Source organism: Equus caballus, chromosome 12, assembly GCF_041296265.1.
Source record: "Equus caballus isolate H_3958 breed thoroughbred chromosome 12, TB-T2T, whole genome shotgun sequence".
Lineage (NCBI taxonomy): Eukaryota > Metazoa > Chordata > Mammalia > Perissodactyla > Equidae > Equus > Equus caballus.
In genome coordinates this window covers 50,282,490-50,348,946 of record NC_091695.1, presented here as the reverse complement: position 1 = coordinate 50,348,946, position 66,457 = coordinate 50,282,490, and the positions used below count along the sequence as shown (strand labels likewise).

General features: G+C 52.7%; 6 protein-coding genes and 1 long non-coding RNA gene across 44 annotated transcripts; 3 read left to right on the top strand and 4 right to left on the bottom strand.

Annotated features, from left to right (window-relative positions):
* Positions 1-8,683: 8,683 nt before the first annotated feature.
* On the top strand, positions 8,684-16,622 carry NLRP6 (NLR family pyrin domain containing 6). 4 transcript variants are annotated; one of them, XM_070229085.1, is made up of 8 exons: positions 8,684-9,523; positions 10,212-10,492; positions 10,746-10,784; positions 11,022-12,777; positions 13,688-13,780; positions 14,942-15,112; positions 15,190-15,357; positions 15,761-16,622. In XM_070229085.1, the coding sequence occupies exons 2-8, from the start codon at positions 10,213-10,215 to the stop codon at positions 15,897-15,899; spliced, it is 2,646 nt and encodes an 881-aa protein (XP_070085186.1). In that variant the 5' UTR covers positions 8,684-9,523; position 10,212; the 3' UTR covers positions 15,900-16,622. The 4 variants fall into 4 exon arrangements, with proteins under 4 accessions (XP_070085186.1, XP_070085185.1, XP_070085184.1 ...); XM_070229084.1 differs by having other exon boundaries at positions 13,685-13,780; positions 15,761-16,621; XM_070229083.1 differs by having other exon boundaries at positions 15,190-16,614.
* Positions 16,623-18,451: 1,829 nt separating this feature from the next.
* PGGHG (protein-glucosylgalactosylhydroxylysine glucosidase) lies at positions 18,452-25,707 on the top strand. 17 transcript variants are annotated; one of them, XR_011423777.1, is made up of 14 exons: positions 18,452-18,673; positions 19,201-19,484; positions 19,826-20,036; positions 20,112-20,547; positions 21,397-21,516; positions 21,965-22,096; positions 22,323-22,434; positions 23,091-23,163; positions 23,255-23,391; positions 23,505-23,638; positions 23,770-23,865; positions 24,066-24,163; positions 24,319-24,448; positions 24,551-25,707. XR_011423777.1 is itself a non-coding variant. In XM_023654864.2 (14 exons), the coding sequence occupies exons 2-14, from the start codon at positions 19,226-19,228 to the stop codon at positions 24,604-24,606; spliced, it is 2,076 nt and encodes a 691-aa protein (XP_023510632.1). In that variant the 5' UTR covers positions 18,452-18,673; positions 19,201-19,225; the 3' UTR covers positions 24,607-25,707. The 17 variants fall into 17 exon arrangements, 10 of the variants coding, with proteins under 10 accessions (XP_023510632.1, XP_023510634.1, XP_023510631.1 ...); XR_011423780.1 differs by having other exon boundaries at positions 24,006-24,163; positions 24,237-24,448; XM_023654864.2 differs by having other exon boundaries at positions 24,237-24,448.
* A 2,030-nt stretch (positions 25,708-27,737) lies between these two features.
* Positions 27,738-31,816, bottom strand: IFITM5 (interferon induced transmembrane protein 5). Of its 6 annotated transcripts, none has more exons than XM_070229071.1 (5): positions 31,500-31,816; positions 30,832-30,892; positions 29,572-29,853; positions 28,955-29,252; positions 27,738-28,206 (listed from the first exon to the last, which is right to left on the bottom strand). In XM_070229071.1, the coding sequence occupies exons 4-5, from the start codon at positions 29,138-29,140 to the stop codon at positions 27,994-27,996; spliced, it is 399 nt and encodes a 132-aa protein (XP_070085172.1). In that variant the 5' UTR covers positions 29,141-29,252; positions 29,572-29,853; positions 30,832-30,892; positions 31,500-31,816; the 3' UTR covers positions 27,738-27,993. The 6 variants fall into 6 exon arrangements, with proteins under 6 accessions (XP_070085172.1, XP_070085173.1, XP_001488861.1 ...); XM_070229072.1 differs by having other exon boundaries at positions 29,564-29,853; positions 31,500-31,580; XM_001488811.5 differs by lacking the exons at positions 30,832-30,892; positions 31,500-31,816 and having other exon boundaries at positions 29,572-30,818.
* Positions 31,817-32,029: 213 nt separating this feature from the next.
* Positions 32,030-34,900, bottom strand: LOC100050797 (interferon-induced transmembrane protein 1). 6 transcript variants are annotated; one of them, XM_070229074.1, is made up of 4 exons: positions 34,674-34,900; positions 33,736-33,812; positions 32,956-33,329; positions 32,030-32,376 (listed from the first exon to the last, which is right to left on the bottom strand). In XM_070229074.1, the coding sequence occupies exons 3-4, from the start codon at positions 33,202-33,204 to the stop codon at positions 32,182-32,184; spliced, it is 444 nt and encodes a 147-aa protein (XP_070085175.1). In that variant the 5' UTR covers positions 33,205-33,329; positions 33,736-33,812; positions 34,674-34,900; the 3' UTR covers positions 32,030-32,181. The 6 variants fall into 6 exon arrangements, with proteins under 6 accessions (XP_070085175.1, XP_070085176.1, XP_001488845.1 ...); XM_070229075.1 differs by having other exon boundaries at positions 32,956-33,307; positions 34,674-34,844; XM_001488795.6 differs by lacking the exons at positions 33,736-33,812; positions 34,674-34,900 and adding an exon at positions 33,863-34,163 and having other exon boundaries at positions 32,956-33,307.
* A 4,526-nt stretch (positions 34,901-39,426) lies between these two features.
* Positions 39,427-49,160, bottom strand: LOC111776021 (uncharacterized). Its single transcript, XR_002812064.2, has 3 exons — positions 49,022-49,160; positions 46,507-46,723; positions 39,427-40,636 (listed from the first exon to the last, which is right to left on the bottom strand). It is a non-coding gene; the product is annotated as an uncharacterized lncRNA (long non-coding RNA).
* LOC100050719 (interferon-induced transmembrane protein 3) lies at positions 48,557-51,510 on the top strand. Of its 9 annotated transcripts, none has more exons than XM_005598410.4 (3): positions 48,557-48,984; positions 49,414-49,768; positions 51,226-51,510. In XM_005598410.4, the coding sequence occupies exons 2-3, from the start codon at positions 49,517-49,519 to the stop codon at positions 51,415-51,417; spliced, it is 444 nt and encodes a 147-aa protein (XP_005598467.1). In that variant the 5' UTR covers positions 48,557-48,984; positions 49,414-49,516; the 3' UTR covers positions 51,418-51,510. The 9 variants fall into 9 exon arrangements, with proteins under 9 accessions (XP_005598467.1, XP_001488742.1, XP_070085180.1 ...); XM_070229079.1 differs by having other exon boundaries at positions 48,579-48,984; positions 49,392-49,768; positions 51,231-51,510; XM_070229078.1 differs by having other exon boundaries at positions 48,586-48,984; positions 49,418-49,768.
* A 3,802-nt stretch (positions 51,511-55,312) lies between these two features.
* On the bottom strand, positions 55,313-56,640 carry LOC100054725 (interferon-induced transmembrane protein 1). The gene is made up of 2 exons (XM_001488673.4): positions 56,233-56,640; positions 55,313-55,659 (listed from the first exon to the last, which is right to left on the bottom strand). The coding sequence occupies exons 1-2, from the start codon at positions 56,416-56,418 to the stop codon at positions 55,465-55,467; spliced, it is 381 nt and encodes a 126-aa protein (XP_001488723.1). The 5' UTR covers positions 56,419-56,640; the 3' UTR covers positions 55,313-55,464.
* Between the last annotated feature and the right edge of the window lie 9,817 nt (positions 56,641-66,457).

The following is a 66,457-nucleotide window of genomic DNA, read 5'->3' as shown; positions in this document are numbered from 1 at the left end:
CCGTCGATGGGTGCTTGGGTTGTTTGTGTGTCTTAGCTATAGTGGGTAAGGCTGCAATGAACATAAGGGTGCGTAGATCATTTAGTATTGTTGATTTCAAGTTCTTTGGATAAATACCCAGTGGTGGAATAGCTGAGTCATATGGTATTTCTATTTGTAATTTTTTGAGAAATCTCCATACTGTTTTCCATAGTAGCTACACCAGTTTGCATTCCCACCAGCAGTGTGTGAGGATTCCTTTTTCTCCACATCCTCTCCAATACTTGTTATTTTGCATCTTATTAATTATAGCCATTTGAATGGGTGTGAAGTGATATCTCATTGTAGTTTCGACTTGCATTTCCCTAATAATTACTGATGTTGAACATCTTTTCATGTGCCTATTGGCCATCTGTATATCTTCTTTGGAAAAATGTCTGTTCATATCCTCTGCTTTCCTTTTTCTTTCTTCTTTTTTTTTTTTTTTTTTTGCTGAGGAAGATTAGACTTGAGCTAGCAAGCCAACATCTGTGCCAATCTTCCTCTACTTTATATGTAGGTTGCTGCCACAGCATGGCTGATGAGTGGTGTAGGTCCACACCCAGGATCCAAACCTGTGAACCTGAGCCACCGAAGTAGAGCACGCCAAGCTCAACCACTATGCCACAGGGCCAGCCTCAACCTCTGCCCATTTTTTGACCAGGTCGTTTGTCTTTTTGTTGCTGAGTTGTATGATTTCTTTGTATATTTTGGAGATTAACCTCTTGTTGGATATATGATTTGTAAATATTTTCTCCCAGTTGATGGGTTGTCTTTTCATTTTGTTCATGGTTTCCTTCGCCTTCCAAAACTTCTTAGTCTGATGTAGTCCCATTTGCTTATTTTTTCTTTTGTTTCCTGTGCCTGAGTATACCTGGTATTTGAAAAGATGCCAGAGAGTGATCTCAAAGAATGTACTGCCTATGTTTTCTTCTAGAGTTTTACGGTTTCAGGTCTTAGATTCAAGTCTTTAATCCATTTTGAGTTAATTTTTGTGTTTGGTGTAAGATAATGGTCTACTTTCATTCTTTTACATGTGGCTGTCCAGTTTTCCCAACACCATTTGTTGAAGAGATTTTCCTTTCTCCATTGTATGTTCTTGGTGCCTTCGTCAAAGATTAGCTGTCCGTAGATGTATGATTTTATTTCTGGGCTTTCAATTCTGTTCTATTGATCTGTGTGCCTGTTTTTGTGCCAGTACTATGCTGTTTTGATTACTACAGCTTTGCAGTATATTTTTAAGTCAAGGATTGTGATACCTCCAGCTTTGTTCTTTTTTCTCAGGATTGCTTTGGCTATTTGGGATCTTTTGTTGTTCCACATGAATTTTAGGATTCTTTGTTCTATTTCCATGAAGAATGTCATTGGGATTCTGATTGGGATTGCATTGAATCTGTAGATTGATTTAGGTAATATGAACATTTTAACTATGTTTGTTCTTCCAATCTGTGAGCGTGGAATATCTTTCCATTTCTTTATGTCATCATCGATTTCTTTCAATAATGTCTTATAGTTTCATTGCATAGATCTTTCACCTCCTTGGTTAAGTTTATTCCTAGATATTGGTTGTGATTGTAAATGAGGTTGTATTCCCAACTTCTCTTTCTGTTAGTTCATTATTAGTGTATAGAAATGCAACTGATTTTTTAAAGTTGATTTTGTACCTGCAACTTTGCTGTAGTTGTTGATTATTTCTAATAGCTTTCCGGTGGATTCTTTAGGGTTTTCTGTATATAGAATCATGTTACCTGCAAGCAGTAAGAGTTTCACTTCTTCAGTGCCAGTTTGGATTCCTTTCGTTTCTTGTTCTTGCCCAACTGCTCTATCCAAAACCTCCAGTACTGTGTTGAATAAGAGTGGTGAGAGCGGACTCCCTTGTCTTGTTCCTGTTCTCAGAGAGATAGCTTTCAGCTTTTCCCTGTTGAGTATGATGTTGGCTGTGGGTTTGTCATATATGGCCTTTTATTTTGTTGGGATGCTTTCTTTCTATACCCATTTTATTGAGGTTTTTTATCATAAATCCATGTTAGATCTTGTCAAATGCTTTCTCTGCATCTATTGAGATGATCATGTGATTTTTATTCCTCATTTTGTTAATGTGGTGTATCACATTGATTGATTTGTGGATGTTGAACCATCCCTGTGTCCCTGGTATAAATCCCACTTGATAATGGTGTATGATCCTTTTAATGTATTTCTGCATTTAATTTGCCAATATTTTGTTGAGTATTTTTGAATGTATGTTCATCAGCAATATCAGCCTGTAATTTCCTTCTTTATGTCGTCCTTGTCTGCTTTTGGGATCAGGGTGATGTTGGCCTCATAGAAAGTTTTAGAAATTTTTTGGTCTTCTGCAACGTTTTGGAATACTTTGAGAAGAATAGGTATTAAATCTTCTTTGAACATTTGATAGAATTCTCCGGAGAAACCATCTGGTCCTGAGCTTTTGTTTTCTGGGAGGTTTTTGATTACTGTTTCAATCTCTTTACTTATGATTGGTCTATTCAAATTTATATTTCTTCTTGATTCAGTTGTGGGAGGTTGTTTGAGTCTAAGAATTTATCCATTTCTTCTAGGTTATCCAATTTGTTGATGTATAATTTTTCATAGTATTTTCTTATAACCCTTTGTCTTTCTGTGGTATCCATTGTAATTTCTCCTTCTTCATTTCTAATTTTATTTATTTGAGCCTTCTGTCTTTTTTTCTTAGTGAGTCTGGCTAAGGGTTTGTCAGTTTTGTTTATCTTCTCAAAGAACCAGCTCTTAGTTTTATTGATCATTTCTATTGTTTTTTTTAGTCTCTATTGCATTTATTTCTGCTCTAATTTTTATTATTTCCCTCCTTCTGCTGGCTTTTAACTTTATTTTTCTTTTTCTAATTCTATTAGGTGTAGTTTAAGATTAGTTATTTGAGATTTTTCTTATTTGTTGAGGTGGGCCTGTATTGTTATGAATTTTCCTCTTAAGACTACTTTTGCTCCCTCCAATAAGAGTTGGTATGTTGTGTTTTCATTTTCATTTGTTTCCAGGTATTTTTTTATTTCTCCTTTGATTTCTTCACTAACCCAATGGTTGGTCAGTAACAAGTTGCTTAGTCACCTCATATTTTTGACTCTCCTAGCCTTTTTCTTGTAGTTGATTTCTAGTTTCATAGCACTGTGGTTGGAAAAGATGCTTGATATGGTTTCAATCTTCTTAAATATCCAGTTTTCTTTTGACTAGTGTCAACATGGCATATCTTTCTCCATCCCATTATTTTTAACCACTCTGTGTCTTTACATCTAATGTGGGTTTCTTGTGGACAACATAGAGTTGGGTCATGTTTTCTATCCCCTCTGATAGTCCTTCTCTTTTAATCAGTGTATTTTAGTCATTTACATTTAAAGTGATTATTGATATAGTTGGATTAATATTTATAGTATTTGTAACAGTTTTCTATTGGATGCCTTTGTCTTTGTTTCTTTTTTGGTCTTCCACTCTTTTTCTGCCTTCTCTGCTTTTGAGTGTTTTATGTGATTCTGATTTGTCTCCTCTATTAGCACAGCAAGAATACTTCTTTTTAAATGCTTTAGTGGTTGCCTTAGTGTTTGCAATCTACCTTTACAATGAATCTAAACCTTCTTTCAAATAATACTATCCCACGTCACAGGCAGTTCAAGTACCTTATAACAGAGTATTCCCAACTCTTCCTCCCCATCCCTTATAACATTGCCATCACACATTTCCACAAGCTGTAATCATCCAACATATGGCTATTATTATTTTGAACAAACTGATAGGTCAGTTAAGTATAAGAAAAATAAAATATTTTATTTTACTTTCTTTTATTCATTTACTAAAGCTATTTCTTTATGTAGATCTGAACTTTGACCTATATCATTTTTCTTCTCTCTGAAGAACTTCTCTTAACATTTCTGGCAGGGCTTGTCTACTGGTGACAAATTCCCTGAATTTTCATTTGTATGAGAAATTCTTTATTTCTCCTTCACTTCTGAAGTACAGTCATGAGTCACTTAACAATGGGGATATGTTCTGAGAATGTGATGTCAGGCAATTTCGTCATTGTACAAACAGCATGGACTGCACTTACACAAACCTAGATGGTGCAGGTACTACACACCTAGGTTCTGTGGCACTGATCTCATGGGACCACTGTCATATATGCTGTCTGTCACTGACTGACATGTCGTTATGCAGGGCATGAATGTATAATTTCAATGGATACAAAATTCAAGGTTGGTGGGTTTTTTCTTTTGATAGTTTAAATATTTCATTCCACTGTCTTCTTACTTGCACGGTTTCTGAAGAGAAGTCTGAAGTAATTCTTATCCTTATTCCTCTATTGGTAAGCTGGGGGGGAGGGGGCGGGTTCCCCTTGCTTCTTTCAAAATTCCTCTTTGAGTTGTCAACTTAAAAAGCAAATTTGCCTACTAGTTTACCTCTAAACGAGTTTATTTGAAAATAGCCAAAAGAATTGTAATTCAGGATGTACATGCTGTGGCAAACCATAGCCAAATCTACAGAACAAATGAGGGGAGCTGCGGTTATAGAGAAGGGGGAGAGGGAGGGGCTCTTCTAAAGGAAAGTCCGTTAGCGAGAGTAACAGTTCAGCATGGCAACAGCTCCTCATTGGCTGAGCTGTGGCATTTCTCACTGGCTGAGCTGCAGTGTTTCTCATTGGTGGGGCAGTGGCATTTCTGATTGGCTGGGCTGTGGCCTTTCTGATTGGCTGAGGTGCAGCATCTCTCATTGGCTGGGCTGCAGCATTTCTCATTGGCTAAGCTGCAGTGTTTCTCATTTGCTGAACTGTGGCATTTCTGATTGGCTGGGCTGTGGCATCTCTCATTGGCTGGGCTGTTGCTGGGTGGGGAGAGAATCTTCCTTTAGTAGTAAAGCCACTGTACTTCCCATCTGAGAGACAAGGTCCTCTCTTCCCCTTTGGAGTAATTGATGATGTGTGATGGGGGTGAGAGCTCCCCCTGCAGGCCTTCCCCATCCAGTTTAGCTGAGCTTTCTTTACTAATTTCCACAGAGTGAGACAGGAAGACTAGCAAAGGCTGGGGCTGGATATGCTCCTTCCCCCAGGTAGGTTAGGCTCTGTTAAAATCCATGTTGGCTACCCAGAGGGAACACCATGTGAAGACACTGGAAGAACACAACTATCTACAGGCCAGAAAAGCCTTAGAAGAAATCATCACTGCTGACACCTTGACGTCAAACTTCTAAAGACTAAGAGATGAGACATCTGCCTCCAAAACTCCCAGTGTAGAATAGGAACAGAGCCACTACAGTGAAAACCTTCATTTGGAGCAAAGAGAATGAGAACCACCCAGGACACCTGGTCAGCTCCTGCTGGGTAGGAACAGCAAAGACCCTCCTGTTACACTGATTTTTGGATGTCAAGCCAATCTTGCACTGCTGGGATAAATCCCATTTAGTCCTGCTCAGTTTATAATTCTTTTTATATGTTAATGGATTTTGTGCGCTGGTAGTTTATTGAGGATTTTTTGTGTCTATATTTATCAAGGATGTTGGTCTTTAGTTTTTCTGTGATATATTTGCCTGGTTTTGGTATCAGAGTAATATGGCCTCATAGAAGGAGCTGGGAAGCATTCCCTCTATTTATACTTTTTGCAAGAGATTGTGAAAGATTGCTAGTAATTCTTCTTTAAATGTTTGATAGAATCACCAGTGATGCCATCTAGGCCTGGGCTTGTCTTTGTAGGAAGTGTTTTGATTATGAATTCAATCTCCTTATTTGTTATATATCAATTCAGATTTTTAATTTCTTTTGAGCCAGTTTCAGTAGTTGTGTCTTTCTAGGGATTTGTCCATCTCGTCTAAGTTATCTAATCTGTTGGCATACAGGGGAGTGTGTCAGCTGTAGGTCCACCTTTGTCCTCTCCTTATGCACTCCTCCAGATAAAGGTTGTGGAGTCTTCGAATGGTTTTTCCCTGAGATCAGGATGTAAAGTGGAATGCCTAGAACAGGGGAAGAAGGACTCTGCTCAGAGCTCACAAAGTACTCAGGAACTAGGTTTTTCAAAGGCAGGAGGACTAAGGGAGGGGAACCTCAAAGCAAGAGCGGGTGACATTGAAGGCACAGTCAGGAAGACTCCAGGGAGACCACGCTAGCAGCTGCCATGAGGGCAGAACTTGGGAGTGAGGAAGAAATAATCAAAGATTTTCAGGAAGTTTTGTTGGGCAGTAAAACTCTTGTGGGAGGGACCTTGGAGGAAATTCACAATGCAGTCTAAATTATTTGTTAAATATTTCCAATTTATACCTTTGGAAGTGGCCCTGCTCAGAGGCTAAACCTTGCAGACGACACAAATCCAGATGAGCAGGTGTTGCCTGCCACATGGGCTCTGCACCCCTTCCCTTCTCTTACTTTCTTTTTCTCATCTGCTCGTTCCCTTCCCTCCCCTCCCCCTCTCCTGGCCTTCATCCCCAGCCATACCCTCTCTCTGCTCCCAGCCTCCTCTCCTCGTCCCCATGATTCCATGGCTCACTTCCTGGCAAGGATTCCTGGGAATGTTGGCTCCTGTTATCGGCAGGTGCTGAGAGTTTATGGGGCATGGAGTCCACTCAAGGAGAGTCTATCTTAGGAGACAGGGTGACCTTGGCATCCCCAAATCACAGGCCTCAGGTCCTTCCCCATGCTGGCTATGGCAGAGCAGAGGCAAAGCCCCTCCTGGACCCCATGCACCCTGACCCCAGTGCTGTCTTGCACCTGCACCCCTTGATTCCTTTGACCAAAGGAAAAGAGCATTTTAAGGAAAAGCTTATGGTCAGCAGTGCTAAGTGCTGGGGAGGTGAAGCTGAATCAGAACCAAAGTAAGTTTAGAAATGGGGACATTCTTGGTGACCCCAGAAAACACAGCTTCATAGTGAGGGACCATCACAGAACATGCATGATGGTGATAACTGATGCCCAGAATGTGCTGGCATACACATCACAGCTTCTCTCCTCTCGCCCTCCACGCTGAAGTGCTGTCGCCATGCCATTTTGCAGACAAGGAAATGGGGGCACAGAAGGTTATGTTACTCATCCAAGGTCACCCAGCTACTGGATGGTGGAGCCAGGATTTGATCGCAGACAGTCTGGCTTAAGAGACTGGGCTCTTGACCAGGGCACTTTCTGTCTAAAACAACAATGAAAGGGACACAGTGCAGTTGTAGAGAACTTGCTTTCAAGAATTTATACTCTGAAGAGAGGAAAGTGCATGTGCATTTAGAAGAAATACAGCAGTAGCCTGTGTGGGATATCTGTCTGTGCCTGGAGGAGCAAATACACGTGGGAGCGTCTTGGGGTTAGAGTCGGGCTTAGCAAGGGGATCAGTGAGGGGCGCACTGGGGTGTTCTGAAGTGGGGCTGTGGCCGGGGCCCTGCAATGCCCATCAAGCTGTGCAGGGCCAGATTCTGCCCACAGTCGAGCTCTGAAACCTCTGCATTTGAGTCTGGGCTGTTGTTTCACCTTGCCAAGTTCCCTCTGCAGAATCCCAGCACGTCAGAGGAGCTAAGTCAGGGCCAGAGAGTCAGGGGAGCAGGGACTCCACACAGAGCTCACAGCAGTGCCCCCTCAGGCAGCTAGGGACAGACTCTGCTCAGGGCTTGTCCCCAGGACCCAGACCCCAAGGAGACCATGACCACTTCTCTCTTTTGCTGGATGCTACCCACTCCGTGGTCTGGAGTGAGGGTCTCATCCCTGTTCTGGGCCTGGCCAGTCACACAGGGCAGATGTGCTGCCCTGCCCCTCAGGGCTCAGTGAGTACCAGCGAGATGTGTTCGTGTTCACACAAGTCCTTTAAAAAGCAATAAGTTCCCACTCCCCCAAGGAAGCGTGCTGGCTCTCCCCTCACCTCCTGTCCTGTGCCCAGGAGGCTGCCCGTGTGGAGGGCGGTCGGGTTAGGAGGGCAGGGACCCAGCCAGTGTTCAGGGAGCAGGAGCGGGCGAGGGGCTACCATGGGGTAATGTCGGTGTGATCAAACAACCGCCTCGTGGACAACCTGAGCCCTCCACAGGGAGAGGCGGAGTCCATTTGTCTCAAATAGAAAAAAACCATAGGGAGGAATGGGCACCTCTGTGGCCTCTTTCTCCTCAGAGGTAGCGGAATAGAGGCTCCTAGGACCCAGGTTCTCTCCCCAAGGCAGCTCTCAAGGCTCCTGGCAGAAGAGGTGACTCAGGGCCTAACGGCGATGGAGCCAGAAAGGCAGTGACAGCTCCCAAGCACCTGTTCTTGTGGACACACTCTCAGAAACACACCTTCACACAGCTTCTCTCAGAGAAACTGGGCTCGTGTCCTGGGGCTGCCAGTAACAAGTTATCACAAATTCAGTGGCTTAAAGCAACACACATCAATTCTCTTACCGTTCTGGGGGTCAGAAGCCCACAATCAGTGTCACTGAGCCAAGGTCCAGGTGCTGGCTCGGCCGTACTCCCTCTGGGGGCTCTAGAAGAGGGTCCTTCCTGCCACCTCCAGCCTCCAGGGCTGCATCCTTGTGCTCCTTGGCTCGAGGCCCCTTCCTCCACCTTCAAAGCCAGCAGCCTAGTGTCTTGCTTCAGGGTCATGTTGCCAAATCTCCCTCTGCCTTCATCTGATGACACTTGTGATGACATTTAGGGCCCACCTGGATGATCCAGGATCATCTCCCCATCTCAAGATCCTGGATTTGGTCACACTGGCAAAGTTCCTTTTGGCACATGAGGGCACATTCAGAGGTCCCAGGGGTTGGGACCAGTGCCTTTGGGGACTATTGTTTACCTACCGCAAACACAGTATTGACATGGTCACAGACAGACACAGACACAGGCACAGGGAGACACTGTCAGCAGAACCCACGTTCATGGTCATGCGTGGTCCCACATCAGTCACACACACTCCTCACATCCAGACCTCTTCCCATCAGCCTGCTGGAGCCAGGTGTGGGGAGCTACAGAGCTCTTCCAGTCTCACTGTCTTCCGGCCCCCTGGGGGCAGCCTTCTTTGCCCTATAACGGCAACACTGTGCAAATCCTTCCTTTGCTCTCAGCACTCCCTGCACCTAGGAAGCCATTCCTCACCACTGCCTTCAGGATTTAGCCTATCTCGAGAATGTTAAGCTGAAGGCCTCGCTCTGAGCCAGCTGCCTTCTCCATGCAGCCTGCCTTACTCTGCACAGTTCCCTGCTCGCAGCCGTGCCTAGCTGCCACACCCCACGGGTTTTCAGAGAACATTAATAAAGGGGTAGTCGGAAATCAAAGGTCACCAAGCAGAGCTCTTAAAGGATGACTGTACATGTGCCACTGCGCCCGAGCTTGGGAGCTTGGTGACCGTTGGACAGACTTTGCAGTGCTGGCTGAGCTAGAAACCCCAGGCCCAGCACATGGACGGAGTTTGACAGCCCCCCAGGGCTTGGCTCCAGTCAGCCTAGGGAAGGACTGGGTTTCTGATTCCCACCTCTGCCCCTGAGTGCTAGAGCTCAGGGCCAGACTCCAGGAACAAGCCAGAGGCCTCCTGCTGCAGGTGAGTGTGGCTCTTAGAGTGGTCACTTGGGAATTGCCTGGTCTCAGCCCTGCAGCCTCCACCAGCTGACCCCTGGGCTTCACACCTTTCTCTACATCGTTTCCCCTCTGCCCCCCAGGCTCAGGATCTAGGGCATCCATCCCCACTGAGGGCCCCCAGGCTCAGGAGCTATGGCGTCCATCTCCACGAGGGTGCTCCTGGGATCTCTTCCCCACCAGGGCTCAGACGTAGCCCCTGGGACAAGGCCCCCAGGCTGGGCCCCACCAAGGGTGCAGTGAGCATTCTGGAACACAGCCCAGGGCAGGTGGGGAGTCCGCCTCCAGCTGAGGCCAGCTCTGCTCCAGGCTCCCAGGGGAGAGACAGAAAGGGAAAGCACAGGCCCTGGCAGACACTTCATCTGGGGTCGGGCCTGGCCGGGCGTATGGAAGGAAGGAGCAGGAAGGCCCTGTAGGCCTGGGTCTGAGGCCAGTGCCCGCCCTGCGGTGACCCCACTTCACCACCAAGCTGCGACCTGGTCAGAGGCAAAGCCCCCAGACCAGGGTCCTGGGAGGGAGGACTCCCCTCCCGGCAGAGCGCTGCCGAGCGTTGGCCCAGAGGCACCTGGGGGGCTGCGGAGTGGCGGGCTGCGGTCACAGGAGGGAGGATGGCGAGAGGGGAAGACATATTGACCCAGCCGCCCCCGCCCCAGCATGGAGGCCCGCGCCGCTGCCGCCCGAGAGCTGCTCCTGGCGGCGCTCGAGGACCTGAGCCAGGAGCAGCTGAAGCGCTTCCGCCACAAGCTGCGCGACGCGCAGCTGGACGGCCGCAGCATCCCGCGGGGGCGGCTGGAGGGCGCGGACGCCGTGGACCTCGCCGAGCAGCTGACCGAGTTCTACGGGCCGGAGCCTGCGCTGGACGTGGCCCGCAAGACCCTGAAGAGGGCGGACGTGCGCGACGTGGCAGCGAGGCTCAAGGAGCAGCGGCTACAGCGTGAGCGTGGGGTGGGGGTCGCCGGGGTCCCTGTCCCTCGTGAGTTCCCGCCTGGACAGAGTCCCGGCCACAGGCCGCCCCCCTTCCCGCTCCCCCGGAAGAGCCCCGGCGCGCCCCGGCCCGGGCTGCTTCATCCGCAAATTCGCGGCCCCGGGGCTCGGGTCTTGGGTTCTGTTGAGGGTGGCCCCGACCCCCGACTGCGGCCCCGGCCCCTGCTCATTCGGCGGGGCCTCACCGAAGGTCTCCCTTCCAGGGCTCGGCCCCAGCTCCTCGGCGCTGCTCTCCGTGTCTGGTAGGTCCCTCCGGGTGGGAGGCGGTGGCCCCAGGCTTGGAGCACGAGTGTCCTCGACGCCGCTCCGAGGTTCCCGACAGCTGGTCCCAGGGAGAAGCGGGCGTGGGAAGGCCACCGGGGGGCGAGGGAAACTGAGGTCTGAGCCAGGCAGGGAGGGCACTGGGTCCCTGAGGGTCGGCTGACACAGCCTACCCCGTCCCCGTCCCTCCGTCTCCCCCCCCACCCCCCCGTCCCTAGAGTACAAGAAGAAATACCGAGAGCACGTGCTGCTCCAGCACGCCAAGATAAAGGAGAGGAACGCCCGCTCCGTGAAGATCAGCAAGCGCTTCACCAAGCTCCTCATCGCGCCCGAGAGCGCCGCCCCGGAGCCCGAGGCGCTGGGGCCCGTGGAGGAGCCGGAGCCGGAGCGCGCTCGGCGCTCGGACACCCACACCTTCAACCGCCTGTTCGGCCGCGACGAGGAGGGCCAGCGGCCGCTGACCGTGGTGCTGCAGGGCCCGGCGGGCATCGGCAAGACCATGGCGGCCAAGAAAATCCTGTACGACTGGGCGGCGGGCAAGCTGTACCACGGCAAGGTGGACTTCGCCTTCTTCATGCCTTGCCGCGAGCTGCTGGAGCGATCGGGCACCTGCAGCCTGGCCGACCTGATCCTAGACCAGTGCCCGGACCGCAGCGCGCCCGTGCGGCAGATGCTGGCGCAGTCCGAGCGGCTGCTCTTTATCCTGGACGGCGCGGATGAACTGCCGGCGCCGGGGCCCGCCGAGGCCGCGCCCTGCACGGACCCCTTCGAGGCCGCAGGCAGCGCGCGGGTGCTGGGCGGCCTGCTGAGCAAGGCGCTGTTGCCCGATGCCCGCCTGCTGGTGACCACGCGCGCCGCTGCCCCGGGGAGACTGCAGGGCCGCCTGCGCTCGCCGCAGTGCGCCGAGGTGCGCGGCTTCTCCGACAAGGACAAGAAGAAGTACTTCTACAAGTTCTTCCAGGACGAGTGGAGAGCGGAGCGCGCCTACCGCTTCGTGAAGGAGAATGAGACGCTGTTCGCGCTGTGCTTCGTGCCCTTCGTATGCTGGATCGTGTGCACCGTTGTGCGCCAGCAGCTCGAGCTCGGCCAGGACCTGTCGCGTACCTCCAAGACCACCACGTCTGTGTACCTGCTTTTCATCACCAGCGTCCTGAGCTCGGCGCCCGCCACCGCCGGGCCCCGGGTGCAGGGCGAGCTGCGCAAGCTGTGCCGCCTGGCCCGCGAAGGCGTCCTCGGGCGCAGGGCTCAGTTCGCCGAGAGGGACCTGGAACGACTGGAGCTTCGCGGCTCCACAGTCCAGACGCTGTTTCTCAACAAGAAAGAGCTGTCAGGCGTGCTGGAGGCCGAGGTTACCTACCAGTTCATTGACCAGAGCTTCCAGGAATTCTTCGCCGCGCTGTCCTACCTGCTAGAGGACGAGGAGGCTCCCGGGGCGCCGGCTGGCGGCGTAGGGGCGCTTCTGCGCGAGGACGCCGAGCTGCGCTGCCACCTCGCGCTCACCACGCGCTTCCTCTTTGGACTACTGAGCGCAGAGCGGATGCGCGACATCGAGCGCTATTTCGGCTGCGTAGTTTCAGAGCGCGTGAAGCAGGATGTCCTGAGGTGGGTGCAGGACCTGGGCCAGGGTCGTCCCACGGCGGCGCCAGAGGGGTCAGAGAAGCCCGAAGCGCTGGAGGGCACTGAGGAACCGGAGGAGGAGGAGGGCGAGGAGCTCAACCACCCGCTGGAGCTGCTGTACTGCCTGTACGAGACGCAGGAGGACGCCTTTGTGCGCCAGGCCCTGCGCGGCCTCCCCGAGCTGGTGCTGGAGCGAGTGTGCTTCAGCCGCATGGACCTGGCCGTCCTGAGCTACTGCGTCCGCTGCTGCCCGGCCGGGCAGGCCCTGCGGCTGGTTAGCTGCAGACTGGCTACTGCACAGGAGAAGAAGAAGAAGAGCCTGATGAAGCGGCTGCAGGGCAGCCTGGGTGGCGGCTCGTAAGTCTCCAGGGCAGGGCTGCCCTCTTCCTCAGGCTGCTGTGTGGGGCATGTGTGCCAGCACACACCAGTGCACCCAGTGTCCATCTGGTCAGGGGAGTGTGTCCAGACCTGAGGCCTGCTCCCCCAGACAAGAGGCAGGACTTCAGGGCTGGGTTTGCCCACCTCTCGCAAGGCAGCCTCAGAGCATCCAACCTCTTCCCCCAGGGTGTTCTCCCCATGCCCACCCCCAGCCATCCACATCCAAGACAAACCTCCTAGCATGGCACGTGACTGTGGCCCAGGACCACCCCCCCCCCCCCCATTATGCGTTCTCATAATACATTCTGGAATACACCCTGCGAGCTGTGCCCTGGCCCTGTGCTATCCCCTCCCCCCAGGCTGTTTGCTGCCTATCCTCAAAGCCTGCCCAGGTTCCCCCAGCTGGCCTGGAACACTTTGGCCCCAGAAGTCCCCCATGGACCCAGTATGCGATAACATCTGTCTGTGCCTGACTCCTCCACCAGCCCCTCAGCCCCCCCAGGGCAAGGCTTGTGCCGTGTTTCTGTGCACTTAGCTCCAACCTGGTGCCTGACTGGGTGCTCAGCATCTGTTGAGAGAGTGAATGTCAGGATGTTGATGGGGTGGGGCTGAGGACGCCCTTGCAGCTGCAAGGACAGACCCACATCTGGAACGCAGGTGACCTGCCCTACTGGACTCATGTAGATTGCTTCAACAGGGAGGCGCAAGGGGCCACAGACAAGTGGTTTCACTCTGGGTTTGGGGTGAAGGGGGTGAAGGGGTCCTGGCTCAGCTTGGGGTGGGGGCAGAGGCAGCTCTGACACCTCAGGACCACAGGAAGAAGTCCTTTTTAGGAGGGAGGGACTGGAAGGGGGCTGAGTGGACTTCACTTTTCTCTCTTCCCTAGCAGTTCTCAAGCCACCAAGACAAAACCCCAGGCCTCCCCTCTGCATCCACTCTGCGAGGCCATGATGGACCCACACTGTGGTCTGCACAGGCTGACGTGAGTGACCATGCCCCAAACCCCCCCCCCATCCCCACCCCGGGAAGGGATGCAGAGCAAGACCCCTGGGCAGAGGCAGAAGGGTGGCCCTGTCTGGGGATGGCTGGGGGACAGCTGAGAGTCTGTGGTCTCTGGAGGCCCGTGCTGGGGTTGACAGGCTCTGCCCACACAGAGCAGAGGGAAGAGGAGCCGGGAGCAGGAGATCCGTCACCAGCTTAGGTGTAGTTAGCAAGGAGGGTTTGGCCCCAGTTTGGGTGGAAATCGAGGTGCAGCTAAGCCTTCTAGGGGACGAATAAAGAAGACCAGAATGTATTTTCCTTCCAGAAGAAGGCTGCTAGGTGCTGTTGGAAACTGCTGGGGGTCTCTCCAGATGCTTAGAAGCAATGGAGGAAGGTGTTGGGGGCACAGGCCCTGAGGCCGGGTTGCCTGTCTCTGTGTCCTTGTGCAGTCAGGCCATCTGAGCCACTGTTTCCTCCCCTGTGAAATGGAGCCAGTAGATTCGACTCAGAGGGTGGGTGTGAGAATTAATGAGGCAACGCAGGTACAATACTTAGTACATAGTGACTCTCTAATTATCAGTGACTAAGCAGAAAGTAAGAAAAATTATAGGAACTAGTACTGATGGGTGAAATGGGGACGGACATATTCATATGTCAATGGTGATGTGATAATGTAACTTGATACGGGAGGCGTTTCCAGCCACCTGGAGATAATCGTAGGGAGCCAGAAAGGCAGTCACGTTTGGCCCATCAATCCTACCGCCAAACTAAATGCAAGATGTTCCTTGCAGTGTTATTTATGATGACAAGAAAAGGAGAAGCTACACAGCCACCCAGTGTTAGGGACCAGCCCCCTAAGTAAGCAATGACCCTCCCAACAGGATGCACGACTGTGTGCAGTCAAACATGCTGAGAGTAGAGTCTGCGTGGGCGCGTCACAAAGCTGTAGGGAACAGTGTCCTGAGGGAAAGTGGTTGTGGCCCCGCGGGTGCACACGTGGTCATGGCTCCCCAGGGACACATGCGCTGACAAAGGGCAGGGGACGTTCTGGAGCTAACACATCTCCGGAACCTCAGCCCCCGGGCGCGGGCAGCATGCGCAGCTGGGGTGCCGCAAGGTGGCCAGGGGCCTGCAGACAGACCCATGTGCTTCTTGACCACAGGCTGTTCCGCTGCAAGCTCACTGATGCGGTCTGCCGAGACCTCTCCCAGGCCCTGAGGGAGGCCCCTGCCCTGGCTGAGCTGGGGCTCCTCCACAATGGGCTCAGCGAGGCAGGCCTGCGTGTGCTGAGCGAGGGCCTGGCCTGGCCCCAGTGCCGGGTACAGACGCTCAGGTGAGGCCCCGCCTGGGAGGGACTGAGGGAGGCAGCAGGGCCCCCATAGCAGCTGCTGAGGTCACGCCGCCCCCCAGGGTGCAGCAACCCAGCCTCCAGGAAGAGCTCCAGTACCTGGTGGGCCTGCTCTGGCAGAGCCTGACACTGACCACCCTGGACCTCAGCGGCTGCCAGCTGCCGGAATCCATGGTGACTTACCTGTGTGCAGTCCTGCAGCAGCCCAGATGCCATCTGCAGACCCTCAGGTGGAGGCAGCGGCGGGAGGGGTGTGGGCACACAGCCTCTCAACCCCGGGTGGGGTGGGTGCCTGGGGGCTTGCCATGGACCCTGCAGAGGAGCACCTCTGGAGTAGCAGGGCCCTCTCGAGTAACGGCACCCAAACCCAGCCCCTGAAGACCCACCCTCCAAAGCCCCAGCCCAGCCCTTGGTCTCGACTGCTCTGCAGGACCAAAGGTCCGTCTGTTGTCAGTGCCCACGGCGACAGTCTGGGCCAGTGAGCCCAACTCCCTCTTACTCTCCCTGACTGGCCACCTTCTGTCTCTGTGTGCCCCATCACTGCCCCCATCGCTCCCCTGTCGCTGTGTCCCCCCAGCCCTGGCCTCCTCCTCCCCAACCAACGCCCCTTCTGTCCTGTGCACGTGGCTGCAGTCTGACCTCCGTGGAGCTGAGTGAGCAGTCACTGCAGGAGCTGCGGGCTGTGAAGACAGCAAAGCCAGGTCTGCTCATCACACACCCAGCACTGGACAGCCACCTCGAGCCTCCCGAGGGATTCAGCAGTGCCCTCTGAGGCCCTGACGGCCAGAGCAGGGCAGGGGTGCTCTAGTCAGCCCTGTGGCCCTCCCCATTCCAAGGGGGTCTGCTCTCAGCTGCTCTCAGCTCTGGGCAACCCTTTTGAGCCTGGGGGGCCCTGGACAGGCAGGGAGGAGATCCAGACAAACAAGCCCTGGCACATGCCCTTCCCCCAGCACCCGGGGGACAGGTCATGTCTCTGTCCTCTGCACCCAGGGACTCCTCCCCTAATCCCCATCGCGGTTCCACCCACCTTCCTCTCTTGGGACCCTCCAGCCATCCTCCATGCAGACGCCGCCCCCCCCCCCCCCCCCCCCCCGCTGCGAACAAGGATGATGCTAAGAGAACTGAGTAGCTGGGCACCTGCTATATGTTGGTGACCCCCTCACTGATTCCATCCCCATCTGTGGGATGGGCCCCCACAGCCCTACACTCTGCCCGTGGCCACAGGAGATCAAGCAGGGGCTGACCGTTGACCACAGGTAGGCAGGTCACTGTCCCTCCCCAGGAATTTGGGCCTTGGCTGTCGGAGTGAAGCCATCCCTGAGGCTGTGTGGTCCAAGCCCAGAGTTGTCCACTCCCTGTCTAAGGTCTGCAGAGACTGAGACCAGGGGAGGGCGGAGATGGAGCCGTAGCTCACGGTTCTGGCTGGGAGCTGTGATGGCACAGATGTGGGCAGCCGCCCCATGCACTGATAATAAATTCTGCTTTGGATTCTCTTCTGTTGGTTTCTGTTGCACTTGGCCAGGGGTCCTAACAGGTGCTCACAGTCTTTCCTTCAGTCCCCAACGCACCTGTCGTCCCACTTCACAGAACGGGAATCTGAGGCTCAGGGGAACAGCCTGACGCAGGAAGGAAGCTCTGAAGCGCAGAGCCGCGGTGGACAGCCCCCAAATCCTCACATGTTCACTGCTGGGCCCGGCCAGCTCCTGAGACCCCAGTCCAAGTAGGATGGAACCTGGGAATCAGCCCTTTCACTTCCCAGGGGAAATTCCCTTCCAGAATCCAATTTCAAATTCAGTCATTCACCCCACAAACAGACAAAATTCCTACCCTCTTGGAGCTGGCATTTGAGGCAGGAGGACAGACAGTAAGCATGTGCAGAGAGGGCCAGCAGAGCTGTGGGGGAGAGTGAAGGGGACCCAGGGGCGGGAGAGAACGGAGCCCAGGGCTTCCTGTTATGTTGACGGTGTCTGGGAAATTTGAGCACAAAGCATTGAAAATGGGAGCAAGTGAGGGATCAAGCCCCGAGGACATCTAGGGAAAACCTCCCAGGCAATGGTCCAGCAGGGCGAGGGGGTGTAGGGGTCTCAGTTAGCTGGGCTGCTATAACAAAACTCCTCAGACGGGGGTTACCAACAGCAGACCTTTATTCGCATGGTCCTGGAGGCTGGGAGCCCAAGGTCAAGGTGCAGGGTCTGGCTGCAGAGGGCTGTCCTCTCACTGCGCCCTCCTGGGAGAGAGCAAGCCCTGTGGTCTCTTCTTATAAGGGCGCTAATTCCCATCTTGACAGCTCTTTACCTAATTACCTCCCAAAGGCCCACCTCCAACTACCATCACATTGGAGATTAAATTTCAACGGATGGATTTTGAGGGTCCATAACAGGGAGCATGCTCCAGCGCTGCAGAAGCAGCAAGGAAGTGGGGGCTGCAGTGGAGAGGGGGCGGGGCTGCATGCCAGCCGGCCTGGGCTGGGGTGAGGTGGGTGCCACTACGGGCTTCTGAGCACGGCGGGAACAGCCGCGGAAGTGGGGGCCGTGGCTGCAGGCTAACAAGGCCTGCAGAGGGCAGAGCAGGAGCAGGGAGCATGCACTTCGCCGCACGGCTTGGTCTCAGAGGTCACAGCGGGACAGTGAGAGCTGGCGTGCCCTGGAAGGTGGGGCCAACAGGACTCATGGATCCATGTGGGTGTTGGGTTGGGGGGCGGTCTGAGCAGCTGGAGGGTGCAGTCGCCGTCGCCTGTGCTGGGGAGGTTGCAGGAAGTGCTGGTTCCAGGGGACATGTTGAACTTAAGTGTTTCTGGCTGGACTAAGAGGTCAGAGCACAGACATTTGGTTCAGACTAGGGCGCCAGCGACAAGGACCAGACAGGCCCGGGGCCGAGCCCAGAGCGTCCAGGAGGGCAGGCGGGCAGGTGGGGAGATGGAGGGGAGGCCAGAAGAGGCTGGGGTCGGAACAAAGGGAAAGAGGCGTCTCCAGGAGGTGGACCGCCAGCGCCATCTCTCCTAAAGAGGGGCACTGGAGCTCACAGAGAGGGAGGAGCCGAGACAGGAGGGGGCCCCGGACCCCTCAGATCCACCCTTGAACTTCTTCGTGGTCAAAATCGGCGCTGAGCTCCTCACTGCAGGTTCTTGCGAGTCCGATTGGTGCAGCAGACGCACCAGGTCCGCAGACGAACCCACGCAGCCTCGCGGGTGAGGAGGTGGGGGCTTGCAGCCTGTCCCACGGGCCGGTGACCCCGCCTCCGGCCTGAGAGGCTTCTGGCCCAGCTCCCCCGCCCCGCCCTGGGGGTGGGGAGTCCAGTTGGCCCGCCCTAGAGGTGGGGGAGTCCAGTTACCCCGCCCCGGAGGTGGGAGGGTCCAGTTGGCCCGCCCGGGGGGTGGCGGTCCAGTTGCCCCGCCTGTCCTGCTGGTCCCGCCCTGCGCCGCCGGGGTTGGGGGCGGTGGGGACGGCGAGGCATTCCGGCGACAAGGCACCACAGGCTACTTACCCCCTCCGGCCCTGGACGGGCAGCGCCGCCCCGGCTGGAGCCAAGGGACACGGCAGGGTCGCGGTGAGCCCCAGAGACGCGGCCGGCCGGCCGCGCCCCACAGCCTGCCCCCGGAGCCCGGCTCCTCCCCCGGCCAGCGGGACTCTGGCCTCCACAGCCCCCGCCCCAAGCGCGCTTGTGCACACCCCACCCGCACCCCCAACCTGGCCCTTGACCTTGAGGACGAACCTCCTCTGGGCTGAGGCCTCCTCACTTCCCACCAACAGGCTGGGGTTCGTGGGGGTGAGGTTGGTGGGGGTGTGGGCGGTGGTGGGGGGGAGCCGAAAGGTTAGGATTGAGGTCCTAGGGCTGGAGTTGGGGCCTCCGTTGGGTCCCGGGAGATCAGTGTTAGGGGGTCCAGCATCTCTGAGGGTGGAGGTGTTTCCTGAGGTGGCTTGAAAGTGGGGGCTCTGGAAAATCGGGACTGCCTAGGTGGGTCCACACTCCCACCATCTGTGGGGGGCTTCAGCCAAGTTCCAAGGGGGCTCTGAGGGCTTAGAGACAGGGAGGCCTAGCCAATTGTGGGGGCCCCTGACCACTCCCTTTTCTAGGCTACTGTGCTGAGCAAGCCTCTCCATGGAGGATGCTGGCGAGGACCCCACCGTATTCACTGCCCATTCTCTGCCCAGTGACCCCCGGCTCTTGGCCACTGTGACCAATGCATACCTGGGCACACGTGTGTATCATGATGTACTCCACGTGAGTGGCGTGTACAATGGGGCTGGGGTAGACACGCACCGGGCCATTCTCCCCAGTCCCCTCAACGTCCGGCTGGAGGCCCCTGCAGGGGCAGGAGAGCAGCTGACCACGACCTTTGTCCTGGACACTAACACAGGTAGCCAACGTCTATCCTTGCCCCTAAGCCACTGTTCCAGGTGAGGGGGGACCACAGCAGTCCCATCCCTGCACCTCCTAACTCAGGATGCCCGACTGGCAAAAGAAAGGAGGCCCCGAGAGGTGGCCTTGCAAGGCCTCCAGCCAGGCGGGCCCTGGAGGGGCAGGAGCCTGGGGCTTCCTGTGTAGCCGTACCTGAGACAGGGCACTGGGGGCACTGAGGGGAGAGGCAGCTCCTCTCTCAGCCCAGAAAGGCCAGCAGCTTTGTAACGGTCCTCAACCCTAAGAGGGGGATGCGGGATGTGGATGACCTGTCTTCCCCTCTGCCCCCCCCCATGCCAGGCTCCTTCCTGCACACCCTGGAGGGCCCCAGCTTCCGGGCCTCCCAGCGCATCTATGCCCACCGCACGCTGCCTCACGTCCTGGCCTTCAGCGTGTCCGTCACCCGTGTGGCTGCGGGGAGCTGGCCCATCACGGTAGTGCTGCGGGCAGCCATGTCCCCAGAAAGCCCGGACCTGGACCTGCACCTGGGTCTTGACTTCCAGGGAGCCCGGTGAGGAGGGTCCCGGAGCAGGCTGGGTGACCCAAGGAGGGAGCTCGTTGCTCAGACACGGCTGCCCTCTTGCAGGTACATGTATGGCCACACGCTCACCCCTGAGCAGCCTGGGGGGCTGCTGCAGGAGGTGCACATGCTGTGGACACCAGTGCCCCCGGCGCTGACACTGGGGGAAGGCGAGATGGACAGGACCTGGGAGTTCCTGACTGTGGTGGGCGGCAGCCAGGCTGAGGCCCAGGCCTGCCTCACCGAGGCCCAGCAGCTGCAGGGCAGGGGTGCTCTGTACACCGTTCATGCCCAGGCCTGGGCCCAGCTCTGGGCAGGCTGTGGCCTAGATGTGGTCGGGCCCCTGCCCCTGCGCCAGGCCCTGCGTGGGGCCCTCTACTACCTGCTCAGCACCCTGCCCCAGCCCGGGGCCCCAGGATACATCTGCCACGGTCTCAGCCCTGGGGGCCTCTCCAACGGGAGCCGTGAGGAATGCTACTGGGGCCACATCTTCTGGGACCAGGTGTGCAACCGTCCACCCCCAACAGTGGCACAGGCTGGGCGGCACGTAGGTGTGGAGGCCCCTGTAACTAAGGGCACAGGCACAGCTGCTGCCTCTGCCCTCCCTGCAATGGGGGCTGTGGTTGAAGAAGCACTGGGGCCATGGCAGAAGGGAAGGCGTCTCAGCTGATGGATATGTACAAGTTTGGTGGCAAATAGTGATTCAGGTGTGGGTTCCAGAAGGTACAAAGGCCCAGAGCTGAGAGAGCACATGGCACCTGGCCAGGGCAAGTGCAGTTTAGGGGGTGCTGAGGGAGCCACAGAGACTTTAACTGGGGAGTGACATGGACAGACGTGTGTTCTGGAAAGACCCCTGAGGTTGCTGAATGGCCTATGGGTGGAGGAGGGTGAGGCCTCGGATAGAAGTGGGGGCAGGAAAAACTGGGACGCAGTGACCGCTGGGCGTGGCGGGGTCCAGGGTGCTGCTCCCGAGTCACCAGATGACTCTCAAAACCCGTCCTGTGGCCCACTGCACAGGTGAGGCCAGAGGGGCTGCGTCCTTCACTCCAAGTCAGGCAGCTAGAGAGCAGCGGAGCAGGCTCCCACCAGGCTGCCTCTGCCCAGATTCTGGCCTGAGCCCCTAGGGGTCCTGAGCCTGCTGGGGAGGTGAAGCTCTGGACTGAGGATGAGGCATCTGGCTGGGCAGGTGGGGGAGCCTGAGACAGACCTGGGTGGGCAGCAGAGCAGGAAGCTGGGAGGAGGCAGCCTGAAGTGGTGCTGGCTCTGATGCCCGCAGGGCAGAAGGTGGGCAGGCAGGGAGAGAGGAGGACATGAAAGACCCCAGAACAGGGACCCTTCGGCTGTGTCTCAGGATCTGTGGATGTTCCCGAATATCCTGCTGTTCCACCCAGAGGCTGCCAGGGCCCTCCTGGAGTACCGCATCCGGACGCTGGGTGGGGCCCTGGACAACGCCTGGAACCTGGGCTACGAGGTGAGGGGGACCTGGGCACCCAACCAACAGGGCCCCCGAAGGGCCTGATATCCCCACACCCCTCCTGGGCCTGCACCCCTCACCCCAGGCCCCCTCTCTGGGTGGGGCTGGAACGTCGTGGGTTCTTAAGGGAGCTCAGCAGCATCCCCTTGTCTGCAACCTAGAGGTGGGAGCACCAGTCTGCCTGGGACCCAGCTGGGGTCCCCTCACTGCCCTGCCCCAGGAGTCAGCACACAGTGGAAACTGGGCAGAAGCCACCTGGCCCATGATGGGGACATGCAGTGGGCTGTCAGAGCCAGCAGGCCATGACAAGGGCCCCCAGAACAGATGGCTCCCCCTCCTGTGTCTGCCCTCCCCAGCTGAAGGCTGAGAACATGGGGAAGTGGGTGGGCTACCCCTGACCCCCCAAGAACAGAGTTGAGTCCACTTCAACCCCCCAACCCCTCAGGGAGCCAAGTTTGCCTGGGAGAGCGCGGGCTCTGGCCTGGAGGTCTGCCCTGAGGACATTTACGGGGCCCAGGAGGTCCACGTCAATGGGGCAGTAGTGTTGGCCTTCCAACTGTATTACCACATCACCCAGGTGAGGTGTCAGTGTGCCTGCCAGGTGTGACCATCCACCCCGGTGTGGCCATGCTCCCCTACCCCGCTGTGACTTCCTGCCTGCAGCCAGTCCTGTGAAGCATCTTGGAGCCAGGCCTTCATTTCTGGGCACTCGGAAGTGTGGGCTTTGGCAAGAAATGCAGTGACCCAGTGGGAACTAGCGTCACAGGGGCTGTGGCCTCTGTCCCACCCTCTTCCTCCCCCAGGACCTGCAGCTCTTCCAAGAGGCTGGTGGCTGGGACGTGATCAGTGCTGTGGCTGAGTTTTGGTGTAGCCGTGTGGAGTGGAGCCCAGAGGAGGAGAATTACCACCTGAGGGGTGAGGGCATGGGGGGTAGGTGGTCAAAAGGGGGCAAGGAACTGGGGGGAGGGAAGATGGTCATGAGGGTAAGAGAGATGGGCATGGGGCAGATGGTCATAGAGGAGAGAGTGGTCATGGGCAGAGGGGGGATGTTGATGGGGGAGCAGTGGCCATGGGATGAGGGAGGATGGGCATGGGAGGAGAGAAGGTGTGCACGGGTGAGGGCAAATGTGGGGGAGCAGATGGTCATCCAGAGTGTAGATCATGGGGGGAGGGCCGATGGTCATGGGGGGTGGATGATGGGGGGAGGATGAATGGTCATGGGGGGAGTGGATGATGGGGGGAGGATGAATGGTCATGGGGGGTGGATGATGGGGGGAGGGCCGATGGTCATGGGGGGTGTGGATAATGGGGGGAGGGCCGATGGTCATGGGGGGTGGATGATGGGGGGAGGATGAATGGTCATGGGGGGTGGATGATGGGGGGAGGGCCGATGGTCATGGGGGGTGGATGATGAGGGGAAGGCTGATGGTAACAAGAAGGGAGCAGGTGGATGCTGCCAGATTCAACCTGTGATTCCTGCCCCAGGTGTTGCCAGCCTCATCCTGGCTGCTGGCATCAGGGGCAGGTCCCTGAGACCCAGACTGAGCACCATCTTGCACTCACTTGCCTAGGAGTCATGCCTCCCGACGAATACCACTCAGGAGTCAACAACTCTGTGTACACCAACGTCCTGGTCCAGAACAGGTCAGACCCAAGGACCCGCCCCACCTCCACCATGCAGGAGGCCAGTCAGGAGCACTGGGCTGCAGCCCTCTCTCCCTACCTGCTCCCCTAGCCTGCGTTTTGCTGCTGCCCTGGCCCAGGACCTGGGTAAGCCAGTCCCCAACCGGTGGCTGGTGGTAGCTGATAAGATCAAGGTGCCCTTTGACCCAGAGCAGAACTTCCACCCTGAGTTTGATGGGTATCAGCTGGGTGAGTGGACTCGAGCTCCTTCATGGCCCTGTCTCCCCGCCCTCAGGACCTGTGTTGCCCCCTCTCCCCACCCTCCCCATTCCTCCCCCACCAGCAGTGCCTGCCCCCCCTAGGAGAGGAGGTGAAGCAGGCGGACGTCGTGCTGCTGGGGTACCCCGTCCCCTTCCCCCTGAGCCCTTGTGTTCGCAGGACGAACCTGGAGATTTATGAGGCTGTGACGTCCCCCCAGGGCCCTGCCATGACCTGGGTAAGGAGACTGTGGGGTGTGGGTGGTGGTCCTCATGTGGCCCCAGCCCTGCCCTCTGCCGCACTGGCCTCAGTCTTCCCTCCACACACAGTGGGCCTCCCCTCAGCATGTCCTCTGACCTCTGACCCCAGAGCATGTTTGCCGTGGGCTGGCTGGAGCTGAAGGATGCCAGGCGGGCCCGTGACCTCCTGGAGAGGAGCTTTGCCAACATCACCGAGCCCTTCAAGGTCAGCCTGGCCACCGGAAAGCTGACCATGCCTGCCTCCTGCTGGGCCCCTGGGTGGGAGGAGGCAGAGCCCAGCCTCAGGGCACAGCAGGGTCACCACCCTGGCGATTCCCACCTGACTTTGGGTGCTTCTGGAAGCAGCAATGACGGCTCCGGAGGGCCAGTGTCCGGGGGTCTCAGCACTGACTGCCTGCCCCGCAGGTCTGGACGGAGAATGCAGACGGGTCGGGCGCGGTGAACTTCCTGACGGGCATGGGGGGCTTCCTGCAGGCGGCACTCTTTGGGTTCACGGGGTTCAGGTGAGTGCAGTGGCTGGCAGAGGGTGGTCACCTGCCCCCACCCGCCCTCCTCACAGAACTTCCCCGCCCCCAGGATCACCAGGGCCGGGGTGACTTTCAACCCACTGTGTCCAGCGGGCATCTCTGGAGTGTCCGTCTCTGGCGTCTCCTACCAGGGGAACAAGCTTGACTTCTCCTTCTCCGGGGACTCTGTGACAGTTGAGGTCATGGCCCCCACAGCGCCTGGGGCCTCCCCGCTGGAGGTTGAGCTGTGGCCATCACTGGCTCGGCTCCCCTTGCCCCCAGGTAGGCAACTACCCCCAGACTCGCCCAGGGGTCTGGGACGTGTGGCCCCCAGGGTGGTCCCTGGGCGTGTGCCCTCCCCTAGGATGTTCCCTCTCCCTGCAGGAAACCAGGTCTCCTTTCCCTGGTCAGCTGGCCGGATACAGAGGTCACTCTCGTAGGAAGCAGGAGCAGCAGGTTCTGCTCCAAGAGTTTGCTCGGAGAGTGTTTTGAAGACATTAGACTCCAGCCCCAGAGCCCGCAGGACCTTCTCTGGGACACCCTTGGGCCCTCCAGCCCCACCAAGTCGCTCACTCAAAGCTGTCCTGGTGCTGCCCCAGAATGACCAGGGCTGTCGGCTTCAGGGGTGTTCTGGGGTCCTCTCCTCTGGCCACTCCCTCTGCGGGTGCCCCTCTTCAATGCCCTCCTGGCCTGCCGCCCCCCTGCCACCCACCCTCCACCCGGCAGCCAGGCGCACGGGCTCCAGGGAAAGTCTAGATTCTCCAGCCCAAAGTTCATGACTGTCTTCTTCTAGCCTGAGCCCCTCCCAGTCCTTTAAACCCCCTGGTTGAGTGGCTTCCCCACGACCTCCCACACCAGCCACATCTGTGCCTGCCATCCCTCGGTGCCCCTTCCCCAGGACGCTACAGGACAGGGTGGGGAGAAGCCCACAGCTCTGCTGAGAAGGCAGAGGCAGGTGCAGGGCCCGATGTGGAGGCCTTGATGTGGAGGATGGCGGGACCAGGGAGTGGGGAAGGGGACTCCGTCCCTGTGGAATTATTCAGAACTCAGTTGCAACTTCACCACAAAGGGACTTCTGTGTTGCACTGTTGAGCATCAGGCATGGCTGGGTCCAGGTGCTCTTGGGCTATTGTGGGGACTCAGCATCCTCAGTCCTTGGATCCTCTGGCCTCTGGGCCACTTCTGTCAGGTTGGATGGCTCCATCACATGCCTTTCCTCAGCGGGAAGGGAGGGGAGTAGGGTGTGGAGCAAGACCCTGCATCTTCCCTCTGACCAACCAGAAGGACGCAGCGAAGTGTGCATGGGTTAAAGGCCACGGGCCTGGGCCCGTGTGTCTTGGGCAGGCTGCCTATGGCTGGAGGCCCTGCCCAGGTCTCCTCCTGGGGCCTCAGCTGGCCCTTCAGTTGGCATGTCAAACTTGGGTCCTGGGGGTGGCCCGAGAGTGAGGTGACATGGCATCTGCTGCCGAGATCTTGGTGAGGGCTGTGCCAGCTGCGCCAAGTCAGCCTGAGGAATTAAAGTTTGCTGCTGGGAAAAGCTCCGTCTGCTCTCAGGAGCTGGTGTGCTCCTTCTTCCCTCCCGTGGAGCAGGCAAACATTCCACTTCCCGCCCTCTACTCCCGCCAACCGCGCATCGTTGTCCCTGTTTTGCGAGAAGCAGATGACAGGCAGAGGAACTGTGATGGACAAAGCGGGAGAGAGGAAGGAGGTGGGTGCAGGCAGTGGGGATCCCAGGGCTGTGTTGCTGCAGCAAGCAGCATGGGGGACAGCTTGGCCTACGAGGGAATGTGGCCACGTTGCCAACCAGCATGCCTGTCACTGCAGGCTCCCTGAGGGCCTGTGTCCTCGGGGAATGTAGCCAGCATCCTGGTGGGGCTCGCCCAGGCGCCCACAGGCTCTCCCTCAACTCATGGCTGTGGAGGAAAGGCCCAGGCTGGTCTGCGAAAGCCGAGCACGGCAGCTGGGACCTGTCCCTGTGGAGCAGACACTTACCCTTGCAGCCCTGGACCAGACGTGGATGCAGGCCTCAAGATGGGTGGCAGGTGGCCCTGCACCCACAGGACTGATATAGCCTGGTTCTTGCTGCCTGGCCATGCCACCCGTGAGCAGCCACCTGGATGCATAGCAGGGCGGCCCTCTGAGGGGCGGGGCAAGGTCGCAGTGCATGCCCAGGAGACAGCCTGGGCAGTGAGGGCTGCCCGTGACTTGCCCCCACACCTGACGTGACCACACGCTTGGTCCTCAGCACCGGGGCATGGGACAGACAATCTCCGCTCCCCTCACCAAATGTGGGGATTGGCAGACCATCCCATGCCTGCGGAAATGGACCCAGCCACACACAGGCTGACCCCGCTCCCAGAATGTGCGCCCAGCACGGCTTCATCCCTTCTTGGGCCCAGCCTAGCATTCAGGGTCAGCATGCTGTCTCCATCCTGGTCCAGGCACTGGCACACTGCCCTTGTCCTTTGTCCAGTTGGGCCCAGCACCCGGCTGGCATATGGCCAGGACACCATCTCTGCTGGCACCCTAGGGACAGCTGGGCTGGTGGTTGGCTGTCACAGGAGGGGGTACTCTGGAGGCTTCAAGTACAGCAGCTAGACAGAGGCCCCCATCCTCAGCCCAGGCACAGTGGGCTGGAAAGGGACCCTGGGTGGAGTGCTCCAAATCCTGAGCTGCCCTGTGGTTAAGGCCCTGCAGTTAGCTACCCTATCATTGACCTGGCCACAGCAAGTCCCAGGGCCTCACCCCAGCCACACAGGCTGTGTGCATCTGTTTAGCAACCTACCCCCCCAACTTTGCCATGCTCTGCTTGTTCTGGTGGGGGGCTGCACAAGGGAAGTGAATAATACAAAGACACACACCCAGCACCAAGGACACTCAGAAAATGTCCTCAGTCCCCAGTCTCCCCTCTCTTCACAGTTGTGTGTCTGTGTGGCTTGGTGATCATGTGCATGTGTGTATGGCATATGTGTGCATGGATGACGATGTGACCGTGCATGTGTGCTCGTGTGTCTGTGTCCAGCCCCTGATCCAGGGGGGAGGGAACCCACTGCAGAACTGAGACTTCTCAGAATTAAAGGAATGCAGGAGTCACCGGGACAGACAGAGCGACCCAAAAGAGGAGGTCAGCACACACCCGACCCAGACAGGAACACACAGGACGAGGCGAGAAATCTCAGTGGCCAGGGGCTCCCACTTGTATGCACACACATGCACAAACACGGGTGCACACAGCCTTTGGGATGGCACACACACGGGATCAGGGAGACACACCACACCCGTTCTGGAGGACAGGCCACCAAACCACAAGGCCCAGCAGGCAGCAGAGAGCAACAGCCCAAGTCCCCAAACTTGACTCTAAAATACTCAGGCGCCTCCGCCCCAGAAGCCACAGGCCACCCAGAGCCTGAGCAAAGGGGAGAGTCAGCACACAGCCAAGGGGACGGAAGGGGATGTCCCACCATCGATGTGGGGGCCAGTGCAAGCAGATTTGGCTGCGGTGGTCCCTAGGGTAGCCCCCCTCAGGCAGACGCCCTCCCCCACCCCAGCAGGAACAAGGCCCAGGAGGCACTTTCTGGAACCAGGCACTTTTAATCAGGAGCCGAGGCTGGGACTGAGTGGGGCGGGGGGCCTGGGCGGGGCAGGGAGTGAGGGGACCAGGGCCATTAAGGTTAGAGCGGAGCCCCTGGGATCCAAAGGGGATCTTCAGGGTGCCCAGGCCAGGGCAGTGGGCAGCAGGCCCTGTGGTGGGGTCAGGGTGGAGCCCCCGGGGCGGCACCCTGGGGGGCGGTGGCCCTGGGTCAGAACGTGGGGCAGGGCCCAGCCCGTCAGTCATAGTCTGAGTCGTCGAACTTGGTGCTGAAGAAGGCAGCAGAGTCCTTGGCCAGCCGGGACAGGTGCAAGGCGCCAGTCACCACCAGTGCCAGGAGCAGCAGCGGCGGCACCAGCGCCCACATCGCGGCCAGGATGTTGTAGCACTTGGCCTTGGAGCCGAAACGCCGGGCTGCCTCCAAGTCTCCAGCCACTTTCTGGTCTCGGGCCTGCAAACCAGTGGCAGGGCCAGGTCTCTATTTGTGCTTGGGGCGAGGGGCCTGCCTCCCGCACCCCAGGAAACCACTGGGTCCACACCATGCTGGACCCAAACTCTGGATGGAGGGATGTGGCCTGAGGGGACATTGCCCTGGGCTTGACTCACTCCCTTCACAGCCCCCAACCAGACACTGGGGCTTGGCCCTCCAAGGGCCCTTGTGTCCTAGGGGACCTCAGCCTAAGAGGAGCTGGAAGGGGCCCCTGTCTCCTCCCACTCCAGCTATGGACCCAGTGGCCATCCCAGGCCAGCCTCAGCCTGCAAGGACCCTCCAAGTGGGGAGTCCTCTGGGGTGCTGAGACCCCCCCAGAAGCTGAAGGTAGGGGGCTTTGTTCACAAGACCCCCAGCATGTGAAAAGCCCCCATTTGATGAAAGAGGCCCCCTTGGGTAACCCCCCATCGACTCGACTCTTCTGGATGGACTAGATTCCCTTGAGGACAGCCCCTTCGTTTTTGTGAGCAGCACCCGGCCTGGGACGCCCTCATGAGCTGCAGAGCGCAGAGCCCGCCGTCCCCAGGGAGTAGCCCCTTGATAAGCAGCTCCCCTTGGAGACCCCCTCCTCCCTCTACTTGATAAGCAGCCCCCCAGTGACCACCAAACCCCATAGAGACCCCTCCCCTGCCCCCAGCTTACAAGCAGCCCCCTCAAACGCTCTAGGCCCCCTCGACAAAGCCCCCCAGAAAGCACCCCGCCCGCCCACCTTGATGGAGTAGGCCAGCGCCAGGAAGCCGAGGCAGCACAGGTTCAGGTAGAGGGTGCTGAACACCGACCAGATCAGGTGGTCCCGAGGCGGGGAGCGCGGCGCCCCCAGCGCAAGGGCCGTGTGCGCGGCGCCGTCCGCCTTACGGGGGGCCCGGGGGTCCTCGCGGGGGTACGACGTGTCCATGGGTTCCAGCGCCGTCTCCGCCTCGCGCAGACTCCGCTTCGAGGGTGGGCGCCCCGGGCCGCTTATAGCGCCCGCAGCCCTGCCCCCAACGGCGGGCTGGCCAGCGCCGACGCTAAATATAACGACAAATGACAGCCTGGAGCCGGGCGCCGGCCCGCCCGTACCCCCGCGAGCCCCCCACCCCCCTGTCCCGCCCCGTCCCGTGCCCCCGTCCCCATCTCTCCCCATCGGCCCCCTTATGCTCCTGCGTTCCGCCAGCGGCCCCCACCCGCACAAGTTCCCATGGAAGGCTGCAAGGATTGGGAGGCGTTCAGTGGCCGCGGACCCCCATCAGAACCCCTCCCTCCCTCAAGCCCCGCCCCAAGGCGCCCTCCCACCCAAGGCTGCTGATGGTGAGCGTGCAGTGGCAGCATACCACCCCACCTGCACACCTTCTCCCCTCACGCCGCCAAAGGCTGCTGGGCAGGGCGTGTAGTCGCTGCAGACTGCCCACCAGAGCCCCCTTCCCCGTGGCCAAAAGGAGCTGGAGATCCACCTCAGGGCCATGGGTACAGGTACCAGGCTGCCTCAGCGTCAGGGAAGGGCTGAAGCCCACCAGGCGTGGGCTAGGCCCCCCTCCTCAGGACCAGGGCTGCTGAAACCCCAGCTCTTCTAGCCCCAGAACGCAGAGCTCAGGCTGTGCCCTCATCACCTTCTGGTCGGTAGTGCCCAGCCTGGAAAGGCAAAAGTCCCTGCTGACGTGCTAGTGGGAGGCTACAGGCCACAGCAGGGTCAGAGGCAAGGAGAAAACAGCAGGGAAGAAGGCAGGCGAGGGGGTGTGGCATGTGCAGGTCTGCGGGAGGCACCCAGGACCAGCCACAAGGCTATCATGGCTGTCAGGCTTGCGATGAGCTCTCCTGACCCAGTGCAGGGCCTGCCCTCCTCCCTCGCGGGCAGACAGCTGCTTCTCAGTCTCCTTGGCCGACTCCTCCTGCCCTCCCCAGTCCAGAGATGTTTGGGGGCGTGAGCTCAGGGCTCTTCTTGACCTCATCTCTCTCTGCAGGGTCCAGTGGATGCTTGGCTGTAAGTGTACGTGCCAGTGACTCATGTTATGTCCAATGGCCAGACTTCACCCCTCAAGTGCCTGCTCGGTGCAGGAGGCTGGTGGGATCTGCAACCTAACTCTTCGAGAAGAGACCTCAGGCTCCGACCCCAGACCTCCTGTCTTAGTCAGTTGGGCTGAGATAAAGCACCACAGACTGGGTGGCTCATAACAACAGAGGTTTATTTCTCACAGTTGTGGAGGATGGAAGCCCAAGATCAGGGCACCAGTGTGCACAGGTTCTGGCGAGACCCTCTTCCTGGTTGCAGGCGGTCCCTGTGTCCTCACAAGGTGGAAGGGGCTAGGGAGCTCTGTGGGGTCTCTTTTATAAGAAGTTATCACAAGGGCTCCACCCTCGTGACTTAATTACCTCCTAATACCGTCACAGCAGTCACTAGGACTTCAACATGTGAATTTGGGGTCCACAAACATTCAGTCCATCACTTCTCCTCGGTGAAGTCTCCCCCATCACAGGTGATGGTGACTCCACCCACCCAGCTGCTCAGGCCAAAAGGGTTAGCTTACCCCTGCCCCCTGCTCCCTGTACCAAGTCCATTTGGCCCCACCTTCCAGGACAGGTGGAATCTCACCACCCCCACCGCAACCTCACCTCCTGCTGGATTAACAGAGCCACTCCCCTTGGCACTCTCAGTGTGGCAGCCAGAGCAATCCTGTTGGAAGACAGGTCGTGTCCCCCTCTCTGCTCAGAACACTGCACTGGCTCTCACCTCATACCAAGTGAGATCCAAAGTCATGGCAATTGCTAATAAGGCCCTGCAAGTTTGCTCCAGGCCACATTCCCTGGACAACAAACTCCAAGAAGGAGATTCGTGTGCAGGACATTTAATAGCTCTTGGGGTCAAGCCCAGTGGAAGGGAGAGGAAGGAAGCAGGATGGGGCAGGAGAAGCTGAGGTGCACTGAGGTCCAGCAAAGACTGCTGACCCTCAGATCTGGAGCTTGGAAGGCCCTTTGGAGGCATCAGAATACGTGTTGTCCCTCTGGGGGAAGTGCCCAATGAGCGTCACTGGCTTGCAGCTGTGCCCATGGGGGCCCTTCCCCTCCCAGGAATGTTCAGGCCACCCCTGAGGGGGCTGGAGTTCAGGCTCCAGCTGTGTCCAGCTTTCTGCTGAACACGGAGCTGATCATGGAGAACCAGGCTGGGAATCCTTCCTTCTCCATCATCTGGTCCCAAGGGGTTGCCCCTGCAGTCCCAGGCGTGAACAGAGGGACCGGCGTTGGGAAGCAGTGGTGGACGACACAGGGTCAGGACAACCTGCCTGTTTGATCTGGAATGTTCCACTTCCATCCTCATAAGCATCGCTGCTGGGCCACCTGAAGCTCTGATTGGTGGGTCTGACACAACCCTGCTGTGATGGGCAGTTCTGCCACCGGGTCAGCTGGAGGTCCACATGGTTAGAGACAAGATGGGAAAGACTGCCTTTGCCAGATCCACCTTCCTGGACCTGTCCCTCTCTAGTACTCCAACACGTGGGACCCCCAGGGAGAGGGGCACCCCATGGACTCCCATGGCTCATCCTAGAGGTCCCAATCTTCCAGCTGCCTCCTAGAGTTAGCTCACTGATTTTCGGGGTACATAACAGGGGTGTGGGGAGACGAGCACAGGAGCCTGGCAGACATGCCCTTCTGAGTCCAGGAAGGGCTTCATCCAAGGTAGGAGGGGCCCACAGTACCTCCTGAGGTAGACTGGGCAGATCCACATCAGGTGACCCCCATCCCAGCCACAGTGGTCAGGAAGGCCCCCCCGTCCCCCAGGGTAGCCTTCATGAAGGGCGATAACACAGCACTGTCACAGGCAAGTGCACTTTATTGAATCCAGGTGTAGACGGGTATGTCTGCAAAAACTGCTGTAGAAAAGGGTATGGGCAAGTGGGCAGGGCCAAAGCCCCAGCATGTGAGGCCAGCAGGGCATGATGGGGACGGGGCTGTGCCCATGGGCAGCTAGAAGTAGCCTCTGCCGTCCTGCATGGCCTTTACAATTATCTGGTAGAGTGTCAGGCAGGTAAATCCCATAAGAACGATGAATCCAGTGCTCAGAAAGAGGCCCAAGACCAGGGCCCAGATGTTCAGGCACTTGGCAGTGGACGCATAGCTCTGGGCCCCAGTCACGTCGCCCACCATCTTCCGGTCCCTAGACTGGGGGAGAAGACACAGTGAGAGGGACCTGGAGGGGGTCTGGGAGAGCCAGGTGCAGCGACTCAGGTCCTTCCCTGCCTGGTCCCTGCCCAGAGCAGCCTGCACCTGCCCTTCACCCAGATGGGGCCACCCCGTCCCGTCCCCTGGAGCCTGAGCAGCACCGTGCCCCGTGGGCCCTCCCAGCTGGGCCTCCATCTCCTTCCTCACAGACTCAGCCTCTCCAGGAGGCCTCAGGCTCCTCCTCCCTCTGCTCTGGCCTCTTCACTGGCTGCTCGCCCCGCAATGGGGCAGCGTTCCCTGTGAGTCCCTTTGTTCCTTCCGAGAGATCCTTGGAGCCCCATCCTGAGTCTGAGGGATGTAATTTCTGGTTTGGTCAGTAGAGGAATTCCCTGGAGTCCTGGGGACAAAGTCAGACCCTGGCCATGGCCATGCACCTCATGCAGCCCCATTGTGATCTGTGCACGCGCACACACACACACACACACACACACAAGGCCCCCCACAACCCAGGTGCCATCTGGGTGGGGACCTAACATGCTGACACACACTTTCTGGAGATGCCCCCACGTACCCACCCACCTTCACGGAGTAGGCGAAGGCCACGAAGCCCAGGCAGCACCAGTTCATGAAGAGCGTGTTGAACAGGGACCAGACGATGTGGTCGGGCACAGACGTCTCGCTGTGGATGTTGATCACGGTGGTCGTCACGGGAGCTGAGCTCTGCGGTGCCCCCAGCACGGACACCTCATGCTCCTCCTTGAGCATCTCATAGGTCGGGGGGACACCAGTGTGGGCGCCACTGACAAAGGTCTGGAAAGTGCGGTTCATGGTGCCAGGATGGAGCGAGCAGCGGTCCGGACGACTGGACAGTGCTCAGTGGGCCTTTTCTTTCCCCAGTAGTTTCGTTTTCTCTGAAGTTTCCTTTTCCTGGCTTTGGGGAAATCGGGAATTGGCTGGGTACCAGGAGGGCGGAACAAATGACTGAGTGTCAAATTACACTAGGGCAGGGTTGGAGGAAGGGCTGTGGTCTAAGAGGGGCTTCCTGTCCCAGGCGATCAGGTCTGGTCCTGTCCCTACTGACCCGCCTCCTTCAGGGGTGTAGATGAGCCCTGGGGACTGGGAGCCATCCACCCTTTCCCGCAGCCCAGCCCCAAGCCTGCTGCAGAACCTCACTCTCCCCAGCCAGGGCCCCCACAAGGCCCTCATTCAGACTCCACACTCCAGGCCCAGAGGGAGTCCTCCCCCCAGAGCCCACACCTGGGCAGTCCCACGCCTCCTCTCTGAAGTCTGTTGTCCTTTTGTGCCGTCTCCACCTACCGAGGGTAAGGCTATCGGCTAGCAATGCCTGGGGGTACTCACCTGGACCCTGCTGAGCTTTCCACAGACATCTCCCCTCCCTGGACCAGCCCTCATGGTTCTTATGATTGCAAGACGCCCTTCAGCAGTAACCATCAGGAAACATGGGAGAAAAAAGCTTATTACTTACAAGTCCTGGGGCCAGAGAGAGACAGAGAGCAATCGGGGTCCAGGGAGGGGTCTAGAGTTTCCAGGGCTCACTCTCTATTGGTGACTTTAAAACATAAGAGGAGGAATTTAAAGCACAGGAAGAGAGAAACACAAAGAAAACCAAACGAGCAGCCCAAAGGCTGGTTATGTCAACGGGATCGAAAACAAAGGAGACTCATGGGGGGCCTGGGGAGGGGGCGGTCCCCTGGCTCTTTATCTAGCCGAGTGGCTGGCAGTTGTTTATTCCGGATAGACTTCCTTGAGCAGATGCCTCAGCAGTTAAAGGGGAAGTGAGGCACTTGCATCACAAAAGAAGAGCCCGCTCTCGGGCCACAGGACATTGCTCTGGCTCTGAGTCTAGGCAGCAGGTGGGGTCTGGGTGTTTCCTGGCTGCAGGTCAGGACCCAGCAGCCTGTGTTGCCTGCCCCCAAGGAGCCTTCCAGGCCCTCTCCCCAGGGTCCCCCAGGAACAGGAACTCTGGGCGCTCTGTGATGTGAGGAGGCGGCTGTGGTGAGAGACAGGATGACTCCAGGGCATTTGGCAGCAGCTTTGGAGCACGGGGCCAGCATACTTGTGCAGCCCCACCCCCCTCCTCCCTCTGGTCCCTATCATTTCCCGTAGGTGTCATTGGGGTGGTTACAGGGTGAAGCTCCAGTGTTGTCAGGATGGCTCCTCCGCTGGCGGGCCTGTGCCCCCTTCCCAGGGAGAAAGTCAGGTCAGCTTAGCAGCCAGGACACGGCTCTTTAAGACTGAAGGATCCGTCTGTTCTCCTTGTTGTCTGCAGTCCTTACCTGAGAGGACGAGGGTGTGGGAGGCCCATGGCCAGGCCTGCACTGTCCCTTTAGGAGCTGTCGCCTTTGCCTGGAGGCCCAGTTGTGTCAAGGCTCCCAGACCAGCCTCCAGGTGCCCCTGCGGCTCTCACACCACCCAGAGGTCTGGGCCTCAGGCCCTGGGCCTGCTCCAGGTTTCCAGGGTCTGATCATTTCAACCCCTTCCTTGGGTTCCCCTCAAGGGTGTCAGCTGCTTCCTGCAGTTACCACCCCGGGGCTGCCCCAAAACAGCTGTCTGTCGATGCAAGATAACCAATAGCCATTCTTTAGATTAGAGCAATGAAGTGAGTTTTACTTGAGTCAGAGTAAGGATTATAACTGGGTAGGCCTTAGAAAGTGTTCCAGGGAAGCGTCATTTTCAGTCTTACATCCATTTAGAACAAAGAACATACCTTAAACACACCGGGGATACATTTTCAAAGTTTCAAGAAGTATTTAGCTGCAAATCAGCAGATCAACATGACCCTGAAGTTAGGAAAGGGACTAATGGAGCATTACAAACAGGCCAGTACCAACAGGAGTAGGAGGGGAGTCTGCATTCTTATCTTGAGAAAGTACTTTCTTTGCTTTAACCGTTAAGCAGATGTGCAATGTCTGTTTGATAAGCCATAAGTCAGGCTTTTTAGTTCAAACCAAAACAGTTTTGAACTCAAATAGTTACCCCATTACCTAAATATGTGAAAGTCTCTTGTTACGGGGGTTCCCTATCACCCATTCCTATGTCACATCCTCCCTGTGGAAATACCTAGTGTGGCTCTGTATTCCTGCTGCACCCACACTGACCCAGAAGGCTGGCCTGTCTGCCTGAGCCAAAGCAGCACACGTGGCAGTCCGGGTGAGGGAGGGAGGGAACCTGTCCCTGGAGCCTGGCGTCGGGGGCGGTCAGTGAGGGGCAGAGACAGATGCCTGCAGGCCTGGAGGGCTGCTGCCTGTTCAGTGTCCTGAGGGCCACACTTGCCAGTGTCTCTGGGACAACACTCCAACCGTGGGCCATTTCTGGCCAGCACAAGGCCCCTGCTCCTGCAGTGGAAAGCGACGGGCAGCGGCCCACCCTGGTGCAGCTCTTTGCCACGTGGCTGGTAAAGGAGACCTAAATAACCTCAATGAAAGGAACAGGAAAACGTGGTGAAAGAGTTGCCAAGTGATGTGTTTGGGTAATGATGACTTTTGTCTCATGTAATGTCAGTGATTGATAGTTTCCAGGACTTAATTTTAATCATGGCTATGTTCAGAATTGACTCACAAAATTCCTGGAAGTTGAACTCCTCTGCTACAGGCCATTTGCCAGGCCACGGGACCTGGATCTTCTTCTGAAAGTAACACGTAACATCTCAGGCTCTGTAACATCCCCATCTTCTGCCTGCATCCTGAGGTCTCCATCCCAGCCCCCTGTCCCCACCTTCCATGCTTTCTTCTGCTGCCACTGGCCTCTCTATGTCCAGGTCTCCACGTTCATTCTTTCCGTGTCCACTTCTCCCCACACAAAGAGGATGGCCGGGGCCCTGCTGTAATCTGCCCATGGGGAACTTTGCCTTCCCAGGAATGTTCAGGCCACCCCTGAGGGGGCTGGAGTTCAGGCTCCAGCTGTGTCCAGCTTTCTGCTGAACACGGAGCTGATCATGGAGAACCAGGCTGGGAATCCTTCCTTCTCCATCATCTGGTCCCAAGGGGTTGCCCCTGCAGTCCCAGGCGTGAACAGAGGGACCGGCGTTGGGAAGCAGTGGTGGACGACACAGGGTCAGGACAACCTGCCTGTTTGATCTGGAATGTTCCACTTCCATCCTCATAAGCATCGCTGCTGGGCCACCTGAAGCTCTGATTGGTGGGTCTGACACAACCCTGCTGTGATGGGCAGTTCTGCCACCGGGTCAGCTGGCGGCCCACATGGTTAGAGACAAGATGGGAAAGATTGCCTTTGCCAGATCACTGTCCACAGACCACAGCCCCAAGGTCAAGTTGATCCGTGTCTGGCATAGCAGCTATACTTGGGGCTCACCCTTGCTTGATCTGCAGTGGACCACTGTCTCCACCAGGGTCCATCTGGGTCTTGGGGCCAGAAGGGTGATGAAAATGGAGATTTCCAGTGGTGAGCACCCCTGAACCCATTAGGATTTGAGGGTGGCACTACTTTCTGCTCTTCTTCCCAGGATGGGATATTGGTTTTTATTTCAGTCCCTCTCAGGGTGGGTAGTGGGGAGTAATTCCAGACAACTCCACCTGGCCCATCAGACTACACAGGTCTGACCCAGAAGGCTGTAGACCCAATGTGAGGATGTGCCCACCACCATTTATTTCTATTCCAGTTCACATCCAGGAAGTGGGGAACATCTGCTGGGAGGGGCCGGGGCCCCCCTGAGAGTTTTGATACTGCACAAAGGGCACAATCTGCTCCCTGCAAGACAAAAGCCAATCATCAAGAGGCAAGATGGTGGCAGAGAAAGGGCATGTTATCACAGCTTGCTAGCAAGAGGGAAGATGGCTGACTAATGTCCAAAAGAACCATCTTAAGGGGGGCCCAGATTCCTGAAGCAGTTATTTAGGCCAGTGGGTTATAGGGGAGGGGTTAGGAATGTTGACCCTCTGGTGTTACAGACTGGGAGTTGCCACATCAGATCCTTCAGTTTGCATTGATGATGGCTATCAGCATAGACTCTCTGTTTGGGGGGTCATCACATTCCTAAGGAACTCAAAAGAACCAAGTTATTGTCTTATCGCAGCTGAGAGGTATATGTACTAGCAGGGGTCATAAAATCCACAGAAAAGGTGGATCTCCTGGAGGGTGCAGATCCATCTGGGTTAGCTAGTCAGAGGTCATTCAAAGTTACAACATGGTCTCTTTTCTACAATATGGCTTCCCTTGTGTCACCCTTGTGTTGAGCTGGTTTCAGTTTGATTGCGTCTGGAGCCCCCACTTCCTTGGCCCCCATGTGCCCCATGTGAAAGAGGGGCCAGAATGATGCCTTGCCAGTTGAGATATTGTGATTTTGTGATTTCTAATAAGAAAAGTGCATTTGGTCTTCATCCCATTTCTGGCACAGAACTAAAACCCTTGGCATGTCACATGATGACAGCAGAAAGGTGTTTTCTGCCATGTTAAGGAGGTGACTGGACCCCCTCTGGATGGGGCTGCAGGAGAACCGACCACGTGGTTAGAGGGCTGGGGCTGTCAGCCTGCCCCACCTCCACCTCTGGGGAGGGGAGAGGGGATGCAGGTCACCAAAGCGACGATTTCATCAACTGTGCCCATGATGAGGCCTCCACAGAAACCCTCAGGAAGGGGCTCAGAGAGCTCCCAGGTTGGTGCTCGTGGTGCACGTGGAAAGTGGGGAGGTAAGGCACCCCGAGAGGGCATTGAGGCTCCTCGCTCCTTCCCCACACCCTGCCCTGTGCACTCTTCCGGCTGGCTGGTCCTGAGTTACAACCTTTTATTATGAACCAGTGATTATGAGTAAATGTTTCTGAGTTCCGGGAGCCGCTCTAGCAACTTAATTGAACCTGAGGAGGGGGTTGTGGGAACCTCTGCTTCAAAGCCACTCCATCAGAAGTACAGATGACAACCTGGACTTGTGGCTGGAGTCTGAAGCTGGGGGCAGGCTTGTAGGACGGAGCCCTTCACCTGTGGGATCTGACGCTATCTCCAGGTAGACAGTGTCAGAGCCGAGTTGAACTGCAGGACACCCAGCTGGTGTCTGAGAGTTGCTTGCTATAGTGTGGAAAGTCCTTTTCCCCCATGACAAATGGAAATTGGGTTCAGTAACCTAATTCAGAAATTGATCTGAGACCAACAGTCCCTAATAACAAATAAAAATGGCAAGCAATAGGATATATTGGAGTAGATGAGGAAGCCATTTGGTGTAAAACTAATTCGGTGTGACTTTGTTTTTCCAAAAGGGCCTGACGTGGCCATTGAGCATGCATTGTATATCTGCTTTAAGCATTTGCTATGTCCCACAGACAAAAACAAATGGCCTTAAGATAAAGGTGCAACTTCCCCCACATTGGCATTTCCTTAAGGATGAGCATCTCTCCCTAGGCTAGGATTACTGTGCTCACCTGTGACCACCCAGCTTGAGGCAGCAGGCCTGCTCCCTGTTGTGTCCCCCAAGACAGCAGAGCTACCACCTGCTGTGTCCATCAATCGCTGTGCAGACAGAGCGGTCTCGTGACTATTGTAAAAGGGACATTTCAATCACACGTGATACATGCTCTCTGATGGTATACAACCACTCTGTACACCCCATTTCTTCGGTGCCCTTCCTCCCTTGGGGAAAGAAGGCCCCAGGCTATATGGTCCTCACATTTGGCTCACCCCAATTTTGATTTATAGATTGATTATAGATTATTTGCGTCGACACGAAGGCATTGTTAAAAAGAGACAACAGGCCCAAAGTGGAGCCACTAAAGCTAAGCCCCCACCAGCAAACTAAGACTAGGCATGTAGCCGCAGTGCAGCCTCAGCCCCCAGGACAGTGACCTTAACCAGCCAGTCTGGAACTTCCTGATCAGCCCTAGTGAGGGAGTCAGCCTGGTACACCCCTGCCGTCCCCCAAGGAAGGTGACCTTGGCTTGAACAATCCTCTCTGCTGGTAACTTCCTTATCCCACCCCCTTGTGTCCATAAGTCTGTCATTATGTGCAGCTCTTCAGTGTTCTTTTCTTTTTGCTAGACAGGATGCTGCCCGACTCATGAATCATTGAATAAAGCCAATAGGATCTTTAAATTTTACTCAGTTGAATTTTATTTTTTAACATTGTCTACTATTCCCCTCTCCTCAGGGCCCATTATGCCTGGCCGTGGAGAGGCCAGTGGTTAGCAGAAGAAGCAGTGAAAGGTGGGGACCAGGAGTTGCGGTGGAGGTCTGAGGACTCAGGCAGAGGACAGAGAGCAAAGCTTCAGCTATCACATGCGTAGGGCAGGAAGAACAATTTCTTTACCCTTTGGTCCTTCTGGCTGCCTAAGAATTACATTGACATGAGAAAGAATAACAGGAGAAAATTGAACAAAGTTTAATAACATGCATACATGGGAGAAATCCAGAAAAACTGAGTAACTCACCAAGAAGGTTGAAGCCACTACTTTAAATCCCGTCTTCAGCTAATGACAAAGGAGGATGCTGTGGGGCAGTGGTTTGGGACTTCAAAGGGGAGGAAAGTAATTTACGTGGAGGTGGAAAAGCAAATGTGTGGTAAATAAGTGATTACCATTCCTAGAGAAGACAGTGTTACACGGGGAGGACTTGGATTAAATGGGCCTTACTAAGTTCCTCCTCATTTACCACACCTGTGTCATATGATACTGTAGTTATCTATGGTGAGAGCTGCTTCCTGGGACAGGCCTTCTATCTTAAATTCTTTTAGGCAGTTAGGGGGAAGGTCAATGTTTCTTCTTGAGTCTTTGTTCTTAAAAATAATCAAGCCAAAGAGATACATTTTGGGGTGAAAAATTCTGATCCCCCACAATCCTGCCTTAGGAAATTCAAGAAGTTTCACAGTCCAGAAGCTGAGACGATAGATTGCTCCATACACTAAACACTAGTCTCTTAGTGCCGATAATAGTTCAGTCCAGTTAAATTCATTTCAGGAGGCAGTGATGCAGGTGTGCTCCCAAACTTAGGCCTCTAATTTGTACACAAGAAATCAAGTATTTAATAAGAAGCATTTCTATGAAAACAAAAGAAAAACAAAGGTTAATGGTGAAGCAAATTATAAACCCATTCCTGAGCCCAGGGGACAGCCAGTCAAGAAGATTTCTATATGTTAGGGTTGAAGCATCTTTTGCAGCTTGAAATGTCTCTGATGATGTCATTGGATGTTCATGTATCTTTTTTAGTATCTTATACAGCAAGAGGTGTGAAGATTGTCTGAACATGGGTGCTGTGATTTCTCTTAAGTTTGTATCAAGTTGTCCAGCTTCAGTTTGCAGGGCTGTGGGGAAGAGTGGTTTCAGTTCTCAATGATTCCAAATAAAAAAGATGGAAAAAAATTGAAAACATTAGTTTGGAGATTTCCAGTACAGTTTACAGGTAGAAAACAAAGACCTCAAAGACAATTAACAGAAGTAGACTCTAAAAGCCAAAAGTGTGTATTATAGTTTCTACTACAACATAATTTTTCTTTCTAAAATCACCCTCTTTTTTTTATTGAGTTAATGATAGGTTACAATCTTGTGAAATTTCAGTTGTACATTAATGTTTGTCATTCGTGTTGTAGGTGCACCACTTCACCCTTTGTGCCCACCCCCCACCCCACCTTTCCCCTGGTAGCCACTAAACTGTTCTCTTAGTCCACATTTTTAAATTCCTCATGTGAGTGGAGTCATACACAGATTATCCTTCTCTAGCTGGCTTATTTCACTTAACATAATTCCCTCAAGGTCCATCCACGTTATTGCAAATGGAATGATTTTGTTCTGTTTTGCAGCTGAGTAGTATTACATGGTATATATACCACATCTTCTTTATCCATTCATCTGTTGATGGGCACTTAGGTTGCTTCCATGTCTTGGCTATTGTAAATAATGCTGCAATGAACATTGAAACTCACCCTAATTTTTTAACAAAGATAGCCAAGTTAAGACTAATTGGCTTGAAAAATAAGTCTACTTTCAATAAACTTGTCTCAATTAATTATGTAAGTACAGGAAGAGCACTGATTGATCATAGAGGCTCTTTTAAATTTTCTTTGCAGGAATTTTTATAAGGAATCTCAGGTTGAACTTTATAGGCCTATTGAGGCAGGAAAGCCAAGCCAAAGACTTGTCATCAAACTCTGCCTGCAATACCTATAGGTTTGGTTGAATTCCTCTCTTCTCGAGGTCCCCAAAATATCCTGAGGTTTGTTGCAGCTGCCAGGAAGTGATCTTCTTTACTCACCTGGTAAGGTTGCTGGGACCCTGTAAGCAATGTGCTAGGCCAATATTTCCAAGGGGTTTTAGTGATTCCATAAAGTCAACCTTTGTTCCTCAAAGCTGTCTGGTCATATCTGAGTCTATGCATGTCTCTCTCAAATATGACATTCCAGTCAAAGCCTTGGTAATATAACCAATGTTTCTAATTGTGTCCTATTATAAGGAGAAAAGATTCTTATGGAACTTATGCAAATAACTATATTGCCATGAAAATAAGAATATTCATTTATTGAGAGTTTCCAAATTCTGGAGGGATCAGGTAGGGAGAAAAAGATAAATGCTTCAATTCTGCTCACAAAGGTATAATTTACCAAATTTTTATAAGTCATAGTTAGCTTAAGAGAAAAGAGAAAAAGATTTCCTTATATATGGAAAAACAAAACATTTTAAAAATCAGCAATATTTCAAAGAAAAGTCATAAAAATTATCATCTTCATCAGTTCATTCAGCTCCATATAATCAATTCTTTTTTAAAAAAAAAGATTTTATTTTTCCTTTTTCTCCCCAAAGCCCCCCAGTACATAGTTGCATATTTTTAGCTGTGGGTCCTTCCAGCCATGGCATGTGGGATGCCACCCCAGCATGGCCTGATGAGTGGTGCCATGTCTGCGCCCAGGATCCAAACTGGCGAAACCCTGGGCCACCAAAGCACAGCGTGCAAACCCAACCACTTGGTCACAGGGCCAGCCCCCAATTCTTGATTTTCATCTTTTGTTAGGAATTTTATGAAGCCAACAGTTTCTCCACTTGAGTTCTGTAATTTCTTACCCAGTTCAGTTTTATGATCTGAAAGTTTATCAGAAACTTGTATTCTAGAGTAAATGTCAAAATCCTTTCCATGAATCTCTCTGAAGATGAAATATATTTGCAAAAGCATCAGAGTAAAAATAAAACTGTCTGTAAATGACAAAAGACTTAAAAATGGCAGTTGACAAAGAAATTCTGATATTTCTGTGACATATAGCATTTTAAGATAACTAGAATTATGACTGATAACCAAAACCAATCAGAATTTTAGGAATGTTATATAATTTTTAAAACACTTACATTAACAACATTTACACACACAATATGACCTAAGAAGGTTTACCATCATTTATTTGACAATGCTTCCCATGCAAATTTAACATACCAAATAACCCTAATTAGTTTAATATCTCCCTTTCTATAGGAAGAGGGAACACATTCTTTGAGAAGTCCCAGGGGTCTGCTGGAAATCCTCAAAGTTACTTTCAGGTCAAAAGAAAGACTTTATTTAGGACTTGAATTTTGGGGAAGTTAGTCAAACATTTCAAAAGGATCATAGGTCACTGTGGAACAATGCTCTGCTATCCATTTAACATAGCAAGTTAAACAGTCTTTTAAAAAACCTTACCTCTCTCAATAGAGAGACTTTAGCTTTTTGAGCATAGGAAATTATATTTTTGACCAAACACAGAATTTCTGCCTTTTAGGTAGATTTACTCAAAAATAAAGAAAAACCTTTTATAATCTCTTTATCAAGAGCAGACTAAAAGTTCAAGAAAAGTATCTTTTTAAGAGAGAGAAAACCAGGGGCTGGCCCAGTGTCGCAGCAGTTAAGTGCACCCATTCCACTTCAGCGGCCCAGGGTTCACCAGTTTGGATCCCGGGTGCAGATGTGGCACCGCGTGGCAAGCCATGCTGTGGTAGGCATCCCACATATAAAGCAGAGGAAGATGGGCATGGATGTTAGCTCAGGGCCAGTCTTCCTCAGCAAAAAGAGGAGGATTAGCAGTAGTTAGCTCAGGGATAATTGTCCTCAAAAAAAAAAAGACAGAGAAAAATTTATTTTTTTTCTAGTTTTTTCTAGTTTTGCACCAGGTTACATTGGACATTAATTTACTTAATTAAATTCATTTCAATCTTAGCCAACTTAACCATGCACAAAACTCTTTTTTCAGAGTTCTTCTTTCACAAACCTATAACTTTATTAACCAACAAACAAAAATATCTCCATTTCTTATATGTTCTTTACCAAAAGCATACATCTTACTTTCTTTGAATACAAAGATGTTTCCCTTAGTAATTTTTAGTTGCTTTAATTACACGTATTAATTAGAATATTTCACCCTTAGAAACCTTAATTTTTATTGTAAACTAAGAAGTAAGCAATAATGAACTGTCTTTTACATTAGCATTCTGTGGCTTTGCAAATTTATAAATACTTTTTATAATTCCTAGAAACAAGCTACATCATAGAATGATCTTTTAATAAAGACATGTTTATTAATAGGCTCAAACATTTTTTAGCTTCTCTGTAATAAGAAGACAAAAGTATATAGACTTAGACTTGTTTAGCAGTTGATGTTTCAGCATTTTATCCTATTTGAAAATGATCTGGATATTCAATTAATTTTCCATTATCTAATGTATCCTAGGAAAACTTCAAAGTTTCAAGTTACCAAAGAGATTTTGGAAATTATTATTTTTTTTTTTAAGATTTTATTTTTTTCCTTTTTCTCCCCAAAGCCCCCCAGTACATAATTGTACATTCTTTGTTGTGGGTCCTTCTAGTTGTGGCATGTGGGACGCTGCCTCAGCGTGGCCTGACGAGCAGTGCCATGTCTGCGCCCAGGATTCGAACCAACGAAACACTGGACCGCCTGCAGCGGAGCGCGCAAACTTAAGCACTCGGTCACGGGGCCAGCCCCGATTTTGGAAATTATTTTAAATACACATGACACAAAATATAATTATTGCTAAAAGTTTATCTATAAACGTTTATCTTACATCTATCTAAATCATTTGTTCCCAACAATTATGTTTAGATTATCCATGAAAACATCATGAGACATTAGACAAAATTAGCTGTCATTCTAAGTTATTATTTGTGCTAAGGAATTTGTAACAAAGATAGCATGAGCTTATTTCACTAGTAAACTCAGGCTGCATGTCTGCATCATCTCCAATGCTGACATCTAGGACATGTTTATTCCAACCAAATCAACAAACTTAAATAAGTTTTTATTTACCAAAGATTATTTTATATCATGTTAATTGAAAACATTTGGGTTAGTTTTTATTACATTTAGAAATAATTTATGTAAGCACTTACTTCAAGCCAATTCAATAGAGCTCTTAATTTTGACCATATCATCCAGAGGTAGAAAAATATCTCACATTTACAACATACACTTATAGACATACATGAACACACAGGTCAACACACACAGAGACCTTATAACAACTTCTGTTAAATTTTTGCTATGAATCAGGTACAGTACAAAACTCATTAATTTATAAGAGAATAGTTGGATCCAAATTTTGTTTTAGCAATTGGAAAGAGTTAAGTTCACCTGCCAAATCTTTTTACTGATATTTATGGAGTAGACATTTAAGATCTTCTTGTTGTTGTTAAATTTCCAAATATTTCCTCTCCCTTTTTGTAAGACAAAGATAGTGGTTTTAAGTTTCTCAGATACTTGGGTTGCACTCTGAATGCTATCAAAAAGCTGATCTGCTCCTCCAACTACATTTTCTTTAATTTCCTTCTTTATATCGGGAGATTTTTAACCGAGAAGTAAATGAAAAGATTTTTATTTTCTGAAACTTGAGGACAATGTACCACACCTTTAAAAAGTCTGCACAAAGCATTTAACAGAGGCTGTCTATCTGAGTGCAGAATTCAAACCTAGACGTATTCACCCTGGGGGGGTCTGTCATCTTTTCTGTTAATTTCCCCTCGAATATCAGCCTCTAGTTTCCATTTCCCACTGTGTGGGCTCAGGGAATGCTGTTGACTCCCTTTAGCATGTGTAACTAGCATTACCTAAATGGTGGATTTATATGTTCTGTTTTACACCATCAGGCAGGGGAAACATTCCCTGGTGAGACACAATGTCTGTCCCTACAATATAACCTCTAATACTACCAGGCAAAAGAGATGCAATCATTGCACATAAAGCCAATTTAGATATTCCAATCTTCTTAATTTCACCACCTCTTATGTAAGAATGGTGTAGTGAAAATGCTCTCTCCGGTCTCCCGTGGAAACATGGATGCCTCCAGTCACAAACCCACTAATCTGTACACTGGGCAAGCACTGCTGGAATTGAACTTTTCCAGCACTAACAAGCAATGAAAGTTGAGATGACAAAGGTTCCTTATAGACTGGGACCCTAATCTCCTCTGAGAGCTGACACAGCTGCACAAAGAGAGTGTGGCTCAGAGCCCCAGGCTATTTGACTGGCCACCAAAATACATGCTGGTATGTGCATCCTCCAGATGACAGAGACCAGAGGTCACAAAACCAAGCTCTCAAAATATAGAATAATACAAAAGAAACCTCATCCTACATGCACGTTAACAACTTTAGCTAAGCCTTGGGTCCCTTGGAGCCAAACTAATACCTAAGAGGGATGTTCCCCAGGGTTGGGAAATGTGTGCTGTTTTCTAGAGTAGCCTGTTGCATGGAAATCTCCTTGAGGTTGGTGGATGACCTGTTTCACCTACCTAATTCCATGAATGACTTATCCTCTCACAGGAGTCTTCTTGAGGTGTCAAGTGTCCTAATGGCTCTTAAATACTCAACCTATGTGCAACAACTTTGTGGCCGTTTGGCTTCCAAGATGCCCCTTAGCAATAGCTTTCACCCCTTGTGCTATTAACCCAGAGTGAAGTTTACTGCAGGGCCGGCCCAGACAACAGGTTTATAGGGCCCTATGTCTGCACCTGCACTACAGCTTTTCCTTTTTATGACAAATGACACAAAAGACAGAGACAAGGAAAAATAGTGACCATCTCTGGGAGAAAGATCAGTAGACTAATGAGTACTCAAACCAAATTTCCCAGAGCTGCTGAGTCCGAGAAACTAGCTTCACAAATATTTTCTCCTGTGAATCTAAATTTAGACAAGGAAAAAACCCACCACTCTCACTTCCACTGGACCCTGTGGGCAGAGACTCAGGAGACTGACGTGGTAAGAACTATTGTCTTCTCCCAGCTCTTGTCAGGAGTCCAGCATGTCTCGGCTGCAGTCATCCGGGAGCGAGCAGTGTCCAGCCAGTGAAGTTTTATGCCATCCAAGTCGCCAAACAGTAAGGAAGGAAGACAATGCCTCTGCCCTCTGGGTCCTTCTGGCTGGCCTAAGAATTAAATTAACATGAAATTAACATGAGACAGAACAACAGGAGAAATCAAACAAAGCTTAATAATATGTATACATAGGAGAAACCCAGGAAAACTGAGTAATTGGCCAAAATGGCCAAAGCCACCAGTTTAAATGCCATTTTCAGCTAAAACTGGGGGCAGTGGTTTGAGACGTTGGAGGGGATGAAGACAATTTACATGGAGATGGAAATGCAAATGTTTGTTAAATAAGTGTTTGCTGGGCCGTTGATGGACAACGTGACCTGAGAGACAGAACTTTGATAAAATGGGCTTGCTGGTGCCTTTCTACACCCATCTTACATTTTACCATAGTTGTCTCATGGCATTAGCTCCTTCCTGGAACAGGCCTTTCTAGGTTAAATTCTTTTAGGCAGTTAGGGGGAAAGTCAACGTTTCTTTCAGTCTTTTGTTTTTAAACATAATCAAGGCTGGGGCCAGCCGTGTGGCCTAGGGGTTAAATTTGGTGGGCTCTGCTTTGGTGGCCAGGGTTCGATTCCCAGGTGCAGACCTACACCACTTGTCAGTGGCCACGCTGTGGTGGCAGCGTACATACAAAATAGAGGAAGACTGGCACAGATGTTAGCTCTGGGCAAATCTTCCTCAGCAAAAATAATAATAATAATAATCAACGCAAAGATATACATTTTGGGGTACAACTTCTTACCCCCAACACACCCTTGAAGGGAACCCAGGGAAGGGGCTGAAATGATCAGACCCTGGAAACCTGGAGCAGGCCCAGGGCCTGAGGCCCAGACCTCTGGGTGGTGTGAGAGCCGCAGGGGCACCTGGAGGCTGGTCTGGGAGCCTTGACACAACTGGGCCTCCAGGCAAAGGCGACAGCTCCTAAAGGGACAGTGCAGGCCTGGCCATGGGCCTCCCACACCCTCGTCCTCTCAGGTAAGGACTGCAGACAACAAGGAGAACAGACGGATCCTTCAGTCTTAAAGAGCCGTGTCCTGGCTGCTAAGCTGACCTGACTCTCTCCCTGGGAAGGGCGCACAGGGCCACCAGCTGAGGAGCCATCCTGACAACACTGGAGCTTCACCCTGTAACTGATGTGGGCTCGGTGAGTCAAGGAGTTGAAAGAAAGATTTCTTGGACTCTCAATTTCTGCCAGTAGTGCTCTTTTATTCAGAGGATAGCATGGAGTAGCATGGGGACAGGACCCATGGGCAGTAAGAGCTGCAATGTGTTGGGGGTTAGAGCTAAATATATAAGGCATAGGTATGTGAGTTATTTCTTTACAAGACAAAGGAAAGATCATGAAAAAAATCATTAAAATGGTATCAGTGCAGGTGGGGTCTGGTTATTGGGTGGTCCTATAACTTCCGATAAGAATCAAATCAGATTAAGTCAGGACATCCTATGCTTCCCGGAGGATGATGTAGATTGCCATGTAGGGCAGGTCACCTTGGGCTTCTCTCCCTGGGGCAGCCTTGATCCTCATCATAACCACCCCAATGACACCTATGGAAAATGATGGGGACCAGAGGGAGGAGGGGGGATGGGGCTGCACAAATATGCTGGCCCCGTGCTCCAAAGCTGCTGCCAAATGCCCTGGAGTCATCCTGTCTCTCACCACAGACACCTCCTCACATCACGGAGCGCCCAGTGTTCCTGTTCCTGGGGGACCCTGGGGAGAGGGCCTGGAAGGCTCCTTGGGGGCAGGCAACACAGGCTGCTGGGTCCTGACCTGCAGCCAGGAAACACCCAGACCCCACCTGCTGCCTAGACTCAGAGCCAGAGCAATGTCCTGTGGCCCGAGAGCGGGCTCTTCTTTTGTGATGCAAGTGCCTCACTTCCCCTTTAACTGCTGAGGCATCTGCTCAAGGAAGTCTATCTGGAATAAACAACTGCCAGCCACTCATAAAGAGCCAGGGGACCGCCCCCTCCCCAGGCCCCCCATGAGTCTCCTTTGTTTTCGATCCCGATCCCCTTGACATAACCAGCCTTTGGGCTGCTCGTTTGGTTTTCTTTGTGTTTCTCTCTTCCTGTGCTTTAAATTCCTCCTCTTATGTTTTAAAGTCACCAATAGAGAGTGAGCCCTGGAAACTCTAGACCCCTCCCTTGACTCCGATTGCTCTCTGTCTCTCTCTGGCCCCAGGACTTGTAAGTAATAAGCTTTTTTCTCCCATGTTTCCTGATGGTTACTGCTGAAGGGCGTCTTGCAATCATAAGAACCATGAGGGCTGGTCCAGGGAGGGGAGATGTCTGTGGAAAGCTCAGCAGGGTCCAGGTGAGTACCCCCAGGCATTGCTAGCCGATAGCCTTACCCTCGGTAGGTGGAGACGGCACAAAAGGACAACAGACTTCAGAGAGGAGGCGTGGGACTGCCCAGGTGTGGGCTCTGGGGGGAGGACTCCCTCTGGGCCTGGAGTGTGGAGTCTGAATGAGGGCCTTGTGGGGGCCCTGGCTGGGGAGAGTGAGGTTCTGCAGCAGGCTTGGGGCTGGGCTGCGGGAAAGGGTAGATGGCTCCCAGTCCCCAGGGCTCATCTACACCCCTGAAGGAGGCGGGTCAGTAGGGACAGGACCAGACCTGATCGCCTGGGACAGGAAGCCCCTCTTAGACCACAGCCCTTCCTCCAACCCTGCCCTAGTGTAATTTGACACTCAAGTCATTTGTTCTGTCCTCCTGGTACCCAGCCAATTCCCGATTTCCCCAAAGCCAGGAAAAGGAAACTTCAGAGAAACCGAAACTACTGGGGAAAGACAGGGCCCACTGAGCACCATCCAGCCTTCCGGACCACAGCTCGCCCCATCCCGGCACCATGAACCGCAGTTTCCAGACCTTTGTCAGTGGCGCCCACACTGGTGTCCCCCCGACCTATGAGATGCTCAAGGAGGAGCATGAGGTGTCCGTGCTGGGGGCACTCCGGAGCTCAGCTCCCGTGACGACCACCGTGATCAACATCCACAGTGACACCTCCGTGCCCGACCACATCGTCTGGTCCCTGTTCAACACGCTTTTCACATACTGGTGCTGCTGCCTGGGCTTCGTGGCCTTCGCCTACTCCGTGAAGGTGGGTGGGTGCGTGGGGGATTCCCCAGAAAGTGTGTGTCAGCCTGCTAGGTCCCCACCCAGATGGCACCTGGGTTGTGGGGAGGCCTTGTGTGTGTATGTCTCTGTGTGTGTAGATGATGCGGGGTCGGTGAGCCGAGGAGTCGAAAGAAATATTTCTTAGACTCTTAAGATCTGGCAGTAGTGCTCTTTTATTTAGAGAGTAGAATAACATGGGGACAGGACCCACAGGCAGTCAGAGATGCTGCTGGCATGGGGAGCTGCTGCTGCCGCCGCTGGCATGGGGAGAGGACCCATGGGCAGGCAGAGCTGCTGCCGGCATGTTGCTGCTGCCGCTTCTGCTGCCTCTGCTGCTGCTGCAAAGTTGGGTGGAGAGTAAGGCTAAATTTAAGGCATAGGTATGTGAGTCATCTCTTTACAAGACAAAGAATATGTAAAAAAGTTAAAATGGTATCAGTGCAGGTGGGGTCTGGTCATTGGGTGATCCCATGACTTTTAGACAAGAATCAAATCGGATTAAGTAAAGGTTAGAAAGGGTAGACGCCACCATCCTAAACCAGTTACATGAGATTGCCAGACAGCAACCAACTTAAGTTCTTGCCTTCCCCATTAAGAGTTTCTAGCGACAAGGTCATCTCTCCTCTTCTTCCTGGTACAGAGAGGGAGGCACCTTTTACAGATAGAGATTTACCTTACAAATGTAAGTGTGTCCCAACAAGGGCAAGTTCCATTCCCCAGAGCCTCCTTCCCTGTCCCAGTTTATCAAAAGCAATCAGCCCAAAACAATCCCGATGCCAAAAAGTCACACCTTGGGGTGGCCAATTTCAGGTCCCTACAAGCTCATCCCCCGCTTCCTTCACAAATGCAAATGTCTCTCAAAAGGGCAAGCAAAATTCCAGTCCTCGCAGCCTGCTTCTCATCTGCAGTTTTAAAAGTAACCCGCCTAAAAATCCTCATCATAAACCATTTTAAAATTAAGCAGCCTAAAAATCCTCATCATAGATCACAATGGGGCTGCATGAGGCGCACGGCCATGGCCAGGGTCTGACTTTGTCCCCAGGACTCCAGGGAATTCCCCTACTGACCAAACCAGAAATTGCATCCCTCAGACTCAGGATGGGGCTCTGAGGATCTCTCAGAAGGAACAGAGGGACTCACAGGGAAAGCTGCCCCATTGCAGGGGCGAGCAGCCAGTGAAGAGGCCAGAGCAGAGGGAGGAGGAGCCTGAGGCCTCCTGGAGAGGCTGAGTCTGTGAGGAAGGAGATGGAGGCCCAGCTGGGAGGGCCCACGGGGCACTGTGCTGCTCAGGCTCCAGGGGACGGGACGGGGTGGCCCCATCTGGGTGAAGGGCAGGTGCAGGCTGCTCTGGGCAGGGACCAGGCAGGGAAGGACCTGAGTGGCTGCACCTGGCTCTCCCAGACCCCCTCCAGGTCCCTCTCACTGTGTCTTCTCCCCCAGTCTAGGGACCGGAAGATGGAGGGCGACGTGACTGGGGCCCAGAGCTATGCGTCCACTGCCAAGTGCCTGAACATCGCTGCCCTGGTCATGGGCCTCCTCGTGATCATTACATTCTTCATTATTTCTTGCCTCTGGCTGACTGATCTTTTTCCACACATTTTAGCGATCATAATGAGTTCCAGAGACTACTAGCAGCCGTGCGTGGCCTGTGGCTACCCCAGCCTTCACAGCACTTTATACACACATCTGTCTACACTTGAATTCAATAAAACGCTGGTTTGAGGAGTTGCTGTTTTTCACCTGGGAGAGGGTGAGAGTCCTCCGCCAGCCCCTGAGACGGAACCCCTCCCATCGGTCCCTCCTACTTGCTACTCTGAGGGGGCAGGGCATGTCCTCAGGGCTTGCCTGTATCTGGCCTTCAGCTGGGGGCACAAAAGGATGAGGGTTTTGAGAGGGGGTCCCTCCTTCCCAGAGGTCTGAGCCCTGACCCAAGATGGTTCGTTTGGGGAAAGGTAGTCTGGGTCCAGAACACCTTTGGCCCCCAAGGCCCCCACTGGTGGGAAGGCTGCAAGGGGACCTGACTCAGTCCACACTTCCCCTTTGGAGAGAAAGCCTCGGAGGTCCCTGCTCTTCTGGAGGAGGAGAAATGCCTGCCCTGACCTGGAACTTGGCTCCCTTCTCTAGTTCTGTTACACTTGGGCGTGATCCAGGGCAGACCCTGCCCACAACCAGCTGGGCAGGTTCAGTGGGAAGTGGGGACACCGTAGCCCCCATCCTCCCCATGCACCCAGAGCCCAGCTGTGGATCCTCCGCCCCTTCCATCCTGACTTGCAGCAATGAGCTTCCACCAGGGTCACCTGTCCTGTAGCTTTCTGTGGGACCCCCTGCCCTCCACCTCCCTGGGGATCCCGCCTCCTGTCCCTAGTCTGTGGGACATGTTGGCTGACTATACCTGTGCACCATGGTCTGCAGCTCCTTCTAAATGGCTGTGGTTTCAAATTTTATCAAAAGTTCCTTCTCTGCAAAACAAGCTCACCGCCCTCCCAGTGAGTGATCTAAGAGATGAGACAGTGACAGTGTGAGATTTTTGATAGTGGGTCGCAAAGGTGTGAAGGAATTGCTGACACAACCATGGGAACGTATCAGACAGGCAGGCTCGGTCCAGCCCCACGTCTGCCATGTTGGGATCAACCCTAGTTTGGTCTAGTAGCCACGGAGTAGGCCCTGGGGGAGTGTCTGGAGTGCTCCTGGGAGAGGCCCTCCCGTGGCCTCGAGCAAACCTGAGGGCTCGCTCTAATAGGAAGGCGGGTTGGGGGCACTGCTGTGGTCTCAGTGGTCTCAGGGGTCCCAGTCATGGGGATTCAGGATTCCCCCACGTGGAGACCCCAAGCCCTCCCAGCAGCCCAGACTCTGGTACAGTAGATCTCCCTGCAGGGGGGTTTAACTTTCTTTGGAGCTAAATTATTTTTTTGTTGCTGTTGTTACTGAAAAATTTATGCATAATGAACTAAGAATAATAAGATAAGCATCTCTGCTGGTCACCCAGCCTCATCACAAGCACAGTCTGTTATTTCAGCATCTGTACTTGCACTGATCCCCCCCATTCTATTTTCAGCTTTGTAGCTGAAATTTATGCACATGGATGTGGGCAATTGTTATCTGTACAATTTTGAAACTGGTTGCCCGCACGTCCACATCCTCTCAGGACAAGGAACACACCGTTTCCACCCAGGGGCTCCTGGTACGGTTTCCCCGTTCAGTCCGGTCCAGTGACAGACAAGTGCCGAATGTCACCTGCATCAGTCTGGCCTATCCCGGATCATCCCATAATCAGATGCCCCAGTAGGCACTGTCCTGCCTGTCTTCTTTGGCTGCATGATGCCTGTGGGCATCACCATGAGTGTGGCCTGTAACAGCCACACCCTTCCCTTCGCGGGGTGCGGTCCTCCCCTGTGTAACACACTTGAAGCGGTATATCCATCCGTTTCCTGGCAACATTTCCCGGTCTCTGCCTTTCTCACAAAACTGGCGGCCCTCAGCCTACGCGCAGGCTGGCCTTGACTCTGCCCTGCAGCAGAGGACACACTCAAGGTCACTGCAGGCCGGAAGTGGACGCTCTCCACCGGGACCCGGGGGGTCCGTGGCCAGGAGCAGCCAGACCATCCTCCGCCCTCGGCCCCTCAGGACCAGACCCGGACTGGGCATCTTCAGGAGGCCGGCAGGCCGTCTTCCTCCAGGCTCACTCCAGGCAAAGCGAGAAGAAGCACGCTCTCCCGAGTGCGATTTAGAAAAGCCTTCCGGCAACGTGGCTCATCTCTGCGGCCTCGAGCCTGTCCGACCAGCCCACCCACCGGCCCCACCCACACGGCCTGCCCCGCCCCGCCCACAGCATGGCCACGACCCTCAGCCCCGCCCAACCCCAGGTGACACAGGACCCCTTCGGAACCAGAGCTGGCTGTGTGGCTCCGAGGACTAAGGCTGCTCGCTGCGCGGCCCTCGCGAGCCCAGCGGTCAGCGGCCAGGACCTTCCAGCTGACCTGCAGTTGCACCTGCCTGGTGCCTCAGGCCCCACCCGCAACTTCTCAAAGGTCGTGATCAGGGGCTGTTCGCGGGGTGCACGACAGGGTCACCCCCCAGCAGGAGCCTCATCCCAAGTCACCGAAGCTCAGATGGGGTTAGGCCCGAGGCTGAGCTCCCTTCTTGACGTCTGACAGGAGAATGTGGGCCCTTCCTGTCCTCCAGGGCCTCAGTTGGGGTCACCCCGCCTGTGTCCACGCTGTCAGTCGGCAGGGGGCGCCGCGGCCCTGCTCCCCTCAGAGTGAGTCCTTCCTGGACCCAGAGGGGCAGGTCCGTCAGCGTCCCCTCCCCCAGGACCCACCTTCCCCGGGCCGGTCCCCCTTTGTACTCCCACACTTGGGAGCCCAGGGGAGAGGGGACACCCTGGTACGAGCCGTCGTCCACTACAGAGGACCCCAACCAGTGAGGCCCAGGAGTTAGGGCGCTGCAGGGGGTAACACAAGGCGTTGTGGGAGTTTGGACCATCTATCCGTCCTAGGAGCTGGCCCGAAGGAGAACCCAGCGTGAAGAGCTGCAGACTCAAGGGTGAGCCAACAGGACCGACCTCTCCCCACTGCCGGACCCCAGGCAGGCTGGAGCCCCCAAGAGCAAAGCACTGTGGAGAAGGGCTCACCTCTTTGGCACCAGCCTGTGGCCACCTGTACTTCTCCAGCCTCTCCAGGGTGACCACCCAGCACACCCTTGATGCTGTACAGGGCATGATGGGTCAGCCAGAAGGGTGTGTACCCCACCCACTCCCTCTGGGCCTGAGGGACAGGAATATCTGCCTGGGGCAAGTCCTCTCTGCAGGCTAAGGACGGCTACACCTCCCCATGTGCAGCCCGGGCTAGGCAGAGGCACACTGCCAATGCCCCACGGTCCCCAATGGCTGGGGCACAGGGGCACTGGGCGGCTGCCCCACCCAGCAGGGCCAGCACAGTCTGGGTTGGAGGAATTGGTCCTTCTGCTCAGAGTTTTGGTCCAAGGGGGCTGAGTCACCAGCTCAGATTATTGGCTTCTGAAGTCAGCCTACAGCTGACCACTCTGTCCCTCCCTCAGGCCAAGGGTTGCCCCCACCCCTTCCCGGCAGAGGAGCAGGGCAGAGGAGCAGGACGGAGCCTGGTGGGCTGGAGGAGGCAGCAGCAGGATGCAGCAGCAGCTGGATCGCCCAGGGTGGGCTGGGAGGGCTGCGGCTCCATCAGCCACACCCACAGATACAAAACCCACGACTTCCCACAGGGTCTGAGTGCCCGCATTGACACAGCACCGCTGCTCCCAGCCAGCTGAGAGGGCCAGTGGGAGTGGGGACACAGTGTGCTCTTGCATCAGGGTGCAGACCTTGGGGAAGGAGGGACCCCCGTCCTAGGACCCTGGTGTAGCCGTGGCTCACAGCGGGAGGCCAGAAACCCAGAAAACCTGAGGACACACCCCGCCCCCAAGAGAAGCACAGCAGGTGGGCAGGGAGGAGGTGGCTCCGTCTCAGGGGCAGCTGGGGACTCTCCACAGGCCCCCCAGGGACATCACTGCACCGTCACATGCAAGTGCACTTTATTGAATCCAGGTGTAGACGGGTATGTCTGCAAAAACTGCTGTAGAAAAGGGTATGGGCAAGTGGGCAGGGCCAAAGCCCCAGCATGTGAGGCCAGCAGGGCATGATGGGGACGGGGCTGTGCCCATGGGCAGCTAGAAGTAGCCTCTGCCGTCCTGCATGGCCTTTACAATTATCTGGTAGAGTGTCAGGCAGGTAAATCCCATAAGAACGATGAATCCAGTGCTCAGAAAGAGGCCCAAGACCAGGGCCCAGATGTTCAGGCACTTGGCAGTGGACGCATAGCTCTGGGCCCCAGTCACGTCGCCCACCATCTTCCGGTCCCTAGACTGGGGGAGAAGACACAGTGAGAGGGACCTGGAGGGGGTCTGGGAGAGCCAGGTGAGGCGACTCAGGTCCTTCCCTGCCTGGTCCCTGCCCAGAGCAGCCTGCACCTGCCCTTCACCCAGATGGGGCCACCCCGTCCCGTCCCCTGGAGCCTGAGCAGCACAGTGCCCCGTGGGCCCTCCCAGCTGGGCCTCCATCTCCTTCCTCACAGACTCAGCCTCTCCAGGAGGCCTCAGGCTCCTCCTCCCTCTGCTCTGGTCTCTTCGCTGGGCACTAGCTCCATCAGGGTCAGAGTCCTTTGAGTACCTTTTCCTTTTTCTGGACCAGACTTGAGGTCTGAATTCAAGTGTGAAGTATGTAATTAGTCTGACTAGTATGGGAGGAGACTTTGGGGATTATGGAGACACAGTCTTCCCTAGCCATCCCCATGCAACCTCGCTGCGTTCTCTCACTGCAAGACCCCTCAAGCCACACACACACACACACAGACCTTCCCACACCCCAAGTGCCATCTGGGTGGGGGACCTAGCCAGTTGACACACACTTTCTGGAGATGCCCCCATGCACCCACCCACCTTCACGGAGTAGGCGAAGGCCACGAAGCCCAGGCAGCACCAGTTCATGAAGAGCGTGTTGAACAGGGACCAGACGATGTGGTCGGGCACGGAGGTGTCACTGTGGATGTTGATCACGGTGGTCGTCATGGGAGCTGAGCTCTGGGGTGCCCCCAGCACGGACACCTCATGCTCCTCCTTGATCATCTCCACCTTTGGGGGAGCAGGTGTTGTCTCAAATGAGGAAGGGCTGGGAAGTGCGGCTCCTGATGCAGAGACCTGAGCAGCTGTGGGTCTGTTGCTCAGGGTGCCCTCCCTCTCTGGTGTAGTTTTGGTTTCTCAGAAGTTTCTATTTCCTGGTGTTTGTAAATTGGTGAATTGGCTGAGCACCAGGAAGGCGGAACAAATGTCTGAGTGTCAAGTTTCTCTAGGGCAGGGTGAGAGGAAGGGCTGTGGTCTAAGGGGGGACTTCCTGTCCCAGGAACTCAAGTCAGGCCCTGTCTCTGCTGACCCACCTCCTTCTTTGGGGGTGTGCATAGGCCCTGGGGACATTTCCCCAGCCTGGGAGTCACCCACCCTTTCCCCCAGCCTAGCCCCAAGGCTGCTGCAGAACTTCACTGTCCCCAGGCAGGGCCCCCACCAGGCCCTAGGACACAGGATGTCCCCTCACCCCCGGAGCCCACACCTGGGCTGTGACAGGTCTCCTCTTTCCCAAGTCTGTTGTTCTTTCCTGGCTCTGAGTCCAGGCAGCAGGTGGGGTCTGGGTGTTTCCTGGCTGCAGGTCAGGACCCAGCAGCCTGTGTTGCCTGCCCCCAAGGAGCCTTCCAGGCCCTCTCCCCAGGGTCCCCCAGGAACAGGAACACTGGGCGCTCTGTGATGTGAGGAGGCGGCTGTGGTGGGAGACAGGATGACTCCAGGGCATTTGGCAGCAGCTTTGGAGCACGGGGCCAGCATACTTGTGCAGCCCCACCCCCCTCCTCCCTCTGGTCCCTATCATTTCCCGTAGGTGTCATTGGGGTGGTTACAGGGTGAAGCTCCAGTGTTGTCAGGATGGCTCCTCTGCTGGCGGGCCTGTGCCCCCTTCCCAGGGAGAGAGTCAGGTCAGCTTAGCAGCCAGGACACGGCTCTTTAAGACTGAAGGATCCGTCTGTTCTCCTTGTTGTCTGCAGTCCTTACCTGAGAGGACGAGGGTGTGGGAGGCCCATGGCCAGGCCTGCACTGTCCCTTTAGGAGCTGTCGCCTTTGCCTGGAGGCCCAGTTGTGTCAAGGCTCCCAGACCAGCCTCCAGGTGCCCCTGCGGCTCTCACACCACCCAGAGGTCTGGGCCTTAGGCCCTGGGCCTGCTCCAGGTTTCCAGGGTCTGATCATTTCAGCCCCTTCCCTGGGTTCCCCTCAAGGGTGTCAGCTGCTTCCTGCCTTCACCACCCCTGGGCTTCCCCGAAACAGGTGCTCCCTGTCACCTGTTCCTAGGTCTGATCCTCCCTGTGGAAATACGTAGTGTGGTTCTGTGTTCCTGCTGCACCCACACTGACCCAGAGGGCTGTTCTTCTGCCTGAGCCAGCGGTGCATGCGTGGCAGTCAGGGGGCGTTGCCGGGACAGAACCTGCCCCTGGAGCCTGTGTAACCAAGGAGCCAGGAAAGAAAGGGGTACCAAGGATCTGACAAAAACTAGCATTATCTGCTGAGTGTTTTCCAGACAAAAAGTTTCAGGAAAAGCCTGATTGCAGAAGGTTCCCAGAAACAAGCTAACTGAAGCCACCTCAAACAGCTCTAAGATAAACTTAAGTGAAGTGCTCCCATTATGGTCTCATTAACATCTTAAATTCTCCTCCTCTGGGAGGCGTAGAGCAGCCACTTCTATCATGTGAGCATGCAGTGGCACGTGTGTGTGCTACGCACTGGCCTTGACAGAACACGGCTGTTAGGAGATAAACCCCAATCTCCTGCCTTTTCCTTAACTGAATATTCATGAACTGTCCCTCATCTAACAATCCTAGGACCCCCAAAGCCCTGGGCAGGGAGGGGCGGGGACTGCGCTGGGAGCTGTCCCTTGTGCTCTCCATTGTTTGTGAAGGAATAAACCTTCCTTCACGCACTTCTGACTTGGTTGTGCTATTCGGCTCCACACTCACCAAGAGATGAACCCACTGAGTTTGGTTATGTCAGGCATGGGGGGAAGTCAGTGAGGTGCAGGGACAGATGCCTGCAGGCCTGGAGGGCTGCTCCCTGTTCAGTGTCCTGAGGGCCACACTTACCAGTGTCTGTGGGACAATACTCCCACGGTGGGCCATTTCCTGGAGTGCGAACCGATGGGCAGCGGCCCACCCTGGTGCAGCTCTTCACCACGTGGCTGGTAAAGGAGACATAAGCAACCGCAATGCAGAGGAACAGGAAAATGTGGTGAAAGAGTTGCCAAGTGATGTGTTTGGGTAATGACGACTTTTGTCTCATGTAATGTCAGTGATTGATAGTTTCCAGGACTTGATTTTAATCACGGCTGCGTTCAGAATCCACTCACAAAATTCCTGGAAGTTGAACTCCTCTGCTACAGGCCATTTGCCAGGCCACGGGACCTGGATTTTCTCCTGAAAGCAACATGTGCTGGGGATCAGAATTTGCTACTCCAAAATGTGTCTCTTTGGCTTGATTATTTTAAGAACAAAAGTGATGTGTTTCGAGTAATCATCACCTTCTTTCATAGAATTTAATTCATATTTTAAATTATTTACTTTTTATTCATGCAAAAATTGAATAACATAAAATTTGCTGTTTTATCCGCTTTACAGTGTATCATTTAGTGTCTTTTTATGCACTCTTGCTCTTCTGCAATCTTTACAGAACATTTTTGCACCTCAAACAATAAATCCCATCCTCATTATGCAATCACTTTCAGTTTCCTTGCACCTCCAGCCCCTAGAGCCCACGCATCTCTGTGTCTGTCTCAATCTCCCTCTTCTGGACTTTCATATGTATGGAATCATGTAGTATGTGGTCCTTTGTGACTGGCTTCTTTCATTAGACATAAGGTTTTTAAGGTTCACCCTTGTTTTAGCATCTATTAATATTTTTCTTTTTATGGCCAAATAATATTTCTTTATATGGATATATCACATTCTTTTATCCAGTCATAACTTGATGCATATTTAAGTTGTTCTCGCCATTTGGCTACTATTAATAATGTTGCGATAAACATTTCTGTACAAGTCTTTTGTAGACACATTTTTTTCATTCATTCACTACCTAGTAGTGGATTTCTGGGGCATAGGGTAACTATGTTTCATTATTTGCAGAACTGCCATATGGTTTCCATAGCAGCTGCACCATTTTTCTTCACACCAGTAGTGTACAAGGGCTCTGTTTCCTGCACATCCACGACAACACTTGTTATTATCTGACTTTTTATCGTGCCATCATAATAGATGGGAGGTAGTATGTCACTGTGGTTTTGATTTGCGTTTCTCTCATGACTAATGATATGGAGCATCTTTGCATGCCTTGTTGGTCATCTGTATATCTTCTTTGGAGAAATGTCTATTCAGGTCCTTTTCCCATTTTTAACTGGGTTATTTGTCCTTTTGCTATTGAGTTGTAAGTGTTCTTTATATATTCCAGATATCACTTGCTTATCAGATTTGTGATTTGCAAATATTTTCACCCATCCTGTGGGCTGTCTTCCCACTTTCTCGATGGTGTCTTTTTTTTTTTTAAAGATTTTATTTTTTTCCTTTTTCGCCCCAAAGCCCCCTGGTACATAGTTGTATATTCTTAGTTGTGGGTCCTTCTAGTTGTGGCATGTGGGATGCCACCTCAATGTGGCTTGACGAACCATACCATGTCCGTGCCCAGGATTTGAACCGACGAAACACTGGGCCGCCTGCAGCGGAGCGCGCGAACTTAACCATTCGGTCACAGGGCCGGTCCCTAAATGGTGTCTTTTAAAACACAAAAGTTTTAGATTTTCATGAAGTCCAATTTATCTATTTTATCTTTTTTTGCTCATGCTTGTGGTGTCGTATCTAAGAATGCTTTATCAAACCCAAGGTCACAAAATTTATTTTACTTTTTAATTGTAAAATATGCATAGTCTAAAATTTACCATTTTAAGTGGACAGTTCAGTAGTAAGTGCATTCACATTGTTGTGCAGCCGATCTCCAAAAGTCTTTACATCTGGCAAAACTGAAACTCTATATCCATTAAACAGTAACTCCCCATCTCTTTCTCCCCTCAGCCCCTGGTAGCCACCATTCTACTTTCCGTGTCTGTGAACTGGACTCCTCTGTGTCCCTCATATGAGTAGAATCATACAGTACTGTCCTCTTGTGACTGACTTAGCTCACTGAGCACAATGTTTCCAGGTTTCATCCATGTTGTAGCATGTGTGAGAATATCACTCCTTTTTAAAGCTGAATAACATTCCATTGTATGTATATAAGACATTTCACTTATCCATTCATCCCTGGATGGACACTTGGGTTGTTTACAACTCTTGACTATTGTAAATTATGCTCCTGTGAACATGAGTGTGCAAATATTTGTGTGAGTCCTGACTTAAATTCTTTTGTTATATACACAGAAGTAGAATTCCTGGATCATATGGTAATTTAAATTTTAATTTCTTGAGGGGAAGGTCATGAAGTTTTACCCCTAAGTTTTCTTCTAAACTTTTCATAGTTTTAGCTCTTACATTTAGGTCTCTGATCCCTTTTGAATTAATTTTTTTATATGGTGTGAGGTAGGGTCCAATCATTCCTTTGCAAGTGACTATCCAGTTTTCTGAGGATTTATGTGTTGAAAAGATGATTCTTTACTACTGAATGGCCTTGGAAACCTTGTCAAAATCAGTTGACCATAGATGTATGGATTTATTTCTGGACTCTAAATCATATTCCATTCATCTGTATTTCCATCCTTGTGGCAGGACTGTGCTGTCTTGACTGCCATTGCACTCTGGTAAGTTTTGAAATTAGGAAGTGTGAATCTCCCTACTTTGTACTTTTTTTGGCTATTCTGGGTTACTTGCAATTCGCTATGAACTTTAGAATCATCTTGTCAACTTCTAAAAAGAAATCAGCTGGAATTTTTATGGATATTGGGTTGACTCTAGATAAATCTGGAGCTTATTGCCATCTTAGCAATGCTAAGTAAATCTTCCTATCCATGGACATGGATGTTTTCCCTCTTATTTAGGTCTTTAATTTTGTTCAGAATGTCTTGTAGTTTTCAAAGTATAAGTTTTGCAGTTCTTTTTTGAAATTTTTTTCAGCTATTTTATTCTTTTAAGTGCTTGTCAATGGAACTGTTTTCTGAACTTCATTTTCAGATTGTTCGCTGCAAGCAGAGAAATGCAACTGACTTTTATATTGATCTTATATCCTGCCACCTTGCCAATATCATTTACTTGATCCAATATTATTTTGTGTTGATCCCTCAGGATTTTCTATATAAATGTTTTTGTCTGTTATTGGTATCAGGGAAATATGCGCCTCATAAAACGGGTTGGGAAGTGTTCCCCCACTGTAATTTTTGGAAAAGTTTGTGATGAATTGGTATTAATTCTTATTTAAATGTTTGATAGAATTTAGTGTTGAAGCTACTGGGCCTGGGCTTTTCTTTGTGGGTAGTTTTTGATTACTAATTTAATCTCTTCACTTCTAGGTCTATTCAGATTGTCTAGTTCTGCTTGAGTCAGTTTCAGCAGTTTGCATGTTTCTAGCAGTTTGTTCACTTCTTCTAAGTTATTTAGTTTGTTGGTATACAATTGTTCATAGTAATCCTTTACGATCCTTTTTATTTCTGTGAGGTAAGTGGTAATGTCCCCTCTTTAATTTCTGATTCCGGAATTTGAGTCTTCTCTTTTTTTTCATTTGTCACTCTAGCTAAGGGTTTGTCAATTTTATTAATCTTTTTAAAATATCATCTTTTGGCTTCATTGATTTTTCTCTGTTTCTCTATTCTCTAGAATTGCAATATACATTTACAAGCAATCTAAGTCCACTCTCAAATAACACTACACCACTCCATGATTAGTGCAGGTACCTTATAATGGTATTCCTATTTCATCCCTCCCATCCCTTATAACTTTGCTGTCTTTAGTTTCACTTATTCATAAGCCATGATAATTCAATATATGGTTCTATTATTATTTAAACAGTGTTGTCTCTTAGATCAGTTAAGAATAAGAAAAATAAAATATTTTATTTCACCTTTATTTATTCCTTCACTAGCACTCTTTATTTCTTTATGTAGATCTGCCTTTCTTACCTACGTCATTTTTCTTCTCTTTGAAGAACTTCTTTTAAGGCAAGTCTTCTTGCAAGGCAGGTCTACTGGTAATAGATCCTCTCAATTACTGTTTTTCTGAGAAAGTATTTCTTCAATTCTGAAGGATTTCACTGGATAGAGAATTCTAGGTTGATGGGGTTTTTTTCCTTCAACACCAAATATTTCGCTTCACTCTCTTCCTGCTTGCATAGTTTCTGAAGAGAACTCCAATGTAATTCTCACACTGATCCACTCCAGGTAAGTCATCCTTCCACCCAGCCTCTTTCAGAATCTTCTCTCTGTCTCCTCTTTGCTCTGCAGTATGAATATGATATGCCTAGGTGTAAATCTTTGGGTATTTATCCTGCTTGATGGTCTCTGAGATCCCTGCATATGTGGGTTTGTGTCTGTCATTAATTTTGGAAAATTTTCAGCCATTATTACTTCAAATATTTTTTCTGTTCCTTTCTCCCTTTCTTTTACCTCTGGTATTCCCATTATGTTTATGTTACACCTTCTGCAATTGTCCCGTGGTTCTTTGATATTCTGTTCTGGTTTTTTCCTTTTCATATTCATTGGGAAGTTTCTATTGACATATTTTCAAGGTCACTGATGCTTTCATTGGCTGCGTCCAGTCTACTGATGAGCCCACCAAGGTGTTCATTTCTGTTACAGTGTTTTTGTTTCTAGTGTTTCCTTTGGATTGTTTCTTGGAGCTCCCATCTCTCTGCTTACATTACCCATCTGGTCTTGCATATTGTCTACTTTTTACATTAGAGCCCTTAGCATGTTATTCAGAGTTATTTTAAATTCCTGGCCTGACAATTCCAAAATCTCTGCCATATCTGAATCTGAGCCTTGCAATTCTCCCAGCTCTAGTCTCCTGTTCCTACCCAGGAGCCCTGCTGCTGTGGTGGCGCACTGTCGGGAGAGAGTCTTTTCACATCCTGTGATGAGGTCTCTGTCTTTCAGGGAAGCTGTTGCCCACCTGTGACCTTCACAAGTGCTTCTCAGCTTCTTCTTTCCCTCCCTTGTGTGAGACAAGAAGGGTAAAGGGGGTGGAGTTGGGTATTTCCCTTCCACACATTGGTTAGGCTCTTCCTCAAGGCCAGACCTCTGCTAAAGAGAACTGACTGCTCTGGGCAGATTTCAAAATGCTTACTTCCGCTTCCCCTGTCATCAGCATGAGGGGGTTTTTCTATGCTCTTCACTCTGAGAACCTAGTGGGGCACCTGGAGGTAAAACTCACAGAAGTGTGGGCCCAGTTCTAGGGGAGTTTAATCCCTCGTGTCGGTCCACACTCAGTCTCCACCAGGTAGTCAGTGCCCCGTCCTCTCAGTGCCCCAAGCCCAAGGCAGAGCGTCTGTTCCATGAATGGAGCTGGGCAGAAGAAGCAGCCCGTCTCCTGACTGCCCTCACCTGGGCCTCGGCACCGGGCCCCTGGGGCAAGATGCAAAATGCTGAAGGGCTGCTCCTCCCTGACAGAAGCCCTCTGGCTGAGGGCTGGTGGGGAGGGAGCCCTGCAGTGTGGCTGCCCCAGTCTGGAGAGGAGCCTGCACCTTGAAGCCCTGGGAGGGGAGGGAGTTATCTTGGTTCACATGCTGCAGACTCTTACCTTCTGCCTAAATTTTCATAGATGTTCTAGAATAGATGTTTCTTCATTTTCTGTTTGTCTTTAGGACAATTTCTAGAGGCTTTTTGTGGTTGTTTTAAACCATTACCACCAATTGCCTGGGGAGTGGGTCAGCGAGCAGCTCATGCTGCCATGCTGGAAGTCATTCTCCAAGAACTTATTTTTGCACCGTCAGAGGCCTCTCTCTATGGTCTGGCAGCTTCTTTGGCCTGGAGCTCCAGGCTCCAAGGGTCTCAATGAAGGGAGGGCCACCCTGGGGAGAGGTCATGCTTCCTCCCCACAGATTCTGAAAGGGATGCTGAGGCTCCCTGCACCCCCTGATTTGTGCCTGGGGCCTTCATCTTGCAGGCTGAATTTCAGAATCCGGTGAGAACCTGTGTGCTGGGGGCTGGGTTCTCCAGGGATCTTGGACCTTGTCCAGAAAACCACCAGCATCCTCTGGTGGCTGCTGCTCCCTGTGAGTGTCTCGGGTAATTCCGAAGTGGTCAACTTACGTGAGGTGCCTGACATTTGTCACAATGGATTGTTTGTCTGTCTGTCCTAAGGGTCCTGTCACAAGTGAAACTGATGGGAACTGGCCCAGGCTGTCGAACTCCCGCAGACCCTCCATCACCTGCACTCTCTCAGGATTCTCCATCACAACCAGTGGCTCTTGCTTGATCTGCCAGCCCCCAGGGAAAGAGCTGCAGTGTGTAGGAAAACTAAGTGATTCTGGAGTCACAAAATACTACCCACTCTGCCTGAGCTGCAGCTCCATCTCCAGAGGCATGTCCAAGAACCAGTTGTCCCTACAGCTGGGCCCCATTCCTGCCAAAGACATGGCTGTGTGTTACTGTGCTAGAAGCACACAGGGAGAGGAAGACTGTGAGCCCAGACACAAACCTCCAGGTGGGACGGGGGTGCCGTGGGCACTCAGGACCCACCGAGCACAGGGCTCAGTCCCAGGGCAGGTGCAAAGAGAGACTGAGGAGGTGCTTCCGTCAGAGTCTTGGGTTTCCTTATACTTATTCACCTGTGAGTCATTTCCATTCATCTATTTAACATTTTCACATATTAGATTAGTATCTCTCTCAGGATATACTTTTCCATAGGGATTATACAAAATTTTTAAATGTTTATAAATAAATTAACAAAATGTTTCTGACTAGAGAGATATTTTACCAATCTCTCACCTCAGGCTGACCTTGAAGCCCTGTATGAGCAGGAAGTAAAAGCTAAGGCAGGCTTGTAAACTGCTGGAGAATTGAGGACGTGTCCCCCTCCACCTCCGTCAAAACCCTTCAGCAAAGACTGGGTGATTTATTGGTTCCAGGCATTTAATCTCTGTGATACATTAGCCCAACTGTAAAGTAACTGACAGAAACTCAGTGTCTATGCACAACGAGGAAGAAAGGCCTTACGAAATTAGTTCAGGAATGTCACCAAACAAATAGCAACAGCAACAAGAGGATCAGCAACAAACCATGTTTGGAGGAGGATCTGATTTCCAGAGTTGCCACATTATGATATTTAAAATGTCCAGTTTTCAAACTAAAATTATTTGACACATTCAAAGACTCACGAATATATGTCTCATACACAGGGGGACAAGCATTAAATAGATGCTGTCCTTGAGGAAGCCAGACGTTGGGCACACTAGATGAAGATTTAAAATTATTCATTTAAAATATGTTCAAAAACCCCAAAAGAACGCATGTCTAACAAATTAAAGGAAAGCATGAGAATAGTGTTTTACTAAGTAAGGACTATAAAGAGAGAGAAATTTTCAAAAAGAACCAAAATTCTGAAGTTGAAAACTATAATAACGGAAATGAAAAATTAACTACCTGGGCTAAGAGCATATTTGACCTGGCAGAAGAAAGAATTAGTGAACATGAAGACAGGTAATTGGGACTCTCCAGTCTGAAGAACAGAAAGAAAAAAGGACAAAGACAAGTGAATTGATCCTCAGATACTTGTGGGACACCATCAAGGATACAACATAGGCATAATGGAAATCCCAGAGGAGAGGAGAGAGAGAAAGTATCAGAATAAATATTTGGAGAAAGAATGGCTGAAAACGTCCCAACTTTGAGGAAAAATCCACATTAATCCACATGTCCAAGAAGCTCAACAAATTCCAAGAAGGATCATCCCAAAGAGATAGATACCTAGACACATTGTAGTCAAACCGTCAAAAGTCAAAGAAACTTAAACAGTCATCCTGATGAAAAGTAGTATCTCACTGTGATTTTTATTTGTGTTATCACAATAACTTGTGATTTTCAACATCTTATCATGTGCTTATTGGCATTTGTACATTTTCCCTGGATAAATTTTTGCCCATTTTGAATTGGGTCATTTATCTTTTT

Coding starts and splice junctions, on each gene's coding strand:
- NLRP6 (XM_070229082.1), top strand. CDS start 10,213: ATGGAGGCCCGCGCCGCTGCCGCCCGAGAGCTGCTCCTGGCGGCGCTC. Junction 10,493..10,745: donor CAAGGAGCAGCGGCTACAGC/GTGAGCGTGGGG, acceptor TCTCCCTTCCAG/GGCTCGGCCCCAGCTCCTCG. Junction 10,785..11,021: donor GGCGCTGCTCTCCGTGTCTG/GTAGGTCCCTCC, acceptor CCCCGTCCCTAG/AGTACAAGAAGAAATACCGA.
- PGGHG (XM_023654863.2), top strand. CDS start 19,226: ATGGAGGATGCTGGCGAGGACCCCACCGTATTCACTGCCCATTCTCTG. Junction 20,548..21,321: donor GCCACATCTTCTGGGACCAG/GTGTGCAACCGT, acceptor TGATGCCCGCAG/GGCAGAAGGTGGGCAGGCAG. Junction 24,164..24,236: donor TTTGGGTTCACGGGGTTCAG/GTGAGTGCAGTG, acceptor CCCCGCCCCCAG/GATCACCAGGGCCGGGGTGA.
- IFITM5 (XM_014729774.3), bottom strand. Junction 28,207..28,954: donor CGCTGGCCTACTCCATCAAG/GTGGGCGGGCGG, acceptor ACTGGTTTGCAG/GCCCGAGACCAGAAAGTGGC.
- LOC100050797 (XM_070229074.1), bottom strand. CDS start 33,204: ATGAACCGCACTTTCCAGACCTTTGTCAGTGGCGCCCACACTGGTGTC. Junction 32,377..32,955: donor CCTTCGCCTACTCCGTGAAG/GTGGGTGGGTAC, acceptor CTTCTCCCCCAG/TCTAGGGACCGGAAGATGGT.
- LOC100050719 (XM_005598410.4), top strand. CDS start 49,517: ATGAACCGCAGTTTCCAGACCTTTGTCAGTGGCGCCCACACTGGTGTC. Junction 49,769..51,225: donor CCTTCGCCTACTCCGTGAAG/GTGGGTGGGTGC, acceptor CTTCTCCCCCAG/TCTAGGGACCGGAAGATGGA.
- LOC100054725 (XM_001488673.4), bottom strand. CDS start 56,418: ATGATCAAGGAGGAGCATGAGGTGTCCGTGCTGGGGGCACCCCAGAGC. Junction 55,660..56,232: donor CCTTCGCCTACTCCGTGAAG/GTGGGTGGGTGC, acceptor CTTCTCCCCCAG/TCTAGGGACCGGAAGATGGT.